Source organism: Diabrotica virgifera, chromosome 8 (genome assembly GCF_917563875.1).
Source record: "Diabrotica virgifera virgifera chromosome 8, PGI_DIABVI_V3a".
Classification (NCBI taxonomy): Eukaryota; Metazoa; Arthropoda; class Insecta; order Coleoptera; family Chrysomelidae; genus Diabrotica; species Diabrotica virgifera.
The window spans coordinates 163477053-163549141 of NC_065450.1; the positions used below are offsets into that span (position 1 = coordinate 163477053).

At 32.6% G+C, this 72089-nt stretch overlaps 1 protein-coding gene across 1 annotated transcript; it reads right to left on the reverse strand.

Annotated features, from left to right (window-relative positions):
- Positions 1 to 35183: 35183 nt before the first annotated feature.
- LOC114333717 (YY1-associated factor 2) lies at positions 35184 to 44422 on the reverse strand. The gene has a single exon (XM_050659723.1). It carries the CDS (start codon positions 44340 to 44342, stop codon positions 43896 to 43898), a length of 447 nt encoding a protein of 148 aa, XP_050515680.1. The 5' UTR covers positions 44343 to 44422; the 3' UTR covers positions 35184 to 43895.
- Positions 44423 to 72089: the final 27667 nt, after the last annotated feature.

Sequence of the window (72089 nt, forward strand, 5' to 3'; positions counted from 1 at the left end):
CCGACCTGAAGATGATCTGAATAGTGTAGAGATCGAAACCGGTCGTCAAAGTTTTATTAAATGATTGTGAGTAAGTCTGTGTTTCTTTACTTCATTTTATACATTTTCATTTCAATCGCTGCGTCTCTGTATTAGTACTTGAATAGTGAACAAGGCTTTTCTTGTACCCAAACGACTCCTAAATCCGAATTGAGTATTGCTCAATCTCTCTAATTTTGTGTACCTGGTGTCCCAATAAGAATGGCTCTCGGCTATATCTCAGGAACCGTTTATAGTACAGCTTTGAGAAAAAAATATTTATAAAAAAAGTTGCCTCGGGAAAAGCCTGGAAATTATTTTCATAATTGTAGGTCCACCGCTAGAGGGTGTAATTGAATATCAAAAATTAAAAAATCAAAATTTTACAAAATTTACCTAATGAAAGGGTACTGGAAATCCAATCATCGTATTCTTCATAAAATTCTGCGCATATTTGATTTCACAAGTTTAAGTCTACCTTTGCAAATAAGAGGTGGGGGTGAGTGGGAACCTTCTTATGAAAAGATGGCTGTAAGTACGGTTCTGCTAAATCGAATTTTGCATACTTGGTCTTGTTGAAAACAGCTCTTTTTCGTCAATGTAAGAGTTATAATTTCGAGACAGCATATTAAGTAATATGCCAGCTAGGAGGCGTTATTTAATTATTTTCAGAAATCTAGTTTTCTTTGGAAAATATTAAATATAAGTATGCATTTTTAATCCTGTATTACAAAGTTAGATCAAATTAGCAATAGAATAGCGAAATCCGCATGTCGATACCTTTTTTCTATCTCGAGATATCTTAAGAAATGTGTAAATTTTAAAAATAACTGTTACTGTCACCGGTAAACGAGGTTAAGGAAAAGTAGTGTGCTATGGAAAAAACAAATAAACATTTTCCAGATATAAACGTATATAATTAATTAAAACAACAATAACACTATAAAATATAACAAAGTTATAAAAGCAACTACTTACTTAGTCGTAGTGACTGCCTAAATGTTCAAATTGTTGCCCATCATTTTCTATGCAAGCATTTACTCTTTCAAAAGTACATTGAATAGCAACAGATTTAACTGTTTTAGACTTTTATTTATGGGGACGGATTAAAGACCTTCTTTTTTGCCGCTAGGCCCACTACTCGAGAAAACATGGTCTAGAATCTAGAGTCTAGAGAATACGAAACGCCATTCAAAGCATTGCGAAAGCAGAAATTGAGACTGTTGTTGAATCTACTCTTGAAAGAGTAAATGCTTGCATCAAAAATGATGGGCAACAATTTGAACATTTAGGTCGTCACTAAGTAAGTCGTTGCTTTTATTTTTTTTTATATTTTATAGTGTTGTTTGTCTTATTGTTGTTTTAATTAATTATATACATTTACATCTGGAAAATTTTTCTTTGTTTTTTTTTATAGCACACTACTTTTCTGCTTCGTTTACCGGTGACATTAACAGTTGTTTAAAATTTACACGTTTCTTAAGATATCTAGAGATGGAAAAAAGGTATCGACATGCGGTTTTCAGTATTATGTTGCTTATTCTTCTTCACGTGCCATCTCCGCGACGGATATTGGCAATCATCATGGCTATTTTGATCTTAGATGCTGCTGCTCTGAATAGTTCGGTTGATGTGCATCCGTACCATTCCCTCAAGTTACACAACCACGAGATTCGTCCCCTTCCTACACTTCTCTTGCCCTAGATTTTCCCCTGTATAATCAACTGAAGTATGTTGTATCTCTCATTACGCATAACATGCCCCAGGTACTGCAGCTTTCGTGTCTTGATGGTTTCCAATATTTCCAGTCTTTTGTTGACTCTTCTCATGACTTCGTTTGCTAATTATGTTGCTAATTTGGTCTAATTTTTTAATAAAGGATTAAAAATGCATACTTGTATTTAATATTCTCCAAAGAAAACTAGATTTCAGAAAATAAATAAATAACGCCTACTATCGGGCATATTACTTATTAGGCTATTTCGAAAATAAAATCCTTACATTGACGAAAAAGAGCTGTTTTCAATAAGACCAAGTATGCAAAATTCGATTTAGCAGAACCGGACTTACAGTCATTTTTTCATAAGAAGGTTCCCACTCACCCCTATCTCTTATTTGCAAAGGTAGACTTAAACTTGTGAAATCAAATATGCGCAGAATTTTATGAAGAATACGATTATTGGATTTCCAGTGTCCTTTCATTAGCTAAATTTTGTAAAATTTTGATTTTTTTAATTTTTGATATTCAATTACGCCCTCTAGCGGTGGACCTAGAATTATGAAAATAATTTCCAGGCTTTTTCCGAGGCAACTTTTGTTATAAATATTTTTTCTCAAAGCTGTACTATAGACGGTTCCTGAGATATGGCCGAGAGCCATTCTTATTGGGACACCCGGTACATTCTGATATAGAGGGTAGCGAAAAAGTATGGCAACACGGTAATTTCTCGGAGACCGCTAGAACGATTTTTATAGATTTTGGTGGGTAAGAGTCTTCTAATGCGGCCGATTTATAGTGGTAATTACAATGTTGTCAAATCTTCCGTTTTTCTGGAAATCTCATAAACTTTCTTATTTTAAATGGAATACCCTGTATATTTTTTGCGTTTTGAAATCCTTAAAAAATACTTATTATTTTTCATGTAATATTCTCTATACCTAAATACCATAATTTAGGAGTTATTGCTACATTTATAAAAAAAATTAACCAAATTATAAAAATCAATTTTTTCTGCCCGTGTAGAGATCATTTTAGGTTCTTTGGATCATTGGGAACAAAAAAGGTCTTTTGTCATTTTCCTCTAAAGTTAATAGTTTCCGAGGTATAAACAATTTAAAACTGAAAAAAATCGAAAAATCACGATTTTCAAGGTTCAAAAACAAAAGTTAAAAATAGTTATTTATGAAACAGTTCGTGAAGTATCTTTTTGCGAACGCACGCGATGTTTAGAGCACGAGCCACAGCGGAGCGAGTGCTATACATCGCGTAAGTTCGCAAAAATTACTTCACGCACAGTTTCATACAATATTTTATCTACGATAAACAAATAAAAAAACTGTAACTCTTCGTCACTGGAATTCATTTCTAATCTACAATTTTTAGAACTCTGACATTTAAAAATTTTAACTTCTTTCAAACCACAAAACTGTCAAAACTTTTGTCGTAATTTATTGCTGACAATGTCATCACCATGACAACACGAAAGTTAATGATAGTTGATTATATGAAAGTGTGCCAAAAACAGTGCGAAAAAGTAAAACCCATTTAAAATACATTGTTACTTCACGCACACTTTAAATCCTTCACGCATTGCTGTGACAGTTTTCACAAACTAAAAACTTATACTTAATATGAAATAAAGTAGATAAAATAATTTTTGAAATTACGAAGTATCTAAATTCAATCTCAAACCTTCTTCTATCAGATCCTGATAAGAATTGTTGGCACGTTTTATTCTAAAACATTGTTTTTTTAATTGTTATTGAAGCGCATATGAGAGGACGGGCGATCCGGCTGCATTAACAACTAAAAAACATGCATGTTTTCAAATGAAATACGACCAAATCGCTTATCGGTATCTGATACAATAAGGTTTGAACTTGAATTTAGGACTGTGTAGTTTCAAAAATAAAATTTTTTATCGCCAACCGGCACTAAAGTCATTCATTATTGTACTCATTTGACGATATTTGCGGCAGTAAAGTAACACTTTATTGTACTGAAAGAAGACTTTTACTTTACCTGCCGCGATTAATCGAATTAACTGAGATTGAATGTAAGTGGACGATGGCAGTAATCGATTATTTATTTGAGTGAACTTAAAATTTATTTACTTTAATTATTAAAAATATTGTGCAAAATTTACGTTATTGTTAATTAAATTTATGCCAGAAAGTGCAATTATGTAGTATTTTGCAATTATATTCATAAAACATAAATCAAAACTTTACAGATTTAGTAGTTAGCTATTTATTCAATATTGATAACAACTATCGATTAAACATCGAAATCGGCCATCCTGCAAAAGCATTCTGTCGTCGTCACTACTGTCATACTAAATTTTTATTTCGTCTAAAATTAATAAAATTCTTAAATCTTTTAAGTTTTATATTAATGCAAGTATATTATGAAATGGTGTTTTTGTTAATTCGATTATATAGGACGGTGATAGATATTTACTGATAATTTGTTAGCAAATATATTTAAGTATGTATTTAGATTTTCTACTATTCATCAAGGGAAAAGCAACTGAGCTGCAGGAGGCTACACTTAATAAACAATAACGTAACTATTAACGGTATTTTTAATTTTTGATATTTTATTTTAAGTGTTAAATTGGTTTAATATTTAAATAAAAATACGATTAAACTGTTTAAAATATATTTATTTCGTTGAGATCATAATAATATAAGTATAACTTCTTACGTGTGTACCAAGTACACACACTCTTTTTTCATTAGGATGTAATGAAGTAAGTGTTAAGTAAGTGTTAATGTTTTTTATGATTGGCGATAAAATTTTGTATGCACCACGTCAGTAAAGACTCTTTATGGAACTCGTCTGTTACTCGTCTCGCTCGCTTCGCTCCCTCTGCTCGTAATATCAGACTCGTTCGATAAAGAGTCACTTTACTGACTTGGTACATAAATAACTATTAATTGTGTTTTTGAACCTAGAAAATCGTCATTTTTAAATTTTTTCAGTTTTAAATTGTTTATAACTCGGAAACGAATGATACAAGACCATTTTTGTTTACAATGATCCACAGAACCTAAAATAATGTCTACACGGGCTGAAAAAATTGATTTTTACAATTTGTTAACATGTTGAATATGACATGAAAAATAATCAGTATTTCTTAAGGACTTCAAAACGCAAAAATATACAGGGTGTTCCATTTAAAATAAAAAAATTCAATAGATTTACAGAAAAACGGAAGATTTGACAACAATGTAATTACCACTATAATATCGGCCTCATTAGAACACCCTTACCCACTCAAAATTTATAAAAATAATTCTAGCAGTTTCCAAGAAATTCCGTATTGCCATACTTTTTCGCTACCCTGTATTATTCGTAGGAAGATCTTAAAAACGTGGCTCATCAGACTTAATGTCTGATAATGGAACAAGATAATGGATGTCTAATAATGGATCAACGTCGGAAAAAAAGTATTTTAAGACAACTGGTTCTTTAACATATTATATTATTCCCTATGCTTTCTCGAACACCGTACCGGCCATCTGGCTACTGATACAGATGGCGTTCATTACTGCGCAGCACACTTGTACAGGAAAATATGTAGAATTTAAAATTATTTTAAGACGAAAAATTTTGTTGTCATTACTTTTTGCCATTATTAGAAATATGAATTATAATTGCCAGACATTTATGTGGTTTAAAAAGTAATGACAAAAAAATTGTTCGTCTTAATAGTTATTTATGATATACGTGTTAAAAGTACACGTTTAAGGCACGCATGTGAAAGTTTGCAGAATGAGCGAAAGCAAGTTCTGCAATTCACATGAGTGCCTTAAAAATGTACTTTTTAACACGCATATCATACAATATTTTTTCTACAAACGTAATTAAAAGACAATATCTACAAAAACTTTTACTTGAAATTACTGACATTCCATTTTTATATTATTTTGACATTACATCAAAATTGTCTATACGGTCAATACGAACTGCAGTGCCTTAAAAATATTTTAAAGCACTAGTGCCTTAAAGTAGCATTTTTAACGATCGTATGGAGTACTAAAAATTGCATTTTTAACACGGTTGTAGAAAAAATAATTTAAATTCAATATACAGTTCAATATACTGATTAGTGTGATAAAGCTCGGTATATCCGCTATAGTAATAGATAGAAATAAAAGTTAATCACAAAAATTGTAGCCAACTTTGAGCTTCGCATTACAAAATTAGTTAGAATGTTACAGGGTGTTCGATAACATAGTGGCAGACCAAACATATGTTTTTTTTAATGGAACACCCTATATTTTATTTTATATTCGAAATCCTCTTAACTTCCCCATCTCAAAAATATAAAGCGTAGAGTAACAACACAAAATATCTGGTTTCTAAACATGTGCGTGAAAAACAACGTGTTCCCGAAATACATAAAGTTAAAAACCAACAACCGCAGTGCCGCTGCCATAGCAGGTATTCACCAGGGTCAAACCAGATGGCTGAAACGGGATAGGAGCACCCAGTACAGAAAACGAGATATTATAGCTGTTTATCTTAAGGTATGTCATTCAGAATTACATTATAGATTAGATAATATAGAATTTGACATCCTAGATTCTAAAGTAAGAACTGAAGTAGATAATATAATAGACAAAAAATTTAATACACAATGTAAAAAACTGAATAATCTAATTTGCAATAGTAAAAAACTCAATACTCATACAACAAATTTTTCAAATCATAGTTTTTTCAATAGATTTATAAACTTAACAGATACTAAATTCAATAATAGTGAAATAGAACTTTTAGAGAAAGGATTCAAACACAACTTGCCTCAACATAATAATCAAAAAAATTTAGAATATTTAGGTGTAGAATGTGAAGTAGCGTTAAACAAAACTGCCAAAAACATAGAAAAAAGCATCATTGCAAAATCTATTACTGATGTATGTAGTGAAACTAATAATTCCTGTTTCAAAGAAAACCAAATAGCCGTTTCAATTAAAAATAAATCAATAAAACATGACATAATATTTACAAAAGCAGACAAAGGTAACACTACTATTGCTATCGACAAACGAGACTATAATAACAAAACAATAGAATTTTTAACTAACCAAAACAGTATAAAACTAAACAAAGACCCCACAGAAAAATACCGAAAACAAATTAAACTAGCCATTGAAAATTCAAAATCAATACTAAATCCAACAGAACAGAAATACCTTAATATTATGAACCCACAACCTCCTAAATTATACTCTTTTATTAAACTACACAAACCTGACCACCCAATAAGACCTGTAGTTTCTTTTTATACAGCTCCGTCATATAAACTTTCAAAAAAACTGTCAGATATTATTACAGAATACACTAAATTTTCACCTAAATTCACCGTAAAAAATACACTAGAACTAGTTAATAAAATACAACATTTTCAATTGCCCAACAACTCCAGACTAATTTCATTTGACGTAAAAAATCTTTTTCCTAGTGTTCCTCCTACAGAAACTTTTGTTTTAGTTAAGAATCTTTTAGACCATAATAGTACAAATCCGATCATTGCATCTGAAATTTTACACCTTCTTGAAATTTGCATAAATCAAGACTATTTTGAATTCAATAATCAAATATACACAAACAACAGTGCAGGACTTATTATGGGTAATCCTCTAAGCCCATTGCTATCAGATATATTTATGAACCAACTTGAAACAACAATTTCTAAACATCCCGTATTTAAACAGTTCTTATATTGGTGGAGATACGTGGATGATATACTAGTATGCTTTACAGGAACTAACAGACAACTTGAATAATTTCTATCATATATTAATTCACTTCATAATAATATTGAGTTTACAATAGAAACAGAACAAAATAACTCCTTAAACTTTCTAGATGTAACGATTTCCAGACTACACAACAAACATGAGTTCTCCGTATATCATAAACCTACCCATACTGACACAACTATACACAATTCATCATCCCATCCTACACAACACAAATTAGCAGCCTACCATAGCATGATACATAGACTGACAGAAATTCCCATGACAAAATATAACTTCGAGATAGAACTAAACATCATTAAACAAATAGCAGTAAACAACGGCTATAACGAACAAACAGTTAACAAAATTTTAAACCAAAAACTCCATAAGAAAGCCCTGAAATTAGTGTATCCACCACCACAGAAAGAACCCAGTACCTTCTGCTCTCTCACATATACTGGCAAGATAACAACAAAAATAGCCAGATACATAAAAAAGAAAGGAATAACACCAGCTTTCAGAACTAACAACAACTTAAGCAAATATATTAAGAACAATAAAAGTCGAAAGAGAAAGCAACTACAGAGTGGTGTGTACAAACTAACTTGTGGTGACTGTCCGAAAACGTACATCGGTCAAACTGGCAGAACTTTTGACAAACGGATAGCAGAACACAAAAGGGCATTCAACAATAGAAAAACAGACACTTCTACATACGCACTTCACCTTCTAGATCATAATCATTCTTTCAATGAAGAGTTTCAAATTCTACATATTCAAAATAAAGGCCTTAAGCTATCTTTTTTAGAATCTATGGAAATTAATAAACTGAAAAATACAGATATAATTCTGAATGACCAACTCGAGACAAACAGCTCCCCACTCCTCAACCTCTTCAGTTGAAGACTTAAAAAGACAAACACATTGTAAACTATATCACTTGAGAAAGGCACTTCGCCGAAACAGCTGTAGTCACTTAGTTATAATAAATTTTGTGGAAGTATAGAAAACAAACGTTTTCAGTGTTTTATTGTTAGAAAAAATATAAAGGTTTGTTATGTTATATTAGGGCTTTTACAAAGTTAAAAGTATAAATAAAAATAAGCACAACAGCAATGGTTTATTGATGCCATATTTTTTTGTTGATTGTGAAAATTTTTAAGAATTGTTGACATTGATAATTTTTTTATATCGATTACAGGGTGAGACAAAACGCAAGTACACTTTTTCTCATAAATTTTAAATGGAACACCCTGTATTTTCTATCACTATCGAAAAGTACCATTACCGTACTTTAATTTTTGTATAATATTCCCTATGTCTAAATTTGTTAGTTTTCGAGATATTTTCATTTTTCAGAGTAAGTTATTAATTAGAATGTTCTATTTAAAATTACTGAGAAGATAATGTAGGTACTTGCGTTTTGACTCACCCTATATTCGATATAAAGAAAACTAGCAATATCAACCATTTTTATAAATTTTGACAATCAACAAAAAAATATGGCACCAATAAACCATTGCTGTTGTGCTTATTTTTATTTATACAGGGAGCTGAAGTTATTACGATTTTCATAGAATATTGGTTATAACTTTGTAAATACCCTGTATAACATAACAAACCTTTATATTTTTGTGATGGGGAAGTTAAGAAGATTTATACAAAATCAAAAAGGTGTATACTAAAATCACAATAAAGATGCACTAGAAATAAACAAATCAAGACTCGTTGAATGTTCGAGGAGCACTCCCGAATCATGATTTACAATGTATAAACTTTATAAAACATGATTTGGGATTTACAATGTATGTACATTGTCTCCCACTATCTTGGGGATCTAACTTGGGATTACATCCCAAATCTTGATTTACGATGTATATACATTGTAAATCAAGATTTGGGAGTGCTCCTTGTAACATTCAACGTGTCTTGATTTGTTTATTTCTAGAGCAACTTTATTGTGATTTTAGTATAGGTACAGTATTCTACTCTTTTTCAAATAATTCAGAAATGTAGTTTTTCTATTTTTTTTTTAACTGTTCATTGATATCTAATATTCTGTTAGTGTCTCCTAAACTTTGGGATGATTGTTTCCGGTGATCTCTTTTAGTTTCTTGTGCAGATGAAATGTATGGCGTTTCTTTCCATAGTGTTCTAAGTAATTTAATTGCATTCTTTACTATGAAGTTGCGTCTTCGCATGTCTTATCTTCTGCCTGATTATTGCGTGAATCCTCTTGTATTCATTATTTTTTTTATTTATGACTTCTCTTCTTTGGTCCATGAGTCTCATTATTTCTGTCATGCACCCTTGTTTTTTCTTGATTTTGCTGCACTTAATTTTGTTTCTTGAATGGTCTTTAATAAATCTTTAATTCTCATCCAGTTTTCCTCATTAGATACCTACCTACTTCCCTTTTTGACTGATGTCACCTTTAGTTTTTGTTCTAATACACTAGTTATCTCTTGTTTTACGGTATCATTTGACAAAATCAACTATTTTCAATGGGAAATAAGCCACAATTTTACCAAAAAAAAATGATTTTATTAACGTTTCGACGCCCAAGTCGGATGTCGTTGTCAAATTACAAAATCATACTAAATTAAACAAAAATGTTGTTGCTTAGTAAAAAATTCTTCTAATAATTTATTTAATCTGACTCATTTATATCGGCAATACAGATATGTATTATACATTTTAAAGTAGAAGACTTTAAAATGATATTGCCAATATTGATGAGTTGCGTTCCTGGGACGACTTTACTAAAAGATAGTTCATTTGATTACATGAAATCAACCCAACTCAAGAATATCCGCCACAAAAAATCATAGCATGTGATCTGTTTTTAAAAAGACAACCAAATGCAACGGTGGCAGTAAAACATCGTAAGTATTTGGGCTTACGTTTAGTTTACTCTCAAATCTAATACCAAATTTCGACTTTAATATATATATATATATATATATATATATATATATATATATATATATATATATATATATATATATACAGTATGTCCCTGTAAGTTGTATCCATATGGAAAACTATTTTATTATTAATTTTACGAAAAAAACTTATTCTTTATAAAAAGCTCTGCATGGTCCAAAACCTAAGATTTAACCATCAAATATCAAATTTTTTTAATATTATACGAGGTATGTCAAAAAGTTTGAATTTCACTCAAGAGTAAAGTAGCTTTATTTTTCACAATATTGAAAATTGCTATTATGAAAAGTTGTTTGGAATTAAAAACTATATTCTAGTATGCAATTACATCCTTCTAATTGAAATTTTTTTTTGAAAAATTATGGATAACTAACAATATTTTCAGTTATTTTAATTCAGATAACTCTTTTATTATTAATTTTACGAAAAAAAGTGATTCTTAATAAAAAGTTCTGCATGGTAAAATCTAAAATACAACCATCTTTTGCCAAATTTTATCAATTTTATACGAGGTATGTCAAAAAATATGAATTTCGCTCAAGAGTAAAATACGTTTATTTTTCACAATATCGAAAATTGGTATTATGAAAAGTTATTTAGAATTAAAAACTATGTTTCAGTATGTAATTACATCCTTCTAATTGAAATATTCTGAACTATAAAGGTACTTTACTTTTGATCTAAATTTATCTTTTTTGACATACCTCGTATAAAATTAATAAAATTTGATATAAGATGGTTGTATTTTAATTTTTAGACCATCCAGAACTTTTTATTAAGAATCACTTTTTTTCGTAAAATTAATAATAAAAGAGTTATCAGAATTGAAATAACTGAAAAAATAATGATAGTTAACCATAATTTCTTAAAAAAAATTTTTTTTAATTAGAAGCATGTAACTGCATATTAGAATATAGTTTTTAATTCCAAACAACTTTTCATAATAGCAATTTCCAATATTACGAAAAATAAAGCTACTTTACTCTTGAGTGAAATTCAAACTTTTTGACATACCTCGTATAATATTCAAATAATTTGATATTTGATGGTTAAATCTTAGGTTTTGGAACATGCAGAGCTTTTTATAAAGAATAACTTTTTTTCGTAAAATTAATAATAAAAAAGTTTTCCATATGGATACAACTTACAGGGACATACTGTATATATATATATATATATATATATATATATATATATATATATATATATATATATATATATATATATATATATATATATATATATATATATATATATATGCTATTTTAAATTATAAATAATACTAAAATATAAAATATGTACTAACTCGATATGTTACTGACTTACTAATCGTGGTACTTTCTTTCTATTGACTTCCTCTTTCAGTATGGGTAACCAGATCCTACTGCATTCTACCGAGGAATTTGCGACACAATTTTTCTCTTTTTAGGTTTCTGTTTCTTTCAGGACTATACTTGAATCTCTCCACTGAACTCTATGTTCATTATCCCATGCGTGTTGACATATTTGAGATCTATCAAATTCTCTATTTTTAATAATAAGGCTGATGTTCACTTATTCTAACATTTAATGGTCTTGATGTTTCACCTATATAAAACTGTTCACATTCACAAGGTATTTTATAAATACAATTCTTTGTCCTTTCTTGTTCATTGTTAGGTTTAGTTTTAGGTAGAATAGATCTCAACGTGTTTGTTGTTTTGAATGTTGTTGAAATGTTGAATTTATTTCCTATTGTTTTAAGTTTCTCGGATAGTCCTTTTAAATAAATATGGTATTGATATTTTCCTCTTATTATTTCTTGTGGCTGTTATAGGATCCCGTTCTACGTTGTTCTGTTCTATTCGATCCAATCTTGACAATTCCTTATTTATAAACGATAAAAGATAATCATTTTTTAATAAAACATATGTTAAGAATTGTTTTTCTTCTAACGATGAATTTTCGTTAGAACAAGTAATTTTGGCTCTATCACATAAGGATTTAATGATTCCCTTTTTAACGTTGATGTTGTGATTTGATTTGTAATTGAGATATCTGTTGGTGTGTGTTGGTTTATTTTACTGCCACCGTTGCATTTGGTTGTCTTTTTAATTTTACTGTCACCATTGCATGTCTTTTTAAAGACAGATCACATGTTATGATTTTTTTTGTGACGGATATTCTTGAGTTGGGGTTGATTTCATGTAATCGAATGAACTATCTTTCAATAAAGTCGTCCCAGGAACGCAACTCATCGATATTGGCAATATCATTTTAAAGTCTTCTACTTTAAAATGCATACTTTAAAATACATGTCTGAATTGCCGATATAAATGAGTCAGAATAAATAAATTATTAAAACAATTTTTTACTAAGCCACAACATTTTTGTTTAATTTAGTATTATTTTGTATTTTGACAACGACACCAGACTTTGGTGTCGAAACGTTAATAAAATCATTTTTTTGGTAAAATTGTGGCTTATTTCCTATCAAAACTAGTTAATTACAAAAATGCCACAAGGAAATAGCTTCAGAACAACATCATTTGACATGTTTCTCTATCAATATAGTTGTTTGCTTATTCGTCCTTGTAACCCTTTTCAATCTCAGCCTTATTTTTCCTACCAGATTTAAATTAAGCACAATTAATAATGAAACGAGATGTATGTAAAAAATCTTTATTTATTTACTTATACCATAATATATCAAATTACAGTCACAAACTCACAACATTCGATAACAACGAGAAACGACATTTTTTACAAAAATTATATAGTTCTATATAAATGCATTTGATGCGTTACTATAAAATTATACGCCCTTTAACCAGTCTTTAAAAATATAATTATTTATTATTTTATATATGATTCACAAAAGGTCTAAGCTCAAATAAATTGACTATATTTAATTTTTACTCTCTGAAATTTACAGTAGGTACATTTAGATAAATAAACTGCGCGTCATAGAAAACGGGCACCCTAAAAAATGGGTAATTTTTGAGATTTCGTATCTCCTAAACCTGTTGTCCGATTTAAGTGATTTTTTGAATATGTTATAGCCTTGTTCTTTGTCAATATCGCTGTAATAATATTTTGGTTAAACAGGTAAATTTTCATTTTATACCGGGTGTACGAATCAAACTGTGTTTTTTTCTCAAAGTTCGCAACACCCTGTGCAATATACTAGCATTTATAAAATACTGAAATTAAAACTCAACTATAGCCTCAGGTTTTCTCAACATTTTGTTTTTTGATTCATTCGCTTATGTTGGATAATACAAAAGTTAGGTACTTTAACAATTAGCCATGTTCTTTTTCAGTACAGGGTGTTTCTAAATAAGTGCAACAAACTTTAAGGGGTAATTCTGCATTAAAAAATAATGACAGTTTGCTTTATAATCGTATGTCCGCAAATGCTTCGTTTGCGAGATACTGGATGTTGAATTTTTTCTTACAAACTGACGATTTATTTATTGCTTTAAAATCGTTGAGATATGCAAATGAAATTTGGTGGGTTTTAAGACGTAGTTATTGCACATTTTTTTGATATACAATTAAGAATTTCATATTCACCATTGGCGTACATACGGGTAATATGATCGGTCATATTACCCATATGCCCGCCAATAGTGAATATAAAATTCTTGATTGCAAGTAAAAAAATTCGCAATAACTATCTCTTAAAACCTACCAAATTTCATTTGCATATCTCAACCGGTTTTAGGGCAATAAAATAAATCGTCATTTTGTAAAAAAAAATTAACATCCCGTATCTCTTAAACGAAGCATTTGACAACTTAAGTTTATAAAGCAAACGATCATTATTTTTTCATGCAGAATTGCCCCTTAAAGTTTGTCGCACTTATTTAGAAACAACCTATACTGATGAAGAACATGGCTAGTTGTTAAAGTACATAACTTTTGTATTATCTAACATAAGAGAATGAATCGAAAAACAGAATGTTCAGAAAACCTGAGGCTATAGTCGGGATTTCATTTTATTATTTTATAAAGGCTAGAACATTCCACAGGGTGTTGCGAACTTTGAGAAAAAAACACAGTTTGATTCGTACACCCGGTATACAATGAAAATTTACCTGTTTAGCAAAAGTATTATTACAAGGATATTAACAAAGTATAAGGCTATAACGTGTTCAAAAAATCACTTAAATCGGACAACAGGTTAAGGAGGTACGCGACATCATAAATGACCCATTTTTTAGGGTGCCCGTTTTCTATGACGCGCAGTGTATATATGTTCAAGAAAAATAGGTAGGTATTTATTTGAGCATTTCTTTCTTATTTGTTTTAATTTTCCATGCCCATCGCAAAATTATACGCAGAATAACCTATGGTGTGGTTAGCAAGGAATTATTTGTACCCTAAAGGTTTCTTCATATTAAAATGCACTCATCGTTTCCAGCACGTAGCGTTTAGTTTCCGAAAAATATTGATTGTATCAGACACCTCTTTGTAAAATCAGGTTTTTCGGAGACTACGCTAAGTGTCAGAACCGATGAGTGCATGATAATATGTAGAAACCTTTATAGTCTAAAGGGAGTAGGCGCAAAATTTCTCGTCAATGTTTTAAGTAATTTAAATGCATTCACTTTTTTTAAGCCTGTGGAAACTAATAAGTATTTTTGAAAAATATAAACGCAGAATTAAAGATTGCATTATTACCGAGGGCCGAAAGTCCCTGAAAACTTCTATGTTTATTTTAATAAGTTACAGGGGTGAAAAAACAATTAGCGTGATTTTTAATTTCAAATATCTTTCAGAAGAAACTTTCTTTTTATTCTAAGGGACTTTCGTCCCTCAGTAATACGGTAATAAGTATTTTTGAAAAATATAAACGCAGAATGAAAGATTGCATTATTACCGAGGGCCGAAAGTCCCTGAAAACTACTATGTTTATTTTAATAAGTTACAGGGGTGAAAAAAAATTAGTGTGATTTTTAATTTCAAATATCTTTCAGAAGAAACTTTCTTTTTATTCTAAGGGACTTTCGTCCCTCAGTAATACGGTAATAAGTATTTTTGAAAAATATAAACGCAGAATGAAAGATTGCATTATTACCGAGGGCCGAAAGTCCCTGAAAACTTCTATGTTTATTTTAATAAGTTACAGGGGTGAAAAAACAATTAGCGTGATTTTTAATTTCAAATATCTTTCAGAAGAAACTTTCTTTTTATTCTAAGGGACTTTCGTCCCTCAGTAATACGGTAATAAGTATTTTTGAAAAATATAAACGCAGAATGAAAGATTGCATTATTACCGAGGGCCGAAAGTCCCTGAAAACTTCTATGTTTATTTTAATAAGTTACAGGGGTGAAAAAACAATTAGCGCGATTTTTAATTTCAAATATCTTTCAGAAGAAACTTTCTTTTTATTCTAAGGGACTTTCGTCCCTCAGTAATACGGTAATAAGTATTTTTGAAAAATATAAACGCAGAATGAAAGATTGCATTATTACCGAGGGCCGAAAGTCCCTGAAAACTACTATGTTTATTTTAATAAGTTACAGGGGTGAAAAAAAATTAGTGTGATTTTTAATTTCAAATATCTCAGTCAGAAGAAACTTTTTTTTGTTCTAAGGGACTTTCGTCCATCGGTAATACGGTAATCTTTCATTCTGCGTTTAAATTTTTCAAAAATACATACTTATTAGATTTCTCAGGATTCGAAAAAAATGTATTTAAAACACATTATCGCGAAATTTTGCGCCTTCGCCCTTAATACCACAAATTAGAACGATTTCAGCATATTTTCCAATTTACGTTGCTTCACATCATAGCTCATTTTTTGGAGTAATTAAACCAAAAAATTAGTAATACTATTTATCACACAATAGACTATTCTGTGTAAAAGTATAAAATACAAAGTGGTAAATGTGAATTTTACATAATCTGTATAAAGATTTAAAAATTATGTAAATTAAATATAGGTAATTTAAAAAAATTCCAGAACGGCAGTTCTCGCCAGTGGCGCACAACCCCTCTATATGCGACACTATATTATTACGCGAAGTTTTCTATTCTGGCAACCTGATATCTGGCAAATCCCATCTTAAAGTTTAGGAAAAGACCCGTCAATTCATATATTATCAATCATCAATTTTGGTCTAAGGGTGTGGGTTTTACGGCCCTCCCCATATTTATTCTGTTTTTCATTCTCGTCCCCAAAACTCCCAAAAATTTCACAAATCTTAGTTCGACCTCTGCGGTTTCTGATAGTATTGATCATTAACTTTCCAACGAATGTCTAATTTTGAAAATCGGTTATACCATTCAAAAATTATCGAGCTCAGAAATTTCACTCGATTTCTATTTAAAAAAGGGGAAATGTTTGTACGTGTGTGGAAAAGTTACACCGATTTGAATTTTTTTTCTGTTTCAATAGGGAGTCAGGGCCGATTCAGAACTGGTGTAGTTTGTGACTTTTGACCACTCATAAGACAGCTATAGCACTGGGTAGGTACAATAGGGCATATTTTTTGGGTGAATCAGGTTCAAAGAGAAATAGGAAAACTGAAAATACACCAAATCGGTGACCCTTGAGTTTAGCTTTCCAATGGTGCCTAAGTGGTCAGAAACTTTGGTTTTTCGACGATAAAACAAATTTTCCACCTACGAATTACGCCAATAACTGAGTGTTTGTAGGAGGACTCCAGACGCGTCTAACGGTATATAACTCATATCTGGAAAAATTCGAATTTTTAAGTTATAGGCCTCATAAGTATGATAATATGTATATATTTCCGATTGGAAAAACGACTATCTAATCACAATAAATCCTATAATACCTTCAGATATATTTGTCCTTGAGTGCATGGGACACTACTTTCAAATACCTTTCAAACTCATGTTTAGTGATGAAAATCGGTTAATCTGTTTAGAAGTTATCGAGCTCCAAAGCATAATTCATTTAACCATTATCACCGAAATTATCTACAACAGGGGTTCCCAACCGGTGGAACGCGTACCACTAGTGGTACGCGGGAAGATTTCAGGTGGTACGCGTCGCGTGGGAGCGTGGCGTGAGTGAAACAACCCATTACGCTGGGCTTGGGCCTCCGTCTGCGTTTCTCAAATACAAGGAATAATGTCTTCATGTTTTCAAATACAGGGGAAGAATGTCTCTGTATTTCCTACGTAGGCATCATTTTTTGAAGAAAACGAAATATGTATCTCCAATATCAGATGTGGTTGCCGACATAATTTTTAACTTAGAATCTGTTCAAGAAAGTTTTAATAAATATTTCTCTGAAGATTATTCCAAATTTAACTGGATCAGAAATCCTTTTGCAGGAATTTCACCAAATGAGTTGGAATTACAGGAAACATTTATCGATCTAACAGAAGACAGTTAGTTCTATGAAAGACAGTTTTAAAGAGAAATCCATAATTGACTTCTGAATCGGGTGTAAATTGGAGTATCTAATACTCTCTTCCGGCAAGCTATGTATGCTGTTTTTGATGCCGCTTGTCTCTAGTTACTTGTGTGTGACTAATGTTGACTTTTATTGATTTGTATTTTTTTTGCTGATAGTTTGTACCAATTGTATAATATTGCACTATGTTTTTGTATAGCGATGATTATCAAACTGTAATGTGCATAATTGTTATATTTTTCCTTTACTGTCAAAATTTTATTAATAAACGTATATCGTAATAAACGTAAATAATTATATTTCTTGTTGTTGTTCTGAAGCTATTTCCTTGTGGCATTTTTATAATTACGTATTTTTTATGGGAAATAAGCCACAATTTTACTAAAAAATGAATTTATTAACGTTTCGAAGCCCAAATCGGGTTTCGTTGTCAAAATACAAAATACTATTAAAATAAAACAAACATGTTGTTGCTAAGTAAAAAAATTCTTCTAATAATTTATTTAATCTGGCTCATTTATATTGGCAATTCAGACGTATATTATAGGTCTAGCAATGGGCTCTCCTTTATCTCCATTATTGGCTAATATATTTATGGAGGATTTCGAAACTAATATCATTTCTAAACAAAATTTAAAACCCACAGTATGGTGGAGATATGTAGATGATGTGTTTTCAATATGGCCTCATAGATCAGAATTGTTGGATACATTCCTGAATATTATAAACGATCAAGAAGAGACAATAAAATTTACAATGGAAAAGGAATACAATAACACTTTGCCTTTCCTCGATGTTTTAGTCTCAAAGAAGGATACTGAATATGAGACTCAAGTGTATAGAAAACCAACACACACCAACAGATATCTCAATTACAAATCAAATCACAACATCAACGTTAAAAAGGGAATCATTAAATCCTTATATGATAGAGCCAAAATTACTTGTTCTAACGAAAATTCATTTTTAGAAGAAAAACAATTGTTTACATCTGTTTTATTAAAAAATGATTATCCTTTATCGTTTATAAATAAGGAATTGACAAGATTAGATCGAATGGAACAGAACAACTTAGAACGGGATCCTACAACATTCACAAGAAATAATACGAGGAAAATAACAATACCATATATAAAAGGACTATCCGAGAAACTTAAAACGATAGGAAATAAATTCAACATTTCAACAACATTCAAAACAACAAACACATTGAGATCTATTCTATCTAAAACTAAACCTAACAGTGAACAAGAAAGAACAAAGAATTGCATTTATAGAATACCTTGTGAATGCGAACAATTTTATTTAGGTGAAACATCAAGACCATTAAACGTTAGAATAAGTGAACATCAGTCTTATATTAAAAACAGAGAATTTGATAGATCTCAGATATGTCAACACGCATGGGATAATGAACATAGAGTTCAGTGGAGAGATTCAAGTATAGTCCTGAAAGAATCAGATAGTAAAAAGAGAAAAATCAAAGAAGCGGCTCTAATTATGCTAAATGAAACCAATTGTGTCGCAAATTCCTCGGTAGAATGCAGTAGGATGTGGTTACCCATACTGAAAGAGGAAGTCAATAGAAAGAAAATACCACGATTAGTAAGTCAATAACATATCGAGTTAGTACAAATTTTATATTTTAGTATTACTTATTGTATATCTATGTAATATTAATATTATTTATAATTTAAACATATTAAAGTCAGAATTTGGTATTAGTTTTTTGAAGGTAGATTAAATGTAAGACCAAATACTTTCGATGTCGGGATAGTATCACGAGGTTTTTTCCTGGTTTTCCCTCGTGATTTACTATGGAATCTCTAACGCGAGAATTTTACTGTCATCGTTGCATTTGGTTGTCTTTTTAAAGACAGATCACATGCTATGATTTTTTTGCGACGGATATTCTTGAGTTGGGATTGATTTCATGTAATCAAATGAACTATCTTTTAGTAAAGTCGTCCCAGGAACGCAACTCATAAATATGTGCGATATCATTTTAAAGTCTTCTACTTTAAAATGTATAATATACGTCTGAATTGCCAATATAAATGAGTCAGATTAAATAAATTATTAGAAGAATTTTTTTACTTAGCAACAACATGTTTGTTTTATTTTAATAGTATTTTGTATTTTGACAACGAAACCCGATTTGGGCTTCGAAACGTTAATAAATTCATTTTTTAGTAAAATTGTGGCTTATTTCCCATAAAAAATACGTAATTATATTTCTTGTTGTCTTGATAAAGGCTTAGAAAAATGAATGAATAATTAAATATAAAGTTATATTAGTTATTTATTTAAAATAAGACAAGCCAATGGACATAGTTTTGATAGTAAAAAAATAGGAATGGGGAGGGGGGTTTCTTTAATTCCATGCCCTCTCGGTGTTTGGTGGTACGCCAAAATTTTCAAAATATTTTAGGTGGTACGCAGTTGCTAAAAGGTTGGGAACCCCTGGTCTATAAGGTCATAGTGATTACGACGCTAAACTTGATCAGGCAATTCGAGTTTATTTTCCAGCCATCCCAATATTTTTTTATCTATTCCGAATAGAAAAAAATCTAGTGTATATTCGATGTACGCAAAGAATTATATTGAAAAAATAAATATTAGGATGGCTGGGATATGAAATTGGATTGTCCTATCATACGTTTAGTGTCGTAGCCAATAACCACTAGTACATTTGGGCGATAATGTGACAAAGGCATTTATAACGCTTAACGTGTAATCGAGAAACATTCCATTCAAGTTTATACATTTAATTTATAAAAAACTTTGAAAAACTCCTGATACAAGTAGTGATGTTGATTATAGTTACTTTCGAGTCATCATCATTCTCTTTGCCTTATCCCTATGCGGGGTCGGCTTCCCTAATTGCATTTCTCCACACAATTCTATCTTGGGTCATATCAATGTTAATCCCCTTTACCAACATGTCCTGCCTTATCGTCTCCCCCCAGGTCTTCTTTGGTCTTCCTCTCCTACTCCTTCCAGGAATCTGCACTTCAGCTATTCTTCGTATTGGGTGATTAACGTCTCGACGTTGAACATGACCAAACCATCTTAACATATGCTCTCTCATTTTGGCATCAATTGGTGCCACACCTAGACTTCCCCTAATATACTCATTTCTAATTTTATCCTTCTTTGTCACTCCACTCATCCATCTAAGCATTCTCATTTCCGCCACATGCATTCGTTGTTCCTCATTCTTTTTCACTGCCCAACATTCAGTTCCGTGCATCATAGCCGGTCTTATGGCTGTTTTATAGAATTTTCCCTTCAGTTTCATTGGAATTTTTCTGTCACACAACACACCACTCGCTTCTTTCCACTTCATCCATCCAGCCCTAATTCTACTGCATGCATTTCCATCTATTTTTCCATTACTCTGTAATACCGATACTAGGTACTTAAAACTATTGCTTTTCACAATCATTTCACCGTCCAAAGATACCATTTTATTTGTAGTAACTCCATCTTTAAATGAACATTCCAAATACTCTGTTTTTGTCCTACTAAGTTTTAAACCTTTTTCCTCCAGAGCTTGTCTCCACTGTTCCAGTTTTTGTTCTAAGTCTCTTTCACTATTTCCTATCAACACTACATCATCAGCATACATTAGGCACCATGGAGTACTACCCTGTAGTTTAGCTGTTATCTCGTCCAAAACTAATGAGAATAAATAAGGACTAAGCACCGATCCTTGGTGCAATCCTACTTTCACCTGAAATTTATCAGTCTCTCCCACACCTGTCCTAACACTAGTCGTTACTCCCTCATACATATCTCTCACAATCTTTACGTATTCGCCAGGGACTCCTTTCTTATTGAGTGCCCACCACAGAATCTCTCGAGGAACTCTATCATATGCTTTCTCAAGATCAATGAATACCATATGAGCGTTGGTCTCTTTATTCCTGTATTTTTCCATCAGTTGCCTTACAATGAAAATTGCATCTGTGTTGATCTGCCCTGCATAAAGCCAAATTGATTATCGGATATTTCGGTTTCTTCACGTATCCGTCTATCGATTACTCTCTCCCATATTTTCATGGTGTGGCTAAGTAGTTTTATAGCCCTGTAGTTTGTGCATTGTTGTATGTCTCTCTTGTTTTTGTAGACAGGTACTAATATACTGCTTCTCCATTCGTCTGGCATTTGTCCAACTTCCATAATTCTATTAAATAGACCTGCTAGCCAACTTATTCCTGTCTCTCCCAATGCTCTCCATACTTCCCCAGGAATATCATCTGGTCCGACTGCTTTTCCTTTCTTTATTTTTTGGAGCGCTTGAGCCACTTCCTCGTTTGTTATTCTGGTAACCATTGCTGTTACTGTCTCCGTTAACTCCACAGGCTGTCTGTCAAATTCTTCATTTAATAGACTGTCAAAATACTTTCTCCATCTCTTTTTGACATCCTTTTCGTGAATTAGTATTTTATTATATTCATCTCGGATACATCAAATCTGATTAAAATCTCTTGCTTTCTTTGCTCTCTGTTTGGCTATTTTATATATCTTTGCTTCGCCTTCCCTGGTATCAAGTTGATCGTATAGGTTCATCGTATATAGATCGTATTATAGTTACTTTCGAGTATTCGTTACAAAACGTTACTTTTGTATAAAGTATTCGTTACTTTGATTACTTTTGTTACTTTTGTATTTTAGTAAGTACCAGTAATCATATCGAGAATCGCATTTCTCATTACATATTTTGTATTAGTATTAGTAGGATACTTTGATTGCTATGATTACTTTTGTATTTGAGTACCGGTAATCATAATATCGAGAATCGCATTTCTCAGTATTTCGTATAAGTCTAAGATCCGATATTATGTTAAAAATTATTAAAAACAAGGGGTGCCCGACATAACTTTGTCCAGACTAATTAATAATTAAAAATGATTTTTTTATAAATTCTACTATTTTTTGCCCGGACAGATATTATTTTACATTTATTGGATCATAACAATAAAATACACATAGACCAAGACAAATAGGAAAAAATAAATTATTTTTAGGAAAATAGTGAAAGAGGAAAAAGTTTTCAATAGAAAAATGGGTGTGGAAATGCAAATAAGAATAGTGTGTATTTATTATTAAAATTTAATGTGTTACATTTTTATTTTCAAAGGAACTAAGATCTGTGAAATTGTGTGAATTATCTACCTCGACAAATCGTATGTATAGACATCTGTTTCTGTTTCTGGGTGCATTCTGTTTCAGCTACTTCTCAGCGCCCTGTAATCCTGTAAAACTCTTCATAGCCTTCGCCCTTCATAGATAAAATTTTAGTTAACTGTACTGATACCGAACACTCGTGGAATACCGGTCCGATTCCGATATCAACCGATTGTTGTAGATACAATACTCAAAATAGGTACTCACTCTGATACGTCTGGTACGAAGTAACGAATTAATCAGAGTAATCAAAGTAACGATTTGCATCTCTTTATAGTAATCGTTACTTTCGGTATTCGTTAAGTAACGAGTACTTTGTAACGAATACAAGAATTAATCACCCTAAACGCCGTAAAAATTAGTGGCGCACACAATATACCAGCTACAAAAGAGCTGATATGAATATTACGTGGCGTAAAAATGTTTTTTCATTTTGATGGGAAATAAAACTAGTTTTAATTTTCTAAAATTTTTCCATAGTATTTGCTATATTTGAAGTAAAACATGCCATAATAGAGTACCTTTGATAAAGTTTGTTTTTTTTTTGTGCGTTTTACTTCAAATATAGCAATTACTATGAAAAAATCTTTTAAAATAAAACTACAATTTTATTTTTCATCAAAATTAAAATACATTTTTGCGCCACGTAATATTCATATCAGCTCTTTTGTGGCTGTTTTTTTACGGCGTTTGGCGGTTTTTTATTCTTGTACAATATTCTTTTATATTTCCTTTTTCTTAAAGAAAAAGTGCGGGAAAGTGCAACTTTCGGAAAGGAAAAAAATAGTTTTTCACCACTTCTACTCATTACAATTCTTTGTTCGAAAATTTTGTAATATAAACTCACTATTTTTTTTATATGAATGTAACCTCTTCAATACTTTCCATTTTCATATGATTTTCATTATAGGAATTGCGAATTGGGTTAAAATCTGCAAGAAGTACGTATATGAACAAAACATCATAATCCGAAATATCTATGCACATATTTTGTCAAGCATTAGCATTTAGACAGGACATCCAATACTTCAAGACAGGACAACTCCATATTAAAATGGAAAACAGTCAAGAGTTGTTTCTGAAGCAATTGTTAGATATCCTTTATTCCGCTCATCTATAAAAATATTTACTTTTATGACACTATTCAAGAATTGCATAATATTATGTAGGTGAGACAAATATTTAATTTATGATTGTGACTAAAAAATATCAAACTATATCTTGTAACTTACGGTTTGATACAATTTAAGTTAGTAATTCTCAGCGACCAAATGATAATAATATAGTTATAATGCAAGAACCTTTTCGAAAGCATAAAAAAGCTGGGTCTAAATGAATATCTTTACAAGACCATGCAGAAAGCTGTACTAATCTTGACGGCCAGCTGTGGGAGCACGCCAAATAGAATTCTATTTTAGTGACGTCACGTTGCCTAGCAACCGTCGATTCTCCCATTATGAAATTCTATTTTGTGACGTCAACAAAATAGAAATCTATTTGGCGTGCTCCCGCACCAGGGGTGGGATCACGATCGGTAGAATTCTATTTTGCTGACGTTACAAAACGAATTTTACAATGCGAGAATCGACGGTTGCTAGGCAACGTGACGTCAGCAAAATAGAATTCTACTCATCGTGATCCCACCACTAATGTGTACGAACATTTTTGGGAGAAACTCCAGCATACCAAGTCACCTAGGGCTCGATAACACGGAAAAAGTCCCACCAGAGCTAAATCCTTTTGATACCGTAGGTATCTGAGATGAGTCAATTTTCCCCTTAGAGGGAGTGTGAGCCGTAGCTAAATCTGGATGCAATACAATGAATAGATGAGGGGATGAAGGAAGACATTTTTTAGTAATTTTGTTGTTGTTTCTTAAAAGGTACGTAAAAGATTACACCAATTATATAACAAAAAAGAGAATGGGAATGAGAACCAGAGATCTATAAAATCCAAAAATCACTTATTTTTATAAAAGGTCAATATTAGAGCTTCTACGAAAAAAATAAGTTTTTGAAATCAGTGTAACGGTAGAGAACACACGCTGTCCCACCAGAGTTCCCACCACTACCGATGAATGCTATGAGATGGTCCGTCGAAATTATTTAAAATAAAGATCTCTGTAACATAAAACGAGTTCCAGCTAGAGAAATGATGTGACAGGAACTCATTGGCCACTAGTAGGTGGCCAACCGGACTTCAACGGATTGAGTTGGAGCCAACCGAAGTGTACAGGATTTATATTAGCATCAAAAAATAAGAGTAATCCATATCGATTTAATTTTTAAAAGTCTTAAACAAATATTATTTACATGTACTGTTTACATTACGTAAATGGGTGACATTGCTTCTGCGATGTAGGCCACTCGTTTTGAAAACTCCAAAGTCAGCGATTCTAATATTATTAGTAATTCACGGTCACATTAGGGTGTCGTCAATCATAACGAAACAATTACGATTTATTTATAGATACGGAGAAAGTAAAGAGCGAATTGATTCATTATTCAGACATCGACGGGGTTAGATCATAGACTTTGTCCACCAACTAGTTACTGGCGTATTTAGTGTTTCAAATAAATATGGTCTGGTAAATAGTGTTTTCAACTTAATCAACCACATCAGTACGGAGTATTGATCTAATAGAGTGACTGGTTTAAGCTGGAGTATTGATCTTGAGTCAAATCCAGCCGTGGAGCGATCTAGAATTGATGAATCGTTTGAAGCGACCGCAATCGTGTCTTGAACGATTGTTTCCATCTTCATCTTGGGGATTTGTCGATATGTGTGTGTAGATGTTTATCACCGTATTTTAACGTCAGTAAATAAAATGTTTTTTTTTTCTTTACAGATAACTGCCAGGGGGAATTCCTTCGAGCCGGGGCGAAGAATATAATATTATTTTTGTTACTTTATTTTATGGTATTGGGATTACTAAAATATATTTTTATTTAAATTAAACCTGCGTTTTACTGAGTCTGTTGTTTGAAAGAACTACCCGTTACATCAGAGCATCAAAAATATTTAACTTCAGTTCTTACTTGTTCCTTACTTGTCATGGAATGGTCCCGGAGTTATGAATAAGAATAGATCCGGTCTGATCCTTATACCTTTGTATTACGACTCTACGGTAGTATGAGAAAAAAACTGTAAACATGAAAATCCCTAATTAGGGACTTTTTATTTTACCTCATGAACACGTTTTCAGCATTTGGAACCACTGTCCGACGGTGACATACAACGCAGATACTTAATTATACGAGGAGAACTAGACAGATAGGAGGACATCTCTAGGTCCACACCAGCATTGTCTTTAATATGTAATATCTAAAAATTATTTTTGGTTTGAAATTGTACGTTAGGCACTGGTTCAGATGTGACTATAATCCAGAATACAATCTTTTATCTACTAACTTTGCTTCCGTGAGTCTTTCACAAGTTAACTAATCAATATACTTGTATTATGCCATCAAAATTTTGATTACGTTTTGATATAAGATTAGCTTCACTTTGCGCAAGTAAATAGTATAATTGTGGGTAATCAAGGTTATCATGTATGTAGGTACAGTTATGATCATTGAATAGTTTACAGGCTTACGTATCTAGGAGCCAATTTTTTTAAATTTCTACCTCGTTTAAACCCACATTTTACGTCAAAGTGACGTTAACAGTGGTGTATCTACAATAGGTTGATTCAAATTAAAAAATTAAAATAATATAAATATATTTTACAAAATTTAACAATATGGATAGTGTAGAAAGAAGTTTTTTGAATAAAATGGATTATAGTCTTAATAGGTAACGAAAATAGGAAAGTATGGTTTTAAAATATCCATTTTATTTTAACTCTATTTCATATGAAATAATGATAAACAATGTTAAATAATAAACAATAATTTGTGTAATGCTTCTACGTGCAGTGCAAATACTGCCCGGAAACGCTGTCTCTTCGTTAGCTTTTTGAGCTCTGGCAAAAGGAGATTCTCTCAAATAATCTACTAACAACTCATCCTGTTGATCTATGAAGATCTTCTTTGATTTTCCATATGCACATATGGCTCACGTACAAATCTGCAGCAACTTTCCTTAGTGAACAACATTCTTCGAGTTTGGCAATTGCTATTGCTTTTTGCATATCACTCAAATGCATTCTAACCATTTTGGAGGAGTTTTATATCGTTTTCGTTTCGTTTTAAGTAAAGCTTAAACTTAAAGCTCCCAACAAACGAGATGAGACAAATAGGATAGAACTAAGAAAGAAGGACGACCTGCTCCAGGAAGTACATAAAATAATGCCCTCTATTCGTAACGGAACATCACAAGAAATATGGGAGACTTTTAAACATTGTGTAACAACACTAATTGATCATCCAAAGATAAATAATCCTGTGAAACGGAAACACTGGATAACAGATGAAACCATTCAAATCATTGAGAATAGAAGAAATCTTTGTCAAAGTGGCGTGATTAGTGAAAGGGAAAAAGCTAGTTTAAGAAACCTCAATAGAGAAATAAAACGAAGATGCAAGGCAGACAAAAAACAGTACTATCAAAGTATATGCAAAGACATTGAGAGACATGATCAGAATAATCAGCCGAGAGATCTATTTAGAAAAATACGCTACTTAACAAAAGACTTTAAAGCCAGAACTTGGGCCATTGAAGACAACACTGGAACTCTGATAACAAACAGAGAAGATATAGCAGAGACATGGAGATCGTATCGCAGGGACCTATATAAAGATGATCAACGCCAAGAACCTGTTAACCAAATCTCTGACGAGGTGGAAGAAGAACCTGATATACTTGAAAATGAAGTAAGACTCGCGATCAGTAAACTCAAATATAATAAAGCACCAGGTCCAGATATGATAACAGCCGAAATGCTCAAAGCCACAGAACAAACTGGCGTAAAATTACTTCATCTACTCTGTAACCAAATATGGCATTCTAAACAATGGCCTGAAGACTGGACAAAATCTACAATAACGACAATTCATAAAAAAGACAACACTGGAACTCTGAGAACAAACAGAGAAGATATAGCAGAGACATGGAGATCGTATTGCAGGGACCTATATAAAGATGATCAACGCCAAGAACCTGTTAACCAAATCTCTGACGAGGTGGAAGAAGAACCTGATATACTTGAAAATGAAGTAAGACTCGCGATCAGTAAGCTCAAATATAATAAAGCACCAGGTCCAGATATGATAACAGCCGAAATGCTCAAAGCCACAGAAGAAACTGGCGTAAAATTACTTCATTTACTCTGTAACCAAATATGGCATTCTAAACAATGGCCTGAAGACTGGACAAAATCTACAATAACGACAATTCATAAAAAAGGCAGCTTCCATAAATGCGACAATTATAGAACTATTTCTCTTATATCACATGCCAGTAAAATAATGCTACATATAATCAATGAGAGACTAAAAACATTCCTTCAAAGAGAAATTCCACAAGAGCAAACTGGATTTACCAAAGGTAGAGGTACTCGAGAACACCGGTTGAATATAAGATAGATAATCGAAAAATCTAGGGAATTCAATATTCCACTGTACATATGCTTTATAGATTATCGTAAGGCGTTCGACAGGGTCAGGTGGAGACACTTATGGCGAATACTAAAAGAAGTAGGCGTACCCCAACACCTTATTTCGCTTATAACTGAACTATACGAACACACTACTGGATCAGTTAAAGTGCTTGACACACTTTCAAACGAATTTCATCCAGAACGGGGTGTCAGACAGGGATGTATACTATCTCCGCAATTATTCAATATATATGAAGAGCATATTATGAGAAGAGCACTTGAAGGATGGGAAAAAGTCATCTAAATAAATGGTCATAAAATAAACAACCTACGTTTCGCAGATGACACAGCCCTTCTTGCAAATAGTCAAGCAGAGCTGATTGATCTTATACGACTGGTTGAAAAAGAAAGTCAAATATTTGGTCTGCAATTAAACATATCAAAGACAAAGATCATGATAGTGGATAGACTACATAACAATCATCCACACATAACCACAATTGATCGATTTGAGGTTGTGAGCTCATACTTATATCTGGGATCATTAATCACAAACACAGGGTCACTACAGGAAGTAATAAAACGTAGATGTGATCTAACAAAAGTCGCCACAGCAAAAATGACCACAATATGGAAGGACTGTCAAATTTCAAGAGCGTTAAAGATGAGGTTGATCAACTGCTTAATATTCCCAATACTGACCTACGGATGTGAATCTTGGACCCTGAGAAATTCGGAAAGAAGAAAGATAGACGCCACTGAAATGTTCTGTTGGAGACGAATGTTACGAATTCCTTGGACCAACCATAGAGCAAATAATTCAATTTTAAGAGAGCTAAAAGTTAGCCAACGACTCTCCAGTAAAGTCCATCTCCAACAATTAAAATACGTTGGACATGTTATGAGAGCAAACACAGAAAACATGGAAAGGCTCATTATACAAGGAAAGGTGGAAGGCCGAAGATCACGAGGAAGATCCCCAACAAGATGGATCGATCAAATTACAGGAATATGCAAAAGACCTATGCGTGAGTTAAAAGAAATGACCAGAGACAGAGATCTTTGGAGACGGATAATACACGACATCACGTCGACCACTACCCTCCCTCCGGGGTGTCAGGATTGAAGAGAGAGAGATATCGTTTTATTTTATTTTATTTTTCAACACTAGCGAAATTTTTGACAAGCATTGACTTTGAAATTTTTTTACTTTGACATTTATCAAATCCGTACGACACTGCAATTGTAGAGTATTACACAATGGTATTACAATATAAAAATTAGGTGTAAACTATTCAGTGATCGTAACTGTACACTAAACCAAAAGCGTCTATTTTTTTTTTTTGTAAATCAAGAATTTTATTTTAGTAGGTACATGTTTTGTGTTTACCTTTAACATAGCAATAAAATACACATTTACCTCAGAGGGCCATTTAGTACGATTTATATTTATTTTAAAATTAATTTAACGAATATGCATGATTACGGAACTATCATAATTACAACAAAAATTTATAAATTTTAGTTCAATAGGTATAACAAATTATTCTAAAAAAAATTGAAAAATATTCAGTCAAATATACAATATAAATTGAGGAAAACAATTACTATCTTTCCACAATGATTAAAAATTACCAAAAATCATTAATAAATTATAATTTCAAGCCATCAGTTCAAATTCTTCCGAAATTATATCGGTATAAAGTATCATCTGTAATAGAACTTTTTGTCGTATGTTTGAAATTAAATAAACAAAATTCGTATTATATTTAAAGCATTCACTGTGTATAATTAAATTCTGGAAATCGAACTGACAGCTAGATGTGATTGTAAAAACCCAAAAACATTTAAGTATGTATAAATTTTTAACTAAAATTTTTACATGTACAAGTTATATTCAGACTATAAAGACTTCATTCGAAACACAAATTAGTTAGCATTTAGCATGACAGACGGAAGTTAGCAAGGGGTCCAGACAAATAATCCCCACAAATTATCCCGGACAAAAAATCCCCACAAATTATCCCTGGACAAAAAATCCCCGGACAAAAAATCTCCACAAAAAATCCCAGACAAATAATTCCCACACATTTTTTGGACAAAATATCCCCACAAAAAATCCCCAAGAAATATTTGCTGCCGAATACTTCTCTAAAAGTTTTACCGTGAATGCAATCGACGCAAATGTTTTTCAGCCTTAAAATCTTCTACAGTCGAACCCGCTTATTATAGTACCGGCTATAGGAATATCCCGGTTTATGGAATATAAATTCGAGGTCCCGAAACGTTTCCATTTACTCCTAAATAAATTTATCCGTTTATTGGAATACGTATTCATAAAACAATACCGCTTATTAGAATAATATTTTTCAGATCGACGAATAAATTTTTACCGACAATTTCGAATTTCCTAAAAATTCAAATTACCTATGTCTTGTACTATGGTTTCTCGCCAAGGGCTTCGAAGGCCTGTAGTGCTGTTTTATTTATATTATTTGGGTTTGTCAGATAGGTAATAAATATTTTATTGCGTTGTTATGACTACCAATTCAATCGTTTACCGACAAATCCAGTCGTAAAATAATTTCCTTTGTCTAGAAACTATACATATTGCCACCCAGTTGCATGTCATAAAATTTTTAAGAAACAGTTCGGCCATCCTAATCGCTTGTAATGTTATAAAACGTTTTCGGGATGGCCAAACCATAGTAAATTTTTCTAATTTATATAATTCAGAGGAACAAAAGTGACTAGTATTTTATGTAACAAAAAAACAAGCTACAATTACCGATTATTTTTCAAGACTAAATAAGTAATTTTCTTATTAAGTATATTATGTATTTTAATACGAAAATATTTACATAATCTATTATTGCATTCATTTCATATTAATTACTGTATGCATTCACATAATATAATGTAATTTGGTTTTTTAATAAATACGTTACACTATATTGATATAAAAAGACCTAAAACCATATACATATACATAATATTAACATAGTATGTACTATTATTACGTATATTCGGTAGGTACACTTATTACGGCTAGCCACCAATGACCGACAAACTTGGAAGGCAATAGTAAACTCGACAAAGACTCTCGAAGAGTTATAACGCCATTGATGATGATGATAATGACTAAATATTTTTGACGTTAAATTTACAAAAAGGAACAGGTTTTTTGCATTACGCATCAAGATTATCGTTTTCATGACAAGCAGTTATCATCACGAATAGACAATGTTTTGAACAGAGTTATTCAAAGCAGAGTAAGCAAAAGATTTAAACGAATAATTATAATATGACTCCCACAACCAAAAAACTCACAATTCGAATTCGCAATTTGATAATCGAAATTACAATTGAGGGGGCCAGACGTGAAAGGGTTTAAGTGCAGTTTTTATAGTTCTGAGATAATCAGCTTCAAAGTTGTTTGAGTTTTATAAATTCTAGGAGTAAAAAAACTAAAATATGTCTAGTGTACAATGTACTATAAAATGATAAAAATATAAGGGTATATTATTACTCTTACTATATCCTTCCTTTTTTTCAATTATTAAAAAAATGTACTTGGATCGGTACATGGTGTTGATAAATGTTACTGGTAAAACGGTTCAAGTGCAGATGTTAACTACATATTGCTAATCATTTTTGTCCCAGCTGTTACCCACAGTGTAACTACAACTGGAACGTTGCATAATACTTAATTAGTCTTCCACAAATCTAATATTTATTTACTTGAAACTAATCCTGTATTAACATGTGTTTACACATGCATCATCATCATCATTGGCTCGACAGCCCTTTCTGGGTCTTGGCCTGTTCCAGGATTCTTCTCCACTCTGATCTGTTTCGTGCTTTTTTTCTCCAGTTTTTTATTTTTAAGGTTTTTTTATCATTTTCTATTTGTTCTAAATATCTCAGCTTCGGTCTTCCTCTTGTTCTTTTTCCTTTACACATTACAGAATACTAAAAATAGTTTTGTGGTAAAATAGTTCAAGCGCACTTAAACCCGTTTATTAATATTTGTTTTTACAGAATACTAAAAATCGTTTTGTGGTAAAACGGTTCAAGCGCACGGTTAAACCTGTTTACTACCAAAGCAAACTGCAATTGTTTTCAGTGAACTAAATGTAATGGCGAAAGATAGCAACTGTAGGCGAAATATGCTTAAATCGTTTTACAACCAAGTTCTAATACCATTTAAGTATGCGAATCTGTACTTAGAGTGAAATTTTAAAACCCTTAAATTTTAAACCCTTTTACTTCTAACCCCGATCAATTCATGCTCAATTTTAATTGCTAATCATTATTTTCGTGCCGAAAAGAGGTTTCATGGCGATTGGGAAATTCACGGGAAAACTTTTAGCGAACTATTCGGCAGCAAATATTTCGTGAAGATGTTTTGACCGGGATATTTTGTCCAAAAAAATTTGTGGGGATTATTTGTCCGGGATTTTTGTGGGGATTTTATGTCCGGGGATTATTTGTCGGGGATTATTTGTAGGGATTATGTGTGGGGATTTTTTGTGGGGATTTTTTGTATGAGGATTTTTGTCCAGGGATAATTTGTGGGGATTTTTTGTCCGGGATTATTTGTCCGGGGATTATTTGTCCTAGCTTCGCTGGCAAACTGGAACAATTCGGTAAGCAACCCATGATATTTGATTCTTTAAGACGGATACTCACCAAAACAGGTAAGGCTATTCAGAACGGTAAGGCTACACCAACAGATTGCACGAGTTTATACCTCGTCCGTTCCCAAGATAAGCTCGAGGTCACACTGATCACAGGGTGTGTCGTGTCGTCGTAGCAACGACTAGGGGTCGACAAGACAAGAATTCTTGTCTTGATAACAATTTCTTGTATTGTCTTGTCTTGAAAAAAATCAAGAAAATTTAAAAAATCTTGTCTTGGCGTTTTCTTGACATCTTATATCTTGTCTTGACTCAAGAAATTTCAACATCTTGAAATTTCTTGATTACCCGGCCTGGTGATTCCCCGGCGACTTTTTATTTCGTTGCTTGTCAACACGGCCTCCACTGCCACTGGCTCCCGATCCCGGGGAGTACCCGATCTGCAGTTGTTTCCTGACGAACGCAAAGTTCTGTAGTATCTTTTATTTTTATTTTACATTTTTGTAAATGGTTTTGGCAAAAAAGTGTCCAATACATTAAAATATGTTATGTTATGTTAAAATATGTTACCTTTTTCACAAATAAACTCATTTTAGAGTTTTCAATATTAGTCAAGATATCTCAAGATTTCTTGTTTTCTTGACAAGAAATCTTGGTATTGACATAAAATTTCTTGTCTTGTCTTGAGATCTAAAATTACTTCTTGTCTTGATCTTGTCTTGAAATCAAGACAAGATCTTGAAATTTTCAAGAACTTGGCGACCCCTAGCAACGACACGTCACACCCACCAACCACGTATCTCTCGAATTTAGCTTGGGAACGAACGTAGTATACTGTAATATATACGATACCCTCGTGAATAACCGTCTGAAAAAAACAATTAGAAAAATTATTGAACAACTTTTGGTTTTTACAGGCAGTGGGCTATTAGGAATATCTATACAATTATCAACATATCAAAGCCACTGAAATAAATAATAAAATAATTTATGGGCGTACCCAGTTAATATTAAATTTGTTGCAATAAATAATAATACAAGGCAATTGTTTCGTATTGTTATTAAAAACTAGTTAGAATTAGATTTTTCAAGATATACATAATAAATTAATACGCAGAGAAAATGAAAGTTTATATACAAATCTTAAAACAATAAAATGATAAATTTTCAAAATCATTTAAACAAAATATATTACGAGGGTCGTTTTTTTTCAACCTCCGTTTGTCCATAAAAAATTCCCGTGAAGCGTTTCGCCATTGCGGTGCGCAGTGGGCGACAGCGCATCTCCCCCGCTACACTCTACATTAATCCCGACTTCCAGGCATCAGTCTGTACTGTGCTACACACGAAACAACATGGCCGCTACAATTAGTTCTCCCGCCAAGTGTGAATTACGCGCTGTCATTCGCTTTCATTTGACACACACACTTGACACATCAAGGATGTGTCAAATGAAACTTGTGGAAATTCCATTGCCAACGATGTTAAAGTGAAGCGACGGTTGTTTCTCACCGCTTCATCAACACGTTGAACAAGCTCATCTGTAACGACAGAATTGCGACCTTGACCCCATTCGTGATGCACATTATTTCGTCCTTCTTTGAATTTTCGGCACCGTTCACGCACAACTCCATCACTCATAAACCCTTCTCCGTACACTTGACACATCCTTCGATGAATTGCAGCTGCACTGTTGCCTTCTGCCTGCAAAAAGCGAATGACAGCGCGTAATTCACACTTGGCGGGAGAACTAATTGTCGCGGCCATGTTGTTTCGTGTGTAGCACAGTACAGACTGATGCCTGGAAGTCGGGATTAATGTAGAGTGTAGCGGGGGAGATGCGCTGTCGCCCACTGCACACCGCAATGGCGAAACGCTTCACGGGAATTTTTTATGGACAAACGGAGGTTGAAAAAAAAACGACCCTCGTATATTAAGGGAAGGTTGTTCGAACGCTAATCAAGAAGTTGATTATAATTAAGTCCCCTAAACAACCATCAAATAACAACACCCCTCATTCGTATGTCAATCAGTTGATTGTAATCAATTATGTTAATTATCATTATGATAATTAACATAATTGATTGATTAATTAATTATTAATTAACATAACAATTATTAACATAATTTATTAATAAATATCATAATTGTAATCAATTATGTTTTCAGCAACCCAAACAAAGTTGACATTGACAGTTGGTGACAGTAATTAAATATTTGATAATGATCAGTTGATTCCATTTTTGATTAGCGTTCGAACAGCCGTCCCCAAAATATTTTAACGGTAAGATTATAATTAAGATTACAGGATAGTCTTATTTCCTATTACCAATAATGTCAAGAATAAAGAATAGGAAAAGTTGGATTAAATAATGTCAGTTTTTTAAATCAAAATGAACCAACGTTATGGAATTCTACAGCGCCAGAGCATAAGAACAGGAACGATACATACGTTATAAGTTTAAAAAAGAAGCGAGTTAAATGGTTAAATCAAACACTACACAGACGGACCTATACAGACTGTCACGGACCATGGGAAGAGCTCTGTCTGCGGTGCGTTGCCGTCCATGGTCTTCGGCTGTGGGAAGGAGGTATAAGACGCTGGGAAGATCGATGTTGCCAACTGGAAAATTCAAGCAAGGGGCAAGGCAGAATGCCGCAGAAATCTTGAGAAGGTTGAGACTCTTTAAGGGCCGTAGCATCATGATCATGATTAAATTGATTAAACTTTTTTCTTCCTAATTTTTTTGTTTTCTATTAATTTTTAGTTATTGAACTTTGGCCCATTATTTAATTATAAGGCGCTTTAATAGAGCTATAAGTTGCTATATTATTAAAAGCTCCGCATCTCGGAGTAAAAACGCAATGACAAAGAGTATATTATTTCGATGTTATATAAATCTGTCTCATAGTCTCCACATATGTAGTACCTATTTTAAATACTTTACTACTACATTGAAACAATGTTCCTTGAAAATCGTAATAAAATACTTTCTGCACAATTTCCCTTGTGACTGACTGACAACAAAGATGCAATAGAAAATATCTACAATGGTTTTGTTCAGGTATGACTGAAGTTAAACAGAAATTCCTCACATAAAGTATGTGATTTTATTGTCATGTAACTTGTTTTATGTTTTTGATCATAAATAAGTTAACTGTGGTAATGACATTCATTTGTTTTTTATAACTCCTTGACCTTGGAATTTTAGTACCATTATAACAACTCAAGCAATAAAAAATGCAGAAGAATGTGATATTACTGAAACAAGTATTTGGTTTGTTTGCTAAGCTGTTTTTAATAATTTGCTGCAGAAAACAAAATAATGATTTGTTTGGATAAATCCAGAAAGGATAACACATTGACTGATGCAACACAATGATTAGATAATTTGACGAAACAAACTTACAATGAAGCCAAAAACTTCTAATATACAGGGTGGGGCATTAGTGTAACAATGTCCAATTACTCGTTTCTCGTAAGAGATACGAAAAAAAGTTATTTAGGTAAAAGTTGGAGCACAGATAGGACCATAATTTAAAAATATTTTCAAATATATAGGGGCGTGCGTATTGACAGGGTGACACAAACTTGATTTTTTAAATGGAACACCCTCTATATTTTCACATTTTTGGATTCTCCTCAACGTTTCCTTTCTTAAAATATAAGGATTTGTAATATTATACGAGGTAGTTTAAAAGATAAATTAATTTCGTAGCAACCTTTACACCCTGTAGAATTGTAGTGATTTGACATCAAATTTTTATTTTATGTTTAAATGATTTTTAATATAAGTAGTCTACTATTGTTAAACATTAACAGTATAGCCAAATGTGTAATTTTAGTATACAGGGTTGGTCGAAACTCGGAATGAGTATTTTTTGAGTTTTTTAAATGGAAAATGGTTTTTTTTCTATTTAAGTATTGTAATGAGATAATATTTTATGGTACTTTTTTATTTTTTAAGCATTCCCTATACATAAGTGCTTTAATTTGTAAGTTATTCGTGATTCTTTAAGCCAAACATTAATTGCAAAAAAAATTAGGTGAAATTTTATTAGGTGGCCGTAATAATTATGCAATCAAAAATAATTTTTCGAAAAAAAATTAATAATCATCTAGCCTGATCCTTAATTTATTAATATTGGACGAGATATCCAAATAAATTCGTAGTTAAGATTGTTGGTGCGCAAAATAATAATAAAAACATACAATATTCTACCTAGTCGGCTATGACACTAAATTTACTTAAATTTACATTATACCTACTATTTTTATAGTTCCAGTTGCTTTGTTACCATTACTAATATGAATTTTTCTGATGAGAAACTGATTAATAAGATTTTTGTGCTAGAACAAAAATGTGCTACTATACTAGCAATAAGAATTTTTTATCAGAAATTCCCTGATAGACGACAACCAAGAAGAGAAACATTTGGAAATATACTAGAACGGTTTCAACGGACTGGATACTTAGATTATGATAAATCTGATAAAACAAAAAACTATTGTAAATGAAGAAAACAGGAATTAAATGTAATCCTTAGTGTCACTGAGGATCTGCATATTAGTACAACCGTTCTTACAATCTAAGTATCTAGTCTGTTGAGACAGTTTTATTATACTTTCAAAGTTTCTCTTCTTGGTTGTCATCTATCAGCGAATTGCTGATGATAAATTTTTATTGCAAGTAGCTCATTTTTGTTATACTCTCCTAACACAAAGCCATTTTAATCAGTTCCTTATTAGAAAAATTAATATTAGTAATGGTAACAAATCAACTGAAACTATATAAATAGTAGGTATAATGTCAAATGTTTAACCAAATTTTGTGTCATGGCTAACTAGGAAGAATTTTGTATGTTTGATTAATATTTTAAGCACCAACAAGAGGGCCAAGTAACAGCTATTTATAGAGGAAGTATATTTAAGGCAATCATGAGAATGATGGTACTGACAATATTGAGGTTGAATGTTTTAAAAGTTTTTGTCTCTTTTAATAGTTAAAGTACATTAGAATTATCCAAAAATTAAGCCATTTAGTGATAAAAATGCAATGTGCTTAATGTTAAATATTTAAATTAGTTACATTGGCTATGTAAAATATTTATATGTACAGTTACGACCATTGAATAGTTTACAGGATTACGTATCTAGGAGCCGATTTTTTTAAATGTTACCTCGTTTAAACGCACCTTTTACGTCAAAGTGGCGTTACCAGTGGTGTTGGTGTCAAAATAATATACAGTGGAACCTCGATTATCCGTCTTTCCATTAACCGTCACCTCTGTTAACCGTCAGGGTACATTCATATGTTGTATTGACTACATAAGCAAAAATTTTAATGTAAAAAAATTTAAAAAAAAGTTAATTTGATTTGTGTGATGAGGACACAAACGGCTATCCATTGCTGACAGATAAAGAAATCGTTGAAATGGCAACAAAGGCGGACCAAACAGATTCAGAAGCCGACACCAACTTGGAATTTGACTGTAGACATGTTGATAAACCTATTGTAACTGACAAAGATTTGCGTAAATAATCTAGAGAGAGAAACTGCATCGCACATGCAATAATTCATCGAGTAGTATTCTCAACAAGAAGCTTGTTGAGAATGATCTTATGCCGATTAAGAAATTCAGCTGTCGCAAAATGTGAAGCAACAGTAAAAAAACAAAGATTTTAGAATATTTTACATTGATTCGGTTGTACGAACACAAATCCCTCTTATATTGTCAAACAAACCATACAAATGAAATTTGAGAGTTGTACTATGAATTTTTAATGTTCTGTTAACCTTCTTTTATCCGTCCTACCCTTGGTCCGGTGTCCTGACGGATAATCGAGGTTCTACTGTAAATATATTTTATAAAATTTAACAAAAATACCAAGGTCCATTAGTTGTCGAGGCATTAAGCTAAATAAAAAAAATTAACAAAATGGAAAGCATACAAAGAAGATTTTTGGGGGAGTTTGATATCATTTTATTTTATTTTTCAACACGCGAAATTTTTGACAAGTATTGATTTTTTGACTTTGACATTCATCAGATCCGTACGACACTGCAATTTTACAGTATTACAATATAAAAATTAAGGTGTAAACTATTCAGTGATCGTAACTGTACCTATATAAGTAAATATAATATTTATAAATGAAGTACATATTATTATAAATAACATTATTATGATTGACCCAGATTCAGCTAATAATTTCCCAATTGTATAAGCAAAGGAAGTGATCCAATTTCTTCTAAAATAAAAGTCTTATCAGACCTTTTGCTCATTATCATAGACTAGAGTTCATAGGAAACAAATAAATCAGACAATGAACAAACTAGGAATTTCAAAAAGTTAATCTGTCTAGACTCTAGACTATTGTGAACCATTAAGAAACAATAAAATTGATACTAACTAGAGACAAAAATTCCATATTGAATATTAACAGTAAGTATGTATGTAGAAATAAGGGAGATGGGAGATTTTAATTTACAAATATACATGTTACCAATTACAAGAGTGGAAATATGAGGAAGGAGATCAAGAAACAAGGACAGTATCAAGAGTTGAAAATTCAAATGTCATTAAAATATTGAAAAATCAAAACAATGTTATAAGACAGTAATTATTGCTACAATAAAGGAAGGTCCCACATTCTTTGACAGGAAAGCGTCCTTCATTTTAATGTTTGAGAGAGAGATTAACTCAAGACTGGACTTAATAAAATAAGTTACTGTAAAAGAATTACAATGATGAATGGACCAGAGATATTGAATTATGCACTAGAGTTTCTATAGCAGATTATATTAATGGCAAATGGAAGTTTGGTAGAGTTATGAAAATATTGGGTCTTTTACATTATAGTTGAAGCTGCTTATTAGAATACCGGTTATAGGAATATCCCAGTTTAAGGAATAGAAATTTGAGGTCCTGAAACATTTTTACTAGCCACCAACGATCGGTTATGAGAATATCCCAGTTAGGTATAGAAATACTTTTGCTTGGCACGAAGGCTATTTCAATAAGCAGGTTCGACTATATTTGGTTGAATTCGTTGATATAAGAACTTGAAGAAGGCACATTAATCAATTAAAAGTAATAGGAGAAAATAACCATATTTTTGTCTACACCTTTAGTACCGTTAGTAAAGACAAATATTCAGATCTCCAATGTACCTGATACAATTAATAATAAAATAAATTCACTTTCCAATACAAATAAATTGCCTAGATCAAATGAGAGTACAAAATCATCTATGAGGTCCCAGGTTCTTCATCTGTATTAAGTTATTTCTGTTACCAAAGTTACACCTACAGCTCCTGGAACGAACCATGGCCGGTAACAAAAATACTGTTGTCGGTCATACACCCACCTAATCTTAACGCAGACAGGATTTCTCTCACCAGCCATGGTTCAGTACAGGAGCTGTATTTTACATAGATCTTCAAGAATATACAAAACCATTTTCAAAATGAATTTGTAAAGAAATTCATTGTCAAGGGAGGAAATGTTGCATTTGTGTAAGTTTGTATTAAAAGTGGGAAGAGAAAAAAGAAGAAAACTGCATGACAGGATACAAGTTACAAGGTTAAGATTTGTAAGTTTACAATCTACATTACAAATGCAGTACACAACAGCTTTCTATAACTTATTATTGACGAAAAGATTGAACATAATAGATGACAATCCCTCATTTTTAAAATAGAAGGATAATTCAAATTAGCAAACAGGGCTGTAATGCTTGTTTGTAATTGGTCCAACCCCACAGGCACATTTACTCCATTAAATTATAAAATTTTGACACTATTGACATTTATGAAATTTTGACACTACTTAATGGCATTTACTAAAAATCATAGATTAATTAAGATATATCATCAATTTTTTGTATTGTCTGTGATATTCCTTTAGTTTTTAAATTGTTAGTCTGCATTTTTATATAAAAAAAACAGTTGTTTTTAGAACTCTAACTATGTATTAGTATAGGTAATATAATATTTATGGAATATGGATACTGCCGAAGGCCAACATGATCAACCAAAAAAGAAGATGAATCTGGATATTTTTCTAGTGACATTATTGGATGTAACTCTGTCTTTTGAGTTTACTCCGCCTATTTGCAAAAATGAACCATAGTAGATAACAAATTTCTGATTTCTAATGGAATATCCATTAGGGCCTTTTTATGGTGCCTATCCCTTATGGATGTTGTAGACTGTAGACTAACATGTATATTTTGAATTTGTTGACGGTTGCCCTAAAAAGCCTGGTAGTGGTCGAGTTAAACCATTTTGTAGGTTATGAAGTTGTGTGCTCCTAATCGATATGGAACCCTAAGAATAGATTAAGAAACTAATGAATAGCCAAACTGATACTGATAAGAAGACAAAAAAATTAAGAAAACAGGGGGACAATATCATTTAAATTTTCATCATTTTTTGTAAACATACTCAATAAATTTTTGAATCTTTGAATCTATAAACAATATACAATAAATAATCATTGTGAATTCGAGACATATCCAGGCAGATGGATTGCTAAATGAAGGATATAATAATGCAGTTAAGGTAAGACTCTACTAACCAAAGACTGGATTGAGTGTTGCAAATGTGGTATACTACTGTATACTTGACATATTATATGCCTCATAATCAATGAACTGTCAATAGGGCTTTTCATCGATTTCCATTTGTTTTGAGCTTCTGTCATGTGTCACATAATATTAATATATCTACGTCATATGTCTTTGGTTTGTATCATTGGTAATACCAATAACATACGACATAGATATATTAATATTCAAATTCATGTGACAAATGACAGGAGCTCGAAACAAATGACTGTGAATGAAAAGCCCTATACGGATGGAATAGGCACGAAGAAAATTAATGCGGCCACAATACAAGAGAGAGGTCCTAGAGAGAGACAGAGAATGTGCTGGAAAATTTGACAGGCCGTGTAATTTCATTTGCCTATATCAACTTAAATCGGGGAAATAGACCTCATATTTTTTTAACTTTATTAACTTAACTTAATTTTTAAATACTGCCTATCAGCCCTGATACCAAGTTAAAAAAATATGAGGTCCATTTGCCCGATTTAAGTTGATATACCTAGGCAACTGAAATTAGGCCTAAGTCTGACGTCACAAATGTCACAAAATTGGGAGGAGCTTATATTGACTCCAAAAAATTTTGTTTGTAACGTTAAATGATCATAAGTAATTTTTCATTTATGCGCTTTGTGTGGCAAAATAGGACTTCATTTAGGTATTTCTTAATGTTGTTCTGAAGCTATTTTCTTGTGGCATTTTTATATTCAATTGCATTTAATGGGAAATAAGCCACAATTTTACCAAAAAAAAATTATTTTATTAACGTTTCGAAGCCCAAATCCGGTTTCGTTGTCAAAATACAAAATACTACTATTTAAAATACAAAATATCAAAATACAAAATAAGTAGTATTTTGTATTTTGACAACGAAACCCGATTTGGGCTTCGAAACGTTAATAAAATCATTTTTTTGTGGCTAAAATTGTGGCTTATTTCCCATTAAAAGCAATTGAATTTAGGTATTTCATTAAAGAAACGTATTAATTAAAAAAATTTTATTCGTTTTTGCTCAGGTGGTTTTTATTCCTTAGTGGTTGAAAATAAACATAACCTCAAAACTGTTTACGTTCTAATCATTGCATTAAATTAACTCGCCTGGGCAAAAACGAATAAAAATCTCTTAATTGACATGTTTCTTTAACTAAATACCTAAATGAAAAGTCTTATTTTGTCACACAAACCACATAAACAATAAAATAAAAATTCCTTATGAGTGTTTAACATTATAAACAAAACTGTTTGGAGTCAAATACAAGCTCCTCCCAATTTTGTGACATCAAGACTTATTATGTCCATTTTCCAGCACATTCTCTGTCTCTCTCTAGGACCTCTCTCTTGTATGTTGGTGGCAATCTCGCTTCACTATTTGAATGGGACAGGGCCATTCCATCCGTATTGACAGTTCATTGCTCATAATACACTCAATATATGTTTATAAATATCTTTAAACGCAGCCAAGGTGTTAAGGACCAGCTGGAAGACGACTTTAGTGTAAGAGTACGAAATTGAAAACCCAAGGTAAATTATAGAATGCTGATCCTAGAACAGGCCAAGACTCATTCCCAACTGTTTTGTAGAGCCAATGATGATGATAGATTAAGACCAAAGAATATATATTCTCCTAGAACAGGTTGAATGGAACAGATGGTTATGTTTATTTGTCCTTTGAAAATACTGTGGTCATTGTCAGACCGCATGCATGAACTCAGTTGTGCACAAAATCCTATGCTGAAACGTTACAGGGCAGTACCCTTCTAGAAGGTCTATATTCTTGTTAAGACTATGATTTAAGGGGTTGTTATATGTTCGCTGTAGCTTACATTAGCAAGTGAACTTAAATATTTTGCAGTATGGCAAGGTTCATAAAGCATTTAAATAAATCATTATAATAAAAAATAGTAACAATAGTCTTAAGAGCATAATAATTTTCTCTGCCTACTAACAATAAGTGGTCAATTTTGTACAAAACAAATAAATTATAAATAAAGATCCTCAAACGCATTACCTGACGTCACAAGTCATTGTCCTCGGCACAAAGAGTCACTGCACCCTATAACATGGACTGCATAGATGAGTGCAGTTTTTTTTCTAAAATTCACCGTGCGTCCATACTAGATTCGGATTGGGATCCGTGATCTGATGAACTACTACTCGAAACCGTTTCGGAAGTTTTAATTTTTGGTTTATATTCTGTAATTACAACCGTAACACTGTTTACTGTAACCTCCCTTGTTTGGGCACTGCTCCTATCGATGTTTTTCAACCTGGGCGGATGGCGACGTTTTTTCATGGATTTCTTGTCTTTTTTCTCCTTTTTCTGGTTACTCGTTGCTGGCAAGAATTGGCTGGCTACCTGTTGGGCCACTAATTGAGGGTTGATTCTAGGTTTTCGTGTTGAAGTTCCTTTCCTAACATCACACATTAAACATTTGAATGCTTCGGCTGTGTTTCTAAAAGTACACACACTGCAATCCCAGAAATTATCTTCTAAAACTTTAGCAGAACGTTTGGCCCTTCGTATAGGGCTTTTTTTATTATCCATTTCAACGTAAATTGCACTAAAAACTTAATATTTTTATAAAAACTGACAACTGCTTGCTTGGAATGGCGCCATGTTTACTCGCTGTCGTTTCAGAAGCGGTGTTGCCGGTTATAAAGTTATATTATAACAATATATCCAATATTAATTTCTAGTTAATCTGTGGACAAAAAAATGTATTAGAAAAAAAAATGTATGTATGAAAAACCTGAAAAAAAAAACAAAATGTATGTATAAAAAACCTGCGCTTTAATGACATTAAGTAACATATTATACAATACAAAAGAAGGTATATGTGGGAGAAATAAATTAAAATACTTATCTAATTTATAGATTTTTAAAGTAATAAAAAATTAAGAAGTAAAATAATTAAAAAACAGCTAAAAAGGGTATACAAATCATCATAACATAACTAACCATACCATACCATACCTATGCTATTGAAAGAGAGAATAAAATAAGACCAAAATAAAGGAATAGAAGTTAAACGTTTTAGAAAGATAATAGAAAAAAGATATAACTCTTCAAAGGAATGAACGTAGAAAGATAAACAAAACTAGGTAGGTAATAAACATTGGGCACATCAGACTAGTTAGGAAAGCAATAGCAAGAAGAAATATCTTAAGGAGGTATTAACAAAAACCCATCATAGTCTCTTAAGAATTTGAAGTAATACATAAGGATTTGCTAGAATGCTAAGTATATTCCAGGGCGACGCTAAACGAAATAAGGATTAGAGTTTAGAGAGAGGTTATCGTCGGCCTAATGTGAAAAACGCATAAGTCCAAAATACCTGTTTTTACAGGAGAGCCAAAAAACTAACTAAGCATAAAGTAACGTTTACACGTATCCAGTAACTGGCGCCAGCCTCACTGAAATGCGAGTGCTTGACTAAGACAGCGCTGGATAGGTTCGTTTACACGTATCCAGTAACTGGCGTCAATCTCACTGGCACTCTTATTAAAAATCCTAATATTGCCACTGAAACCACAGGTACGACAGCGCCAGCGACTGGAACGCTGTGTTTACACGTGTCTACAACCACTGGCAAAAATAGACCAGATTCGAGACAGGAGACAGCGCTGGTATACAGCGCTGGACTAGAACAAAAAAGCGTTTACATATGATGCCACTACCATGCCATCACTGTCGTTCCAATGCGACTGACGCCATTTACTGGATACATGTAAACCTGCCTTTTCTCCACTTTTATACAACTAAATATAATGTGAAAATTGCACAAGTCCCTAAACAATTATCAAATGTTTAATTATCAAACAATATGTTTGTGTCATTTTTTAACCTGTACCCTGTAGGTAAGTACCTAGGTACGTACTCACCCATTTACAACTGAAAAGACTTTTTATTGTATAAACATCAGAAAAGCGGACTTGTGCAGATTTCATATAGTTTTCAACATTAACGGACTTACGCAGATTTCATTTTCACAATTTTAGGAAAATCTAGTAAGCTTAATTAGAAGAAAACAGAGCCGAATCTACCTACATACCTTTTGAATAATGCCAGCTAGCAGATGCCATCAAGAGTCTAAAACTGAATATTTTGGATTTATGCATTTTTCATATTAGGCCGACGATATGAAGCGTGAAGTATTGATTCCAAAAATACATACATACCTACCTAATACCCATGCTTATGAGAAAATGCACCGATTGGCCGGAAAATAAGAAAAACTGTAAAAAGGTACAGATTTTTCCTTTTTCTCGCCAAACAAAGTATGGGATAGGGACAAATACACATTTTTGGAATAAGCCGGATCAAGTGGCCATGTCTGGCCATTTACCAGAAAATTGTCGAAAGGCCATATCCTTGGCTTTTTTTTAAATTCGTTAATAGGATATATTAGCGTCAATTTGAGTCCAAGATTGAAACTGTTCCACTTTTCTTACAAAAAATTTGCAGTACCTTCTTCTCCTTTACTGGATGTACTCACAATTTTCTTACAAATTTGGTATTATAATACCAAATACATACATTTGTATTATTTTATGAGTTTGCGGTATTTTGTCAATATCATGGCAACGCTGGGCTCTGTCTAACAACTGATTTTAGTGCATAGAATTGTGGCAGGAACGTAGATGCATTCAGTAGACAGTGGCGTATCTATACCAAGTGTAAACTCAGATAAATAATATTTTATGTTAAAGTACTTAAGAAAAATGCATTAAATCCAAGGATGTAACTTTTTAGAAAAGGGCAAAAAACGAAGGTCACTGCATATTAAAATATTTTATTTTCAAAGCATGTAAAATATGTTTGAGTTAAATTATTGTGAAGAAATCTTGAGTTCTCAAAAAATTTCTAATGTCGCGTCCTCACTGATAAAAATTTGCGTCAAACCCTTCGGCAAAGTAGCATTCCTTCTAATTATTCTCCTTTATGATAACTAATAAAACTATAAAATTGGGAATAAATTAATTAATAAACGAACTGTAAATGAAAAGAAAAAGCCAGCAATATCTATATTTAAAAAAAATAAAAAACAATAAATGAAAAAAAAACAAACAAAATACATCTATTAAAAAATACAGTTAGGTACATGTAAGGATAATCTTTAATATACTGTTGTAGAATTGTGTTTTTGGAAAAATTTCAGAAAATAAAGTTATATCAAAGATCACGAGATCATAGATTTTCTTCACCCTGTATATGACAAAAAATTGTATAGAGTCTAATTTAGTTAATAAACAGTGCTTTTTCGGGGAAGGTGAAATCGTTAATGTGGTTTTCGTTAATGGGTTTTTTGAAAAGGATTTACAGATCAGTGGCGGCTCGTGACCTCAGTATGCGGGTAGGCTACACATATACTTCGGGTAGGCGACAAAAAATATCCTACAGTTTGTAATACATTTTGAGCCGTCTTGCAATACTAAATGTAATCTATGAGCGCAACAATGTGTAAAAATTGCTTTTGGAGCATCTACTTTAATTTTTGATTGTAATCCGTTTAAAGAGCCAGCCATTACACTTGCACCATCGTAAAATTGAGCAATTAATTTATTTTTGTAATCATATGGCTCAAGCACGTTTGAAATTAAACTATATAGAGCGTCTGCAGATCTATTATCGCTAACATCAAAAAACCCTAAAAATCTTTCTGTTACCTGACCAACTTTGTTAACAAAACGGATTGTTACAGTACACTGTGATTTTTCGGTTATATCAGTAGTATCGTCAGCTAGTATAGAAAAAAATTGACTTTCATTAATTTCTGTTGAAATTTCATTTTTTACGTAATCGGCAAGACAATCTATTAAATCATTTTGTATTGTTTTTGACAAACCCGTGAACACCCCTTCTATTTTTTAACATGATCCTGGATTTCCTGATCGCGTTTAACTACTAAATTAAAAATTTCTTTAAAATTACCCATGTTTGAAGAATTATGGCTCTCATCACGACCGCGAAATGTAAGTTCTTGTTTTGCTAAAAGAATTGTAACATCAATTTCTTCAACTTCTTCAATCTTTTTCAACTTCTTCATTATATATCTTATTAGATAGAGAAATATGTCCAGCGAAAGCACTGTCAGTAGTTTGTTTATTTTTTTCTAACCGTTTTAAATCTAAGCAATTGTTTAAATGTTCTTTCGAAGATTCATGTTTTTTTACACTAGCTGATAAATTTTTCAAATCTGAATATCCCTGACTCACCCAAACATTTTGCTTCAAATTTGAGAGCAACAGACAAGGCCAACAGAAAAGTGAATTTTTAAAATAACTTCCGCTTAGCCATTTATGATTTTCATACCATATTGTTTTAAACTATCTCGAAAATGGTTGATTGTCTTTTGTCTTATCTGTGGATAAAATTGTTAAATTTTGTAAAGGCCGGCCCATTGAAATAATTACTAATCTTTCTTGATTTTGGCGCCTTGAAAAAGGCGTCTCGGTCAAACTGCATATTACATCGTTTAAAATATTCATATTCGATGACTAAAGTTTTTCCACCAATAAAACTAACACACCTACGTTTCAACAACGTCAAATATTACTTATTTTATTTATGTATCAAATAATAATTTACTATTCGAATAAATTGATAAGTTAACAATTAACCTCGCTTTAAATTTTTAATTATCTATATAATCTAATAACACATTATTCAGTTTTCATAAACAAATTTAAATTGTCCTACCTAGTTTTATTCAATACTTAACCTACTAATAACAGCCAAAATCAAAAAACAATTATTTTAAAACAGTTTCACAAGACACAAGAGAAGCAACTGATAAAATTTTGTAGGTCCGGCTATAAGACTCTGTGCCTATCCGCCCGTTCAAAATCGTAGAATACGGTCGCTACGAGCAGACCTGCAGCAGGCCTGCTGCAGGTCTGCTCGTGTAAACAGAGAGAGATCGCACGTCAATTCGGTGTTGGCGTCGTTCTATTTCAGGCTACGTTCCCGAGTGCCTGACCAAGGAGAATATTAACCCGGTCTATATAGACATTTCAAATAACAAAAATTGCCGGAGAGCCAAATTTTGCTGGAGAGCTAGGGTATACCATAACAAATAAAGTTTAAAAAGTCCCCATCGATCCCATGTGTGCGTCAAAAGTTATTCGGGGTCAAAGGTCAAAATTTGAGATTTTTTGGATTTTTTTTCGAAAACGGTAAGTTTTATCAAAAAAAAATCTTAAACCAAAGTTGTAGATCTTAAAATTCTCTACAAAAATAGTCCTTGCTATTTTTTTCATAAGAGTTGCCATCCCTGAGATATCGCGATTCAAAGAGTCACATTATACATGATATGCACACGTTTCCACACCACCTGTGAGGTAGTGTACTCGGCGCGTTTTTTTACCGTGGTTTCCCCTGTAGGCCTACTCCACTAACTGTTTTGATAATTTTAGGATAATTTAAGGAAACAATACCGGTCAAGTTCTAGATATTACCTTATTATTGATATTGATTATTGATATTGCTATTGATTATTAGGTTGACTATTGTTTTGATTTCTTTAGATATTTTAATCAGATTCATATTCTTGAAAGTCTACTTCAACAGTCAAGTGTTCTTCGATTTCATCTTGCCGTCCAAAGTATTTACATTAATGTCAGCATTGTCTGCAACATATTGGATGAATGTGCCTGTTTCTGGTGGTAAAATGTGAGGTGGATGACTGAAAACTGCTGCTGCTTCATAGTTCATTGTTTCACTGTAAGAGGCGCATAAACCAAGAGACGAAAAAATTTGTATGAGACGTTTCGAAGCAAACCGCCGATGAAAAAAACTGAAAGACCCAGCTGTAGTTTCGATTTAAAGGTTCTAGGTCAAACAGCTGTCATGATGCAGTGGCTAATATTCGTACAAACTAATTTTAGATGATCTAAATTATGACGCTTGTTTTTTAAGATGACTTGTTCCAAAAAATATGACAATGATTCGGGAATATCGTTATTTATATCCTCGAACATTCTACCTGGTGGGGGGTACATAGTATTATCGAAAACACAAGATTGAATATCTTTACGAACAATTGCTGCTGCGGCTTTCAAAGTTTTTAACCGCTTGTCTTTTTCATCCAAGTCTTTTTTATCAGACCAGACTTGACTTAAAATATCTTGGTAATTGTCAATAAAACAAATAAATGTTAATTTTCCAGGCTTTTCTGTAATAATAATTCTACTACCATACTTCAATTTCAATCGTATTTTGATAGTTCTGTCATCTAAAACTACATCTTGACAAACATTCCTTAATTCATCCAATGAAAACTGGCAATCATCAATCGTTTCTATGAATTGAAACATTTTCTCCATCGCAGAGTTTACAGTTTCATCTTGTGGACGGCCAATTTTACGACCAGTATTAGGTTTTAAGATTTGTAACAACTGTCATGGTATTTTGCATCAGCAGCGACTAAATCATACTCAAAAGTAATACGTTCAAGAACAGCCTTCGAAACATCATCAGAACGATCTTTAGCTAATTTTAACAAGGATTCTTTGAATTTTAGTGTAGTCACGTTACGAATTATTTTTCGAAGATGCTGTGCTTTCTTTATCTCAGATTCTTCATTGGCTTCATTGCCACAAAATAAACAGTATTTTTTAAAACAAAAATGTGATTTACTTACTCGCGTTCTAGTATGAGGTGGACTTACTTTTGAAGTACTAGCCTGTTCCTCCTCACGTTGTCTTTTCACTGCAGCGATTGAAGTTTTCCGAATGTATGATTTTCTGCAATTCACGTGTATTGTAACGGATTTTTGAGTTCTTAAATACTCAATAAACTCATCACCTCTCTCGACACTAGCCTCGATTAAATTTGGCATTCCACGATCAACCACAACCCATATAGCACACAACGTCCGATGTACGTCCATATAACGTACATTTAAAGTCCAAACGTCCATGGACCAAAACTGGACGTACTATGTACGTACATTACGGGACGTCCATTGGACGTTTGATTTCAACGTACATTGGACATCCATTTGTGGTCCATGGATATTTTACACAAAACGCGACTATTATATTAAGTCCCAATACAAACTAAATGAGAATCTTCTTGACAACGTTGTCGCTCTTCGCGCTATCGGTCGTGAAAGGTAGTATTAGGCAGGTACTTTTAGGGGATTATCGCTGTTAATTGTTGTGGAATACTGAAGGATGGTTTATTTATGATAATTCACAGAATGGCAAACGCGCTTGTAATATACAACAACGGTACTGACTCTAAAAATAGTTTGGAACAGAAACAGAACAGAGATTAAACCTCTTTTAATGTGCATGCTTCCTAGGGCGTCATTATCTGAATCTCGTCTTTATGCAAATACATCCTGTGATATATTTGTGTTTTCTGTTTATCGTGCAAGTGCAGTCGTGCATTAATGAAGTTCCTAGTTCCTATAATAAAGTATATATTATAATGAAGTTATAGTAAAGAGAAATAAAAAGGTCTTTTGTGTAATATTTTTAAGTATAAGTTTAGTATTATAAGGAACTATTTCCTATAAAGGCTTTTTGCTATGTATTCACAAAATTATGGATACTAGATTTCTTTCTGAAAAGTGCCCTACAAATGTCCATAAGACGTACATTGAATGTACATAAGGTGTACACTGAAAGCTTCAATACAACGTACAATGTACGTTTGTAGCGGACGTTCTATGGACGTCCAATTTTGTGAACTCTGGACATTCGTTGGACGTCCATCGGATGTCCATTGTACCTTAGCGGGACGTCCATTGGACGTTCCAATGTACACATATGTACGTCCATTGGATGTCCATAAAACGTACTTGTGCTATCTGGGAACTGTTTGAGTTTCACTTAAAGGTTTATTGCAAATAAAGCAAAACTGAGACATTTTTAAAACTATAAAATTGTACAAATAACGGTAACGGTACTAAATGGTAGAAGCTTGTAATAAGTACTTATATTCACTTGAACTGAACCTTTAGCACTAAAAGAAACAGATAATATTATGAACCAGACCTACGGACAATACTGTAGCCATTGCCTATAATAGACAATCTGTTCTTTTTTAAACAGTGGTATATGTTCTATAGCCAAATGTTTTTCAAGGCCACGTGGATAGAGGAAATTCAGTTTGGGACTGATTACCTTTTGAAGAAATATTTTCAGAATAGTATAATATACTATATAAAAGAGACACAAATAGGCATTTATACTTGTCTTAAGGGCCACATATGTATATAAGTGGCTTATACGTGCATATAATGTATGAAGTAACTTTTAAAATCGCGATATCTCAGGAATGGTAACTCTTAGGAAAAAAATTGTAAGGACAATTTTTGTAGAGAATGTTAAGATCTACAACTTTGGTTTGAGGTTTTTTTTGATAAAACTTACCGTTTTCGAAAAAAATCCAAAAAATCTCAAATTTTGACCTTTGACCCCGAATAACTTTTAACGCACACATGGGATCGATGGGGACTTTTTAAACTTTATTTGTTATGGTATACCCTAGCTCTCCACCAAAATTTGGCTCTCCGGCAATTTTTGTTATTTGCCAAGCATTTTGATGTCTAAGTTGACCGGATTATATAGAATCTATACAGTAGGTACTACTGATACTACAAGGAGCGTACAATAATTATAACTACGGAGAAAATTTTTTGGATATTTTTAAAAATAATTTGGAAAATTCCACACCCGTAATTTTGAACCAATCAAAATACGTTATTTTGACAGATCACCATGGCAACGGAGGTTTTTTTATCGGAAATTTTTTGCTCGTGGGGTACCCAACAGCGAATTATAGTGGAAATTTTTTGACGTTTACAATAACAGAACATTTTTGACAGACTGGTTTTTATTTGTTTACATAATTTAGTTTTGGTTTTGATTCATTTTCTATCACTTGTAGTTACTCAAAACTTATGTAAAATTGAAGAATATACTATTTTCTATCTTGAAATGGTATTCCCATGCAACTACAATGAGTAGAAATTACGAATTTGAAAGCCTAAATAATTGCTGACAAAGCTATGGCGCGCTATTAATCTGTTCATGCAGCTTTGGATTTTCAAATGCAAATTTGGTGTGGAATTTTCTTACCGAATACCACGCGAAGTCAAATTAATATCCGGAAATTTTTTTTGATCATGAATATTTTTAGAAAATTTCCCTCGTCTGCGACTCGGGAAATTTTCAAAATATTCATGATCTCAAAAAAATTTCCGGAAATAATTTGACCTCTAGTGGTATTACTAGTGATAATTTTTGCTATTTTATTGTAGATATTGTGTCAAAATTTATAAATTACAATTTTGAAATAAGTAATTTATATTAATAATTTATATTATTGTACTACATTTGAAGAGGGTAGGCGGCGCCTACCTTGCCTACCCCGACGGGCCGCCCTTGTTACAGATGGGTCAAAAATATTGGAAAGTGCATCAATAGGATTTTTGTAAATAATTCGTAGAAGATTTAAACGGTAAACAGATTTTATTGAGTTTAGAATGTAAGGCCTTTTGTTTAGTTCTGTGAAAAACGATAGTAATTTGATGTCTCTTAAAAGTTTAACAAAATGGAAAGTTGGATACAAATTAAGTTGGTTTCTTAGGAAAGGAAAGTATGAATGTTTTGGGTAGAAAAAGATCGGTGGAAGGGATGAGAATGTGGAGTCTGAATTTGAGAGAGAAAAGATAGTCACTGTGTGATTAATATCGGGAAAGGGCAGTCCAGTTTTTGAAAAGTGAGAAGTCAGTGTAAAGTGGTGAAATCGGCCTTTGCGAGCAGAATCAAGTTGAAACGAAATTGTTGACCGGTTGAGAAGTAAAATTTTCCTGTGTCCGAGGAGGATTCCTTTGTTCTGCCTAGAACGAGTAACGAGTAGCTGATTGGTATCTATTTGCACAAGGTATCGAGCAAGGAGAAACTGAGGAGAATTCGAGCGAATCCTAGTTTGTTTATTTTTGAAGCAGTTTGCACGAGAGGGACTTTGTCGCAACATCCCAAGAGTACGTGAGGAAGAATCAAGGACGACGCAATCTGGGAGAAGAAGGAGTGAAGAAACAGAAAGGTTAGTCAAATCATTTGTTGAGACTGAGAGAAACTATATATGCTAATTTTTTTGTATTGAACAGTTCTATAACTCAGTTAGTCATTCCAACTTTAAGTAATCAATTCAAAAGAAAAAAAGTAAATGTTATTTAATTTAGTATGAATAAATGAAATTGTTTTAAATAATTTTTTTCTGTTAAAACAAGGAGACGTTAGAGTTTAAACTTGATTTATTAAGAAATTGTTGCAACAAATTTAGATTTTAGTATTTTTGTTAAATCTTATCTATACGGCATATTGGATAAATAAATAATAGATTACATTTATATGATATTGAATGTGTTTAATTTCCCTGTCTTATCCTGGAAGGAGTAAGCAACTAGAGATACTAGAAACCACGAAGTAAAGGTATTGCATCGAATACAAAATTAGCCCTCAGAATAAAGTTTATTTGAAAATTTAATTTGAATTTGGTTTTCTTTACATAGGCAGCAATTAAATTAATTGAGTGATTAATTAAATTAGGAATTTGCTAATCAATCTAATATAAAAGATAAAATAGAGCATAACAATACATACTGAATAATATATAGATACTAAATATGTGTATTAATTAAATATTAAGAATCATGATAATATATGTGAAAATTAATATCTAAAGGATTTTCCTACTAACTTTTACACATTTGTTCTAGCTAAATGACTTCGTTATAGCGCCATAAAACAAAACACACACACACAACCGGCTGTTCGTCGCAAATATTTGCGTGCTCGAGGTAAATTGTGCTAATGTAGACGTGTTCGTCGCATAATCGGACGCAAGAATTTTCGACGCACACGCTCCATCGGTCATCGTTTTCGGGCGAAGATCAAATGATTTGAGCACCGCGTCCTCACTGGTAAAAATTTGCGACGCAAATTCTTGCGACGAACCATTAGTTCAAAATCCACGAAAAATTTACCAGTGAAGACGCGGCTTAAGGGGCGTACTATTATTTTGAAAATAAATTATATCTGTTCTGCTTCCAAAAGTTGGATTTTTTGCATTTTGCGTCTCAGTTTATGGAGTTTATTCGTTTTCCCTTAATTTGTAAGTAGGTAATAACAAATTGTTAAGAAGTCAGTAAAAAAAGATATTGTATAATGATTTCATTACATTTATTCTTAATTTTAAAATCAATCCAATGTGGTGCTTCTTCAGTTATTCCACATAAATCTTGTTCCACTTCTACACTAACTTAACTACGTCATTTACAAGAAGCAAAAAAAATTCGTAAGTACCTAGTATTTTAAGCATGGATTAGATTGCCACTTTTGGAATATTATTTGCTGACCGGGGGATTCTTAGCACCCTCTCCCCACTCCCCACTTAAGGGGTGCCCGGGACTGAGAGGCGTTTGTTTTGGATTTACAGCCATTTTGGTGTTCTGCCTGGGGATCCTTACAGATCTCAATGATGTGCCCTACCACCTGTCGGTTCTTCCACCCGTAGCCGTTGGCCAACATATGGGGGATTACTTATACCCAAGGTTCATAAATAGACAGGTTGCATGGTAACTTTCCACCAATCAGCGTCGAGAATCTAATGGCGGGAGTGACGTCACCCAGAATGCTGCATTCAAATTCATTCACTTCACTCATTGAAATGAACTCGGAAAATAGGAATGTTTTTATAGTCCAGAAAGCCACTGCGCATCCGCTAGGAAAAATATTCTAATTCGAATTTTTTGCACAATCTTACTCAAAAAGGACTCCTTTTAACAAATTTGCATGTTGCCAGGACCAAAAGGTGGTCAAAAATTTTTTAAACGTTTTTTTTTTTGTTTTTTTCCTAAAATTATTTTTTTTGCATGGAAAAAAGTTTTTTTAGGTTTTTTGGATTATTCCAAACAGAAAAGATCTTTAGTGACTTTTCTCTAAAAATGATAGTTTTTGACATATAAGCGATTAAAAATTGAAAAATTGCGAAATCGGCCATTTTTAACCCTCAAAAACTATGTGAAAAACTGAAAATTTTAATGTTGCCAAGGTAGGTAGATATTCTTTAAACATCGATTGATGAAATCGCGAAGAGTTTTTTGCAATACAATATTCAAAACTCCTTTGTTTTTTAATTGCTAATCAAGCGTGCGCGACACTATTTTCCACCGACAGTATGGTGTAAATTAAAGGATTAAATTCGTTTTTTCGTAAACCGGCTACTTTAAGGAAAAATCCCGAAACAGGTCGATTTTTATTTTTAAGTCATGATATTGTGGCATATATGGTATACTAGTGACGTCATCCATCTGGACGTGATGACGTAATCGATGATTTTTTTAAATGAGAATAGGGGTCGTGTGCTAGCTCATTTGAAAGGTTCCTCAATTCTCTATTCAGTAATTTAAACATTTACATAATTATTTATACAGGGTGTCCAAAAAATTTTTATTAAATTAAATTATTTGACGAAAAAAGAAGTAGAAGGACACCCTGTATAAATAATTATCTAAATGTTACATTAGTGAATAGAGAATTGAAGAACCTTTCAAATGAGTTACAACACGACCCCTATTCTCATTTAAAAAAATCATCGATTACGTCATCACGCACAGACAGATGACGTCAGTAGTATACCATATATGCCACAATATCATAACTTAAAAATAAAAATCGACCTATTTCGGGATTTTTCCTTAAAGTCGCTGGTTTACGAAATAACGAATTTATTCCTTTCATTTGCACCATACTGTCGGTGAAAAATAGTGTCGCGCACGCTTGATTAGCAGTTAAAAAACAAAGGAGTTTTGAATATTGTATTGCAAAAAACTCTTCGGGATTTCATCAATCGATGTTTAAAGAATATCTACCTACCTTGGCAACATTCAAATTTTCAGTTTTGCACATAGTTTTTGAGGGATAAAAATGGCCGATTTCGCAATTTTTCAATTTTTAATCGCTTATATGTCAAAAACTATCATTTTTAGAGAAAAGTCACTAAAGATCTTTTCTGTTTGGAATGATCCAAAAAATCTAAAAAAACTTTTTTCCATGCAAAAAAAATAATTTTAGGAAAAAAACAAAAAAAAAAACGTTTAAAAAATTTTTGACCACCTTTTGGTCCTGGCAACATGCAAATTTGTTAAAAGGAGTCCTTTTTGAGTAAGATTGTGCAAAAAATCCGAATTAGAATATTTTTCCTAGCGAATGCGCAGTGGCTTTCTGGACTATTAATGATTGAAAATATATGTAAATTTAAAAAAAATACGTTTGGATTTTTAATGACTATTTATTTAATATATTCTTTAAAAAATGTGGTAGATACCTGTAGAGTTACAAAAATCATAGAATATAATTGCAATTAAATATATGCAGTAGAATAGCATTACTACTTAATTAAAGCAGAAGTAGATTCTTTCTTGTGTTTATATATGGGACTAAATCATTCAAATATCCTAGGTATATTAATAATGGGTTGAATACAATTTACTTTTTTAAATGATTTTGAGTAGGTATATAATCATTTTGAATTGGGGATAATGCATGTAGTACATTATTATAAATTCCTTCTAACGTGTAAACCATGGTGAAAAAGAGATTTAACTAAAGATTTATGTACCTATCAAAATTAGTAGTTTTTCCCTTAAGTTTAACATAAGAGCATCTGATTACGTTAGGTACTGGATTATAATATCTAAAACTATTAAAACATTATGATTCCATTCAATAGGTACCTGTAAATTATAAAAACAATACAATTTCAGTGCAACAAAGGGAATTTTCCCTATTTTATATATTCATTTGCTTTATAATTGTTTATTCAAACGATCTTCAGATGACTGCAATATTAGGTTATAATTTTTTATGAAACAATTATGTACATATAATAGATCTATTATCGATATATTGTTCAATAAGTCTAAGCAGATTGTAACGTACACAAATGATGTAAACTTGATGTGAAGAACCGCAAGAGATATTACAGAACTGTATGTGGAGCTTAAAGAAAATGCGAAAGAAATAGGGCTAGGCGTCAACGTATATAACACTTCTTGTAAAAGAGTTTTGGGTTTAAGTTATTATACTAAAAACACTTAATGATATCTATAGATACATTATATCTCAAGATATAAACACAAATTAAAACACTAACGATATTTAATAACAAAATATAGCCTCCAAACCACGTATCCTATTATGTTTACAAATAATTCGTAAAATTGATCGTCTGGGTGACGTCACGATGACAATATTTCATTTGTCAATGTCAAAGTTACCATACAACCTACGGTATAGGGGCCTTGACTTATACCGGTAATCGTTCGGTTACTAGAGGGTGTAGTAGAAAAAAATATATATAGTGTATATAGGGTGAGGCAGATAACTGGCCTATTAGAAATATCTCGAGAACTAAAGGCAACAGAATCATGAAAATTGGAATAAAGGGGTTTTGAGGGATGATCTATTAAATGAAAATATTTTCATCTCTTTGCAACTTCCGGTTATACCGGAAGTTGTTTATAACTTGGTTTTTTTAAATGGGACACCCTGTATATTTTTACATTTTTGGATTCTCCTCAATATCTTCTTTCTTAAAATATGGATTTCGTAATATTATACAGGGTATTTTAAAAGATATTTACGTTTTTTTATTAATTTCGTAGCAACATTCACACCCTGTAGAATTGTAATAGTTTGACATTAAAACTCTGCTTACGTTAAAGTGATTTTTAATATAGTCTATATTGTTAACAATCATTAGTATAGCTAATTTTGAAATATTAGTATACAGGGTTGGTCGAAACTCGGAATGAATATTTTCTGAGTTTTCTTAAATAGAACACCCTGTATTTTAGTATTGTAATGAAATGATATTTCATAGTACTTTTTTATTTTATAAGTATTCCCTATACATAACTGCTTTAATTTGTGAGTTATTGGTGATTCAAGCTAAACATTAATTGCAAAAAAAATACGTAAAATTTTATTAGGTTGGCCATGAAAATATTCAATCACAAACAATTTTTCAGAAATAAATACATATTAATCAAGACCGATCCTTAAAATTACCAATAATGGTTTAGCTATCAAAATAGCTACGTAGTTAAGATTGTTGGTGCGACTAACAATTAAGCACAAATTAAAGCAGTTAGGTATAGGGAATGCTTAAGAAATAAAAAAGTACCATAAAATATCATTTCATTACAATACTAAAATACAGGGTGTTCCATTTAAGAAAACTCAGAAAATACTCATTCCGAGTTTCGACCAACCCTGTATACTAAAATTAAAAATTTAGCTATACTAATGATTCTTAACAATAGTAGACTATATTAAAAATCATTTGAACGTAAGTAGAGTTTTTGTTGTCAATCTATTACAATTCTACAGGGTGTGAATATTGCTACGAAATTAATAAACAAACGTAATTATCTTTTAAAATACCCTGTATAACATTACAAATCCTCATATTTTAAGAAAGAAGACATCGAAGAGAATCCAAAAATGTAAAAATATACAGGGTGTCCCATTTAAAAAAAACGAAGTTATAAGCAACTTCCGGTATAACCGGAAGTTGCAAAGAGATGAAAATATTTTCATTTAATAGATCATCCTTCAAAACCCCTGTATTCCAAATTTCATGATTCTGTTGCCTTTAGTTCTCGAGATATTTCTAATAGGCCAGTTATCTGCCTCACCCTGTATAGTGACCCGTCTGCCTTCGGAAACCTAATCGCCCTTCGGGGTCATTAAGAGACAAAAGTTAGCCAAGAGAGGCTGTGATAGGAAAGATTCAAGAGATTTCAATCAAGAAAAGTTGAAAAAGAATAAAATGTGAAGGCCCTTATGATCCGCCAGGTGCGTTTCATAAGCGTATGTGTATTGATACACTTTGTGTTCGCACTTAAACTTCGGGGTGTTGACTACAGACTGTATGCCTCGTCCAGCATGCCATAGCATGTAGAATGGGGTATACGCAGTTTTTACAATGGAGATACTCCAACTCCACGGCCTGACTTTATTAATGAAATATTTAACTAAATTATTAACATCGTAAAGGCCACATGGTGCGTAATAATAGATATCGACTTCTACAGTTGATTCTACAAGGCAAGATTGAGGACAAGAGAGGCTCTGGACGTAGACGTACATCCTGGCTTACCAATCTTAGAAAGTGGACTGGTCTAACGTCAACTGATCTATTTCGAGATGCTGTGAATAGAATAAGATGGGTCAATGTGGTCGCCAACATCTCTAGAAGTAGGCACTTTTAGAAGATTATATTGCCAATCAGACCCAAAATTCAATTCAAGAAGCTTTTTGATATCAGCCAATTTCTTCTTGTTTATTAAGGTATTGAAGGATCAATGCTTAAAACATAACGGATGTTACGTAAGGTAATTTCAAACCCTTGAAATTACCAATTGAGTGGTAATAAACTGTTCTGTTTGGAGGAGAATTATAATTATGCATGAGGATTTGGCTGCTTGTTGGAATTTGGAAATATTTTGAACGCTGAGATTTAAAATGCCATTGAGAAATAGGTTTAAAATGATCTATTGCCTCTTGCTTCCAATCAAAAATATCTAGGTACGCCAATACCTAGTTAGCTGAGGATCGTAAACTTTTGAATTATTTTGATATAAACATCTGGATCTGGATATAAACAAGTTAATAAAACAAAACAGATCCGCAGGTTGCCTGAATGAAACAATATGGAGAAATAAAAATATAGGAAAAGAAGTGAAAGGCAGAAGTTACAAAACAGTCCTCAGACCAATAATGACATACACAGCAGAAATACGATCTGATACAGATAGGACAAACAATATGCTAGAAATAGCAGAGATGAAAATGCTTGGAAAAATCGATGGTAGGACATTAAGAGATAGAGCTAGAAGTGCAGATATACCACGGAGATGCAAGGTGGCCAACATTAATAACTGGGTAAAAAACAGAAAAGTAGAATAGAACGACCACATAAGCCGAATGACAACAAATAGAGTAGAAAGGACGGCGAGAGACGGTTCCCCAATGGAAAGACGATCAGTGGGAAAACCAAGATAACGATCGAACGACAAATTACTGGAGGCACATTGAAAAAACTGACAGAGTCATGTCTACACAAAAAGAACAAGAAAAACATTTATCTTCATTCCACATACCAGATTCATTGGAGGATTTTTTTGTCACAAATCACTTGATTTTTTTCATTTTGTCCATCCTGCCCTCAACTCAAGTGCATATTGCATATCGTCACCCTAATTAGCAAAACTCGTAACTCCAAAACGACAAATTGTTCAGGAGACGCAAAAATTTGAATTTGGAATAAATTTTGCGATTCTGTCAAAATTAATCGAAGATTTTAAAATAAAATAATATACCTGATTGTGGAGAATCATTTTTAAAATTTTCTAAAATTTTGTGGAGTTACGAGGTTTGTTCCAATTAAACCAATATTAATTTGGAGTAACGAGGTTAAAAGCACACAAGCATTAAAAACATAATTGGAGTTGCGTGGTTTTCTGAAGTCAAAAGCTGCTACGGAGTTTTTCTACATTTAGATAAAGTTGCAGGATTTGGTCAAAAGTCAGATAAATTAATTTACAAACAGATGGCGCATATATTCACAAATTGAGTAAAAATGGAGTTACGAGTTTTGCTAATTAGGGTGACGATATACATCCGTCTTTTGCGTTATTTTACCGGTTATTGGCGCACTCATCACTGTAGGTATATCTTTTTAGTGTATAAAATTATAAATGTTGTGCCACCCTTATAAAATATTCTCACAGATGAAATGGAAACTAGGGCCGCTGGCACCGGCACCATGGCGAGCCAGTATCGGTAGCGATAGCTTGGCAGCGTCTGGATGTTTGCGGTCGACACGCAATGCAGCCTGCTGTACAACCGGCAATGTTGCGTGTTGCGTCATACTTCTACGAACGAAGGATTTCTTCTAGGGTTTGGCGTTATTGTTCGAATCGAATAATAGAGGTTGGATGATAATACAAAATACAAAGATAGTTAGAAATCAAAGTTCATTTTTACTCTATCAATCAATTTAAACAATGTACGGAAATTTAATTGGTGATAATTTAATAAAGTGATATCTAAATTCAGTGGACAATAACGGTGGATAAGGGCCAAACCAGACGGACCACTCTGCAGCGCTACTCCGTGGATCCACAAAGTTGCTTAAACAGGAGATTTTCTAGCGCCGGCGACTACGCTGCGAAGTGGATCGTTTGGAAGGGAGCGGCGTTTAATGTAATAGTCCAGTCGGGATAGACGAATAACAGGCCTAACCTTGCATTAGGAGCTGCCCCAAATTTTATTTTTCTAATCTTTAGGGAGGGTCAATATTAGTATAAATTTAAAATCTCGACTGAATTCCACCGTTGCGTTAGCCGCCATCTTGATTTTAAACGAGAACCGTTTTTGCTCAATATCTCCGCAATTTTCAATTTTTTGACAAAATGTGTAGAAACTGAAATTGTTGAAAATGCGATTTTCTATAATTTCATTTATTATAATTTTTTTCGTGCGGTCGATATTTTCCGAGTTATGAGGGGAAAATAGTGACAGTTGGAGCATAATTATTGAATTATTGAATTATCTCGTTTATTATTAGTTTTACAACAAATATGTATCTGTACAAAAATGAAGAGAATTAAATTCTACACATTTTTGATCTCTTTCATTTTTTTTTTGCTAAAATTAATAGTTAAGGTAGTACGTATGCGGTAATGGCGCGAGCGTAAGACCGGATTGATTTAATAGCAATTGTTTTTGTTCAATATCTACGCCATTTTCAACTAAAATTGTTCAAAATATAATTTCCTACAATTTCTTTTTAACAATTTTTTTCATGCGGTTGATATTTTACGAGTTACATGAGAAAATAGTAAAAAGTGGTGGGGGGAGCATAATTATTGAATTGAATTTTGTATCCGAGCTGCCCCAAATTTTATAATTATATCCTTTAGGAGAGATCAATAGTAGTGTAAATTTAAAATCTCGACTGACTTCCGCGGTTGCATTAGCCGCCATATTGATTTTAAATGAGAACTGTTGTTGCTTAATATCTCCGCCATTTTCAACTTTTCGACATAAATGGTGGGAAAGAAAATTGTTGGAAATGCAATTTCCTACAATTTCTTTGGCACAATTTTTTTATACGATCAATATTCTCCGAGTTAAGGGGGAAAATAATGGAAGCAGAGGGGAAGCATAATTATTAAATTGTCTCATTTATTATTAACTTTACGACATAATTGTACATAAATAAAAATAAAGAGAATTATATTTTATACAATTTTTGAAACTTCCAATGAAACATCAACCGAACTAAGTATATAAAAGACATAAAAAGACATTATATACATTAAGTTCACTTAATTTTATTAACTAGCGGGTTTCATTGGTTGAATTTGTCTGTCGATATTTTAAGTTTTATGTCAGCTAATATATCGTGATGTTCCAACAATTCTTTTTTAAATTTTGGACCCTGTTGGGGGGAATTTTCCCATTCCCCCCCCTTGTAGACCTGCCACTGGTTCTCTCGAAAAATTGTAGTAAATCGTAATTTCAACAATTTCAGTTCTTACAATTTTTGTTGAAAAGTTGAAAATGGCGGAGATATTGAACAAAAACAATTGTTACAAAATCAATCAGGTCTTACGTTCGCACCTTTACTACATACGTACTACCTTAAATACTGATTTTATCAAAAAAATAAACGGCATCAAAATTGTACAAAATTTAATTCTCTTCATTTTTGTATAGGTATATATTTGTTGTAAAACTAATAATAAACGAGATAATTCAATAATTCAATAATTATGCTACAACTGTCACTATTTTCCCCTCATAACTCGGAAAATATCGACCGCACGAAAAAAATTATAATAAATGAAATTATAGAAGATCACATTTTCAACAATTTCAGTTTCTACACTTTTTGTCAAAAAATTGAAAATGGCGGAGATATTGAGCAAAAACGGTTTTCGTTTAAAATCAAGATGGCGGCTAACGTAACGGTGGAATTCAGTCGAGATTTTAAATTTATACTAATATTGACCCTCCCTAAAGACTAGAAAAATAAAATTTGGGGCAGCTCCTAATGCAAGGTCAAATGCTATCCCGACTGGGCTATAATGGGTGAGAAAAAACAGTAAGTTTTGTTCAAATGAATAAAAACTTGCCGGTTAATATTTTTTTAAAAAAGTGTGTTCGTCAAAATCAATGTTTGTAATGTACATAGTTTTAAATATTTTATAAAATTTCAACGCTTTTGAAAAAATACCAATAAACTACATAAATGGAATTAGGAAGAACCAGACAAAGCAGCTATATCACAGAAAGAAGCACATAAAAAATCAACCAGTACATCTGGTATCCTACAGGCGTAAAATAGTTTGATACAACCTGACAACTGAGTGAAAGATGCCCTTAAGGAGATGAAGACATTGAATATATCTAAACATGTTAGCTTGCAACCCTCTTTTAACTGATATCTTATCGTTTTGTTTTCAACAACAAACAATAAAACCTTTTTTGGCCTAGGATGGGACCCCACCATTGAACATAAATAAACAAACAAGATTGTGAGTATTTCTTTTGTTCAGTTCAAATGCATCCAATGTATAATAAAATGTAAATATAAATAGAGAAAACATTGCTTACGGGATTTATTCTCTTCGATAGGGCTAACGACTAATTCAAAGATGACGTCTCACGCTTTTCCTTTTAATGCCCTATAAATCTGCCCTCGGGTTCTCGTATCCCATATAGTCGGTCTGTTTTGCACTTCAATCAAAAACCGTTCCGAATCGAAATTCGTTTAAGGTGCTCACCCTATAACCCAGGCAACCAAGTGACGTCAATAACGTCGAGGAAACGTCAGCTTTTGGTTGAATATATACACGTGTTTGAAGATTACGTCGTATAAACGTCTTTTGTAGGTGATTTTAAATACATAAGATAATGACGTTAAAATACGTTTAAAAATACGTTTTGATTTCAGACAGCCCAAGTCTGACGTCACAAAAATGGGAGGAGTTAAACGGGTTAATGCTTATAATGTAATGTTGTATATTGACGTTTATAAGCTTAACTTGTCTTAAAAAATTTTTCATTTATTGTTTACGTGCTTGGTGTGGTAAAAAAGGACTTTTCATTTAGATATTTAGTTTTGAAGAAACGTGTTAATTAAGAGATTTTTATTCGTTTTTCTCAAGTAAGTTTTAGTTTAATGCACTATATAGTTTTTCTTGAAAACGGTTTGAGGTTATGTGTTTTGTTTTGGTGAATTATTTTCTGTTAATGAACTAATTATGTGTTATCGAGTTTAATTAAATTAATTTGTTAATAAATTATTTATTAGTTTATATGTTGTTTCAGTTTTGAAACACTAAGTATGCCTTAGCCTATAAGCTAAATTTAAAACAGTTAAATGAAAAATTGCAATACCAACAATACCCATACGAATAATAATTATTGTGTATTTTTAAAACCATAAAATGAAAAATAATCTAAAAAAACGACATAAAAACTACGTTTTTTATATCACCTATTTAAAACGTGATAAAAATGACGTCAGTTATGGTGGGACATATTCACGTGACTTTCGACGTCGAAAAAACGTGACAAACTGATGTGGTTTGGTGATAATTAAGACGTCTTTTCAACGTTTTTGTAAACGTTATTTGGTTGCCTGGGAAACTCTCGTAAACATCTGCGACAGCTACAAAAGTGGTCCGTCTGAATGGGTTTTGCCACTAGTGGACGCCACTAGCAGTGAGACTCGCGACTGTGGCTGGCAACGTCCACTTCACAATAAGAACCCACGGCCAATCGTCGGAAGCTGCTTTGTGGATCCACAGAGTCGCGCTGCAGAGTGGTCCGTCTGGTTTGGCCCTTAAGTCACAAGATTATTATAAAAACTTGTACATATCTAAGAGTAATATATATCTAAAAAACTACTTATTCATCCGTGGCTCTATACAGCATATTTTCTGGTATGTTGGTACCTATCTTCTTCAGTGAGGTCTGTTTTTCCATTACGGTTTTTATTAACCTTCCATTTATTCCCTCTTCTATTTGGTTTCCATTTCCAAGTTCTTATCGGTATTCATGTCTCGTCCATTCTTCGCATATGTGCATACCAGCGTAATTTTCGTTTTTTAGTCCAAGTAATGAAGCTTAAAATAGGACAAAATCTCGCAATTTTTACAGAATGGATCGATTTGCTTGAAAATTTGAGAATAAGTGATCAAAATCTATATCATGCCGAAATTATAAACTAACTAACGTAAAGACCGAAATTAAAATATATTATAATATATAAGTAAACCTGTGTTTTTGCCTGATGTGGTATTCCAACTGGCCGGTGGTCATTCCTTATAAAGTATGTAGAATAAGTAGGAAAATATATATTGTAAAATAAATGAGCAAAATTGGTGAATTGGCGAATGAGCCTTGAAGGGCCCGTAGTCATACATCTCCAAAGAAAAAAAGGCGCTTTTACCATGAGGGTGGTTGCCACCCCATCTCGGGGGTGAACATTTTTTATTATATTATATTTTAATCGCAAAAGTTGGTAAAAACGTTCATTCTAAGCAAAAATTGTTCTATACATTTTTTTTGATAAAATTGATAGTTTTCGATTTATTCGCTATCGAAAGTGTAAGTTTTATATCGAAAAAATCAATGTTTTTAATAAGTTTTATGCTAATAACTACAATAGTATTCGTTTTATCAAAACAACTTTACTTAACAAAAATATACCTTTTGAAAAAATAAACAAAACCGTTTTTTTCAATTCTCCTTAAGACCAATAGTAATCGAGCTATACTTTATTATATTATGTTGGCTCTTGTTATATGCTGGCTAAAAGACATAGTTATGCATTTTTCGATTAATATATAGTATAGTTTATATAGGTGAAAATTCGCCAACATATAGTATAGTTTGTTCCTTTTGACTGAGTCGTGTGCCTGTTTGATTTCTACAAACACGTTGTGAACATCAATATCGTGTTCCCATGATTTGCTCAAGATCTGTTTGACTGTAAATATTTGATCCAGTGTCGACCTTCCCCGTCGGAAGCCCGTCTGATACTCTCCAATAATATTTTCTGCTCTAAAAATAATACTTTCAGGTTTCTGTGACTTTCTGTTGGTCACTGATTATTTGCCCACTTTCATCTTTACATAGACTTGTTTGAGGTTTATACCCACTTCTTATCTTTTTTAGGTATTCGTATGCCCCTCCTATCAGCATATGGTCAATTTGATTGGTTGTGATTCCATCTGGTGAAATCCATGTTATTTTATGTATGTCTTTATGTGGAAATGTGGGAAGCATGTGGAACTTATAACCATGTTTTTATTGGTTGCAGAATTTATCAAAAACTCCCCATTCTCGCGTGTTTTATTGTGCAGTGAGTGTTTTCCTATTGTGCCATAGAACTGCGGCTCCTTGCCTATTTTAGCATTCATATCACCCATTTTAATCTTGATGTCATTTTTTGGCGCATTATCATATACTATTTCCAGCTGTTGGTAGAAGCTTTCCTTTGTAGCTTTGTATGTTGCTCTTGTTCTTCTGTCTCATGAAGAGCAGTAATCATGAGCTTATATCTTTTTAGTTCTTGCAGAAGTGCGGTTTGCACTCCTGGTCTATTTAGCGTCCTCACATTCCAGTTTCCAAATGCATTGTCCATGTTTCGTAGCTTGAGTCGTTTCCGAAAGTTCCGTCCTGTATTCCGAGGCAAATCCCTAACAACACAAAACATTCCAGGAATGTACTATCAAAGTTCTATTAATGTTTGAATGTACTGGACATTCAAGGAACATTCGGTGAATATCTGATTAAGTTATTCGTGGAATGTTACCAAAAGACATTCTATGAACATACTACCAATGTCCTATATTTTAAGAGAGGCCATTTACTATTCAATTTTGAAGCACGACAAATTAGATAAACATGTGATGTACATAAACTTAAAAAATACGTGCTACATAATTTAAAATCGCACCGGCGGCTCTAATCATCAAGAGATTTTAGGGTGTGAGTTCATACAACAATATTTAAGCTAAAGAAAAGAAATTATTAATTTTTTGGGCGCCATTAATAGATCAGAATCTATTGCTATTTATCTATATAAAAATTACAAACATGTTACGAAAAAAATGGTATCCCTTTGACTACTAATGGTACTTACCCTTGTTGTCTGTAGTAGGCTGCGTTTCCTAATACAATAAGGATACATAGATGGATTGTGCGAACAGAAAAAGACGAAATAAGTTTTAACATAGTTACCATTTATTTAGATAGAAAATTGTCATTAACCTGAGTTGATTAGAAAAAAAAAATAAAAAAAATAAGTCTTTCGCGTTGCATCTTAAAAGTTCAAAAAAAAGAAAAAGGAACGAAACAGTTTATTGCAAAATACCTGATGATGATCCATTGTTGTTGAATTGCTGGAATCGGGTTAGCTCCCCAGAGTTGTGGATACGACGAAATCACTTTCACTTTTCACTTTCATTTTTAGAGTTAAAGTACTGTTACATAATTGTTATCATATTATACGAAAAATAAAAATTCCATAGTTCTTTTTGTTTTATGAAAAGAAAATAACTGCATTCATGATTATTAGTGATACTTCTCACTGACTTGATAATTAAACATATTTTATTTAGACCATTGTCTTAAAAAAAAATGGAACTGCGTTCCACGAAGATTGAATTAAGTGCGGTTTATATGAGACATATTAAACGGAAGTCTTATCCGCAAATGTTGAACTAAGTTCTGTTTGAACGAAACATATTACACGCCGTACTAAGAAAACTATTATTTTATCGTACCGGACACAACACAGAGAATATACCGGTATGGTATTTAAGACAACATATCGCACTTGCGATTTTCACGACAGAATCTTTAAGATTCCGTTTTGCCTATTTAGGCACAGACAAGAAAAAATGCAGGTCTTCACTGCATGACCGCTAGAACTTAATTGATTCCTTCTTGTCCTAATCTCGGACAAGATTCCTCTCTGCTCTCTATATTCACCTCCCTTTTTCACAGCTATCACCTAATTTGACCAATAATCATCATTCCGAAATTTTCGTACCAATCACATAGCTGGGAAATAATGTTTAGACCAGCCTTATTATGATCATACGTTTCTTTTTCGGCCAATCACCACGAGTGTCCTTTTTGTAACCGTTTAAGGATTCCCACGAAAGTTACTGCGTCGTACTTTTGTGGAATTCTTAGATTTCTATCACTCAAACATTTAGCAATCTTTCCTATTCTTCTTTTTATGAGGCATATCCTGTGCAAAGTAAATAATTCTTAGGAAAGCTGTCTTCGAGCTCTAAAGTGTCTTTGTGATTTTACTGCCTGCAATAGCTAAATTATCAGCTTAGGCGTCTAGAATTTCTTAAAATATTAATCCTTCCGCTTTCTTGTGGGTGGCCTAAGAGAAACGCGTTGGGAAGTACATTTCGTCTTACTTCTATCTATAACGCAGAGACGGACTTTTGCGATATTTAGATTGTGATTCTTCGAGCCTGTTTCACTGCCTCCCCCACGATTTCAACTTCGTGCTAACCAGTTTGAAATCGGAAACGGAAATAAAAAAAATGAAACAGCAAAAAAATGAAAACCACATTTGTTAGTCACCATATCGTAATATCGTTCAGAGGCCTTAGGCTTTCTCTAACGATCAATACATGTCTTACAATCTAGACATGGACGCGTTAATCATAACACAAAAAATTCACAAGAATACAACGACGCAATTCGTCATCGTAGACACAAAAAAAAATAAAAACACAAAAATAGGGCAAGATATGTTAACGTTTTTTCGGATGCATAGGTTTCTTTCAACCTAGACTAACACCACGAATAACATAAGAATAATGATGTCTTAGCATCATTAACGCCATAAAAAATTAACATGTTATCCTTGACTTGGATGCATAAAGTCTCTCATTCATGACTTATTCCAGAGATAACACAATATAATAACGCCATAGGCAGTTATTACTTACGAACAAAAAAAAAAACAAAAAAAGGAGTTACTGATAGTTCTAAGTTGGACCTTGTAATTCTATAAAGATAAGCCTGTAATTAGTTTATTGTGGAAAAATGGACACAATGCCTTTCAGAAACTTACTACTCTTTCAAGAACAGGGGGGATTAGGAAAATATTGATATTTTAACTTCGTTGTGGTAACCAGAACAAGCGATAACTGACGCGTATCATACGCCTATCATAGGAACATTTTCGGTGGGGTCAACTTAAGGTAGGGTCATAGTCGGTAGAGTCTATTATTCAAAGTTACACAACCAAACGGAAGTTTTAGGAAATGACATAGGAAGTCATCACCTAAGGTCTGTGGCTAAATTGCGATTATGAATGGCTTCTCATTCCGACGAGTCAACTGGCGGGAATCCGCTCACTTCATCCCTAGCCTTTCTCAGTGTCTGGCCATCCATACCGTAAAGGGGGTTAGACAACATATTTTAATAGAGGGGGCTGAAATTCATAGGTCCTTGAAGTAAGAATAAACTTAGGCAAAACAAATAGGTTCTATTACGAACTATCACTAGTAACTGTACTAAGGACTTCTGATATCAATCTAGATACCAAAAAAAATAAGAAACGATTTTCAAAAAAAAAATAAAAAACATTTTCCCTAAGCTTAAGCTGGATTGCATATAAGCGAAGGTAGTATATCCTAGAAGGATACCAAAAAAATAAAAAAATAAAAAAAATCAAACTTTTTATTATGTAAAAAAAAGTTTTACTTCTATATCGGACTAACGCACGACATAAAAACATTTGAAGAAGGATTTTTAATATTTCCTTTCAACAAAACAAAAAAAATTTTATTCTTATAACTAGGTAAAACAGTTCAAAGAACTGGGGTGTGAGCCAAACTGAGTTGCTCTGGAGATCAACGTGCGGAATCCCCTACACTACTTCCAGAGGCTCGTCTCCTTCGCGACAACATCAAAAAAAAATATATCAAATAGATAAACATTGACCGCAGCGGGACAATTCCCTACTATTGGTCTACACCACACATCAAAAAAAAGGTTGTCGAGACAGCTCTAAAAAATTTATGCGCGTCTCTCGTCCTGAAGGGAACGAGGCACTTGGGGACGGTTTTGCCGAAGCAAAGTTGTATTCAACGTACTACGTACTAGGGTATCAGTGCATTACTGATCCCACGCCAAAATTTGTTGGAAGAGAAACAAATCCCTTCCAGGAAAAAGTTCGCAATTTGCGCGACTTTTCCTTTAACACGGACCACGGAGGAAATGGGGTGTCGCTAAAAAAATTACCGAAGTATTTAGATTATAATAGGCTTTCAGATCAAAAATTTATATGTCCAAAATCATTTATTTGAAATCACACTTTCCAAAATTGAAGAATTTCGACTAATAAAAAAATTTGGTGCACAAAACAAAAAAAATTATTTCTCTCAAAAAAAAACTTTAAGCACCTGTACTATAAAATAAAAAAAATCAAAAATATCTAAAAAATTATATTTAAAGTTGGTTCATATCGCCCTGTAAATAACGGAATATACATTTCTATTCGCTATCGGACAGATCTGAAGCATCTGACGAAACATTGACGGATGAATAAGCTTTTAAATCTTTAATATGCCAATTTCCAGCATTGGAACCATCTGGATTCCTAAGAACGTAAACTAAAGAGGATAGTTTTTTAATTATGGTACATAAAATATATTTGGGAGCCAATTTTGCCATGAAATGTTTCGGGGCGCTAGATAAAACCATATTTTTTCTCCAAACTTGATCGCCAACGTTAAACTGTACGTCGCGTTTACGCAAATTATATGTTTTTGCATTTCTCTGATATGCACGAGACAAATTTTTACGCACGGCCGTGAAAACTTCTTTTATTCCCGTTACTTCGGACGCGTAATTATCGCGATCACCCGGTAGGATTTCTATATCAACAAAATCATGGGGTATTTGACCGTAATAATTTCCAGACAACCGTACGTGTCTAGCAAAATTTAAAAATGCCGGTGAATATTTGGTTACTTCATGTTTCGCTGTGTTTATGGCTTGCCTAATTTCATGTATGTGTTTGTCCCAATCGCGGTGTTCGTCAATATAACTTCTGATTGCCGTACCAATAGTACGATTGCTCCTTTCAACAAAATTTACTTGGGGAGAATAAACTGCAGAGAACCAGATTTTTTGGACTGCATAT

Bases quoted from the DNA above. Each gene is read 5' to 3' on its own strand.
- LOC114333717 (XM_050659723.1), bottom strand. From the start codon at position 44,342: ATGGATAATAAAAAAAGCCCTATACGAAGGGCCAAACGTTCTGCTAAA.